The 60,948-nt window shown below is 36.5% G+C and overlaps 5 protein-coding genes, 3 non-coding genes and 1 pseudogene across 8 annotated transcripts; all 9 read left to right on the forward strand.

Moving 5' to 3' along the window:
• The first annotated feature begins 36,746 nt into the window (after positions 1–36,746).
• LOC113308005 (ubiquitin-60S ribosomal protein L40) lies at positions 36,747–39,443 on the forward strand. The gene is made up of 4 exons (XM_026556476.1): positions 36,747–36,991; positions 37,089–37,191; positions 39,046–39,112; positions 39,212–39,443. Exons 1-4 carry the CDS (start codon positions 36,802–36,804, stop codon positions 39,236–39,238), a joined length of 387 nt encoding a protein of 128 aa, XP_026412261.1. The 5' UTR covers positions 36,747–36,801; the 3' UTR covers positions 39,239–39,443.
• Positions 37,685–37,756, forward strand: LOC113314601. Its single transcript, XR_003342484.1, has one exon. It is a non-coding gene; the product is annotated as a small nucleolar RNA Z105 (small nucleolar RNA).
• Positions 37,982–38,054, forward strand: LOC113314607. The gene has a single exon (XR_003342490.1). It is a non-coding gene; the product is annotated as a small nucleolar RNA Z105 (small nucleolar RNA).
• LOC113314602 lies at positions 38,350–38,425 on the forward strand (annotated as a pseudogene).
• Positions 38,762–38,835, forward strand: LOC113314600. The gene has a single exon (XR_003342483.1). It is a non-coding gene; the product is annotated as a small nucleolar RNA Z105 (small nucleolar RNA).
• A 619-nt stretch (positions 39,444–40,062) lies between the features above and the next one.
• Positions 40,063–40,692, forward strand: LOC113312564 (germin-like protein 9-3). The gene has a single exon (XM_026561308.1). The coding sequence runs from the start codon at positions 40,063–40,065 to the stop codon at positions 40,690–40,692; it is 630 nt and encodes a 209-aa protein (XP_026417093.1).
• A 1,170-nt stretch (positions 40,693–41,862) lies between these two features.
• On the forward strand, positions 41,863–42,573 carry LOC113312565. Its single transcript, XM_026561309.1, has one exon. It carries the CDS (start codon positions 41,863–41,865, stop codon positions 42,571–42,573), a length of 711 nt encoding a protein of 236 aa, XP_026417094.1.
• A 567-nt stretch (positions 42,574–43,140) lies between these two features.
• On the forward strand, positions 43,141–43,770 carry LOC113312566 (germin-like protein 9-3). Its single transcript, XM_026561310.1, has one exon. The coding sequence runs from the start codon at positions 43,141–43,143 to the stop codon at positions 43,768–43,770; it is 630 nt and encodes a 209-aa protein (XP_026417095.1).
• Positions 43,771–47,589: 3,819 nt separating this feature from the next.
• Positions 47,590–48,213, forward strand: LOC113312567 (germin-like protein 9-3). The gene has a single exon (XM_026561311.1). The coding sequence runs from the start codon at positions 47,590–47,592 to the stop codon at positions 48,211–48,213; it is 624 nt and encodes a 207-aa protein (XP_026417096.1).
• Positions 48,214–60,948: the final 12,735 nt, after the last annotated feature.

Below are 60,948 nucleotides of genomic sequence, written 5' to 3' on the forward strand. Positions count from 1 at the left end.
TTTTGAGAGTCTTTCCTAAGTTACAACTCCTGCATAAATAATTAGATAGATAACTACTTTATCATAATTTATATTTTTATAAAATAATTTATAATATGACTTAAGAAGGAGTTTTTAAAACATCATACACACTTTAGTACGGTACTAGACCCTATTATCCATGCAGTGATTTGATACTTGCTATGTGAAGACGCATGTCGGGAATAAGGTGGGCTACATACCGAGCGTGACCACTCCCTTGGGGGTTGTACTTTCCTGTCTTTCGATCAATATACAGTTGAGGAAGTCGATGGAAATCAATTGCGCGTGGAAAAATATCCATCTTGCCTGGATGAGGAAACGTCAAAAACTTGACTAAAAAAAGCATCTAGTCAAGTTTTTGCGCTTACAACTATGGCATGATATTAGAAACGACTTGATGAAATGCTTAGATGATTTTCACAACTATGGATCTATGGATTGGAGGTTGAATTGTTCTTTCATTACCTTAATTTCTAAGAAAGAAGACACTTGTACTCCAAGGGACTTTCGACCATTAAGTCTTATTGAAAGTGTGTATAAAATTCTTTTAAAAGTCTTAGCGGAAAGACTAAAGAAGGTAATGTCGTATCTTTTTTTTTTTATTTTCAAGGAGCTTTCATTCATGATAAACATATTCTTGATGGAGTTTTGATTGCAAATGATTGTGTTGATAGTAGAATAAAAGACAGGAAAGCAAGTATTCTCTGCAAAGTTGACATTGAGAAAGATTTCAACCATGTTAATTGGCAAGCACTTTTTTACATTTTGCAGAACCACGGGTTTGCTACTCAATGGATCTCTTGGATGAAATAGTGTTTATCGTCTTCGCATTTGGCTGTATCGGTGAATGGTTCTTCTATCTACAGAGAAATTTAAGCATAGTAAGGGTCATAGACAGGGAGATTCACTCTCTTCTTTCTAATTTTTGTTAGTTGTGGAAATTTTGTCAAAAATTCTAAATGATGCAGTAGAAAGAGGTCAACCGTATGGATTCAAAGTGGCTGAGAATGGAACAATGATATTGCATCTGCAATTTGCAGATGATACTCTGATCTTCTTAGATGCGAGTGTTGAGCAGGTGAGAAGACTACTCATTATTCTTTCCATATTTTAAAATCTAACAGGTTTGAATTTAGACAAAAGCACTATGATAAGTGTAGGGGTTGATGATGTTATTCATCTAAATACATAATTGGGTTGTAGAACCGAAAAAAATCCCTTTTAAGTATTTGGGTATGCCTATCGGAGCTCAATGGAGGAGTACTGGTATATGGGAGACTATTCCTGAAAGAATGAAAATTAAGCTTGCTGGTTGGAAAAAGAATTTTTTTTCGAAAGCAGGGAGACTAGTTTTGATAAAAATTGCTTTATCTAGTTTACTTGTTTACAATTTGTCTCTCTTTCATTTACCAGTGAGCGTTGAAAAGAAGATGATTAAGTTGATGCGAGATTTTCTTCGGGGTTCAGTTGAATGAAGAAGGGAAATGACTAGGTTTGGATGACCAGAAGTAAGTATTCCAAAATATTGCGGAGGTCTGGGAGTAAGGGATTTGAGATTGGTGAGTAAGTCCTTTTTGGCTAAGTGGGTGTGGAGATACTCAAATCATAAGAAAGCTTTATGGAGACAGATTGTTCAACAAAAGTCTAAGGCAAAAAAATCAGTTCTGATGCCCATTACAGACAATAAAGCGCATAGCAGAAGTATATGGAATAATGTGGTATATTTGGTACATATTATTCAACAATTTCTAACATTTAAAGTTGGTGATGGTGAATCCATAAGGTTTTGGCAAGACAGGTGGGTAACTAGAGGGAGTTTGAAAGATATTTTTCCAGTAATATATAAGGCTTGCAGGAACAAGCATGCTACTTTAGCTGAAACGATTCATGAAGGGGAATGGACTTGTGAGTTTTTACACACTCTCAATGGTAACGATAAACCCGAGCATGACTTACTTAGAAGAGATTTAAGAACATTCCCAGTCTTACCTGAAAGCGAAGAAGATGAGGTGATGTTTTCGGGTGATTTCAGCAGTAAAATGTGTTACGAAACTTTAGCAGGTGACACGGTGGCTTACGACTTTAGTAAGTATCTGTGGAAGAATGATATACCCCAAAAATGAGTTTCATGTTTTGGGATACATTTCACAATTCTCTGACAACACATGAAATGTTAAGCAGAAGAGGTATGCACCTTAATTCTGTTAATTGTGTGTTTTGTAATTTTGAGATTGAAAGTGCAGCACATTTGTTCATTCACTGTTCTTACTCGTTCGATATATGGGATTACTTCTTTAAGGATTTTAGAGTTGCTTGGCCTTTGACGGAATCTATCCTTCAGCTTTATAAAGCTTGGGAGAATAGCGTTCTTCATGGTAAAGGGAAGGAAATATGAAAAATTCTTCCATATGCAATTATGTGGATTGTGTGGAATGAAAGGAATAACATGGTTTTGGGGGGAAGACAAAAATATGTTATAGAGAGTGTGGGATTGATTAAACAAGAACTTCTTCTGTGGAGTTGCGATACAGATACTTTTAGTTTCAACGACACTAGGTTGATCTACAGTAAATGGGAGATGTTTATGATTTCGTAATCTCACTGTTGATCCTATTGAGTATCAATTGGTTTAGTTGGGACACTCCGTTATGCGAAGGTATAATTTATCCAGTTGTTGTTAACTATAGTAGTCACTGTATGTCTGCATTTTGTTCCATGCAGAATAAAGGATTTGCATAAGACATTGCCTGCTTAACTCTCTGTAGTCTCTAGACTATAATTCTGTCGCTCCAAACTGCAGCTTCTTCTCTTCAGTCTCTAGACTATGCTTCAGGCGCTCCAAACTGCAGCTTCTTCTCTGCATACTTTATGTTGGGCACATGTTGTCGACTTCAACAACTTAAGAATCCTTCTATGATGTCTATAAGACGTCAGCTTTTTGTATTAGTGAATTAATTTCAAGTTTTTATCTTTTCTTCCCAGTTTTCAGTCTCTGAATGTGGAGACTATGCATCTTCTGTATTATTTATTGCTGGCTTGGCCTTTTCTCTTTTAATATAACCCTTTCATTAAAAAAATAAAATATTTTGCACTCAAGTCCGCGAACCGTTACAAGCATTTCGTAGACTGTTTCATATTCACGAACTGCAACAGAAACAATAAAACTTATAAGTGTTGCTTCAATAGATCACTCATAACTTTTTCGTTATAACTCGAAATTGAGTGATTCTTGGCTCGCTGAATTCGAACAGTCATTTACTATAACATGAAGACCATTCCAGGGATAAACGTCATTATCACTAAAGTCATTGCTCAAATATTTTCGAGTCCATACATAAATGCATGTTCACCGTCATAGGAATTGTTCCATTGATTGTGCACTTGTTTCGATAGATTAGATAGGTAGAACTGAACAAGAGTCCAAATGAAATCAGTCACCACATACCTTTGTTGATGAAGTCCTCATTGATTTCTTCATTTGATCTTTAGTCTTTAATATTCGAGGGTTATTCGGTGATATTTGATACTCAATTACCAGCTTTTGATATTGGTCCGAGACTTGACTTAGTAGACTAGAAATCAAGAAATAGTTTTCATCATATAACATTGACAACAATCTTGAGATAAAAAAAAAAACTTGTGGGTGCAACCGAGCATTGTTCTAACAATAGATTTATATGAAGTACGAGGTAAGAAAAATTTATTCCCAGAGAGAGGTCTAGGTTGTTACTGGTATGCAAACCAAGGGGGAAATAAACTGATTTTATAAACTAAGTTAAACCAAAAACAAACAAACAAATCAAAGATGTGAGAATATTGAATAAAGGTTTCGTCTTCAATCACAAACATGTTATTGTATTAATAATTATAATTGAAATTTAATTTCTCACTATCAGAATCCCTAAAATACCTTGATCGGAAGAATATCCCATAAATTTCCTCAAGTCATCACACTTACATAAAACAATTCAAGTATGAATTCTATCTAGAGAACAACCTAATGTGTAAAACACTAATCAAGTTCAGTTAAGAAAACCCTGTAAGATTCATGAAATTAGGCTAATCAATGTAATTGACATACAACGTATAGACAATGTGACAAAGGTCATAATTCACATGCGATTCCAAGGATGCATCACTACAAGAAATAATCACACTATGTTATTTGTATTCAAGGAATATCACTTTTGCGTATAATAAACCCTAAATTATCTCTAGATATGAGTGTGAGTCAATCAATTTGCAACTTAATTACTTAACTAAACAAACAACAAATCATGAATGGAGATATTTGTAGTGAATCATGAACGATAATTATGAGACAAAACTAATTCATTAACAAAAGAAAAAAGTAATCAACTATTATTATTTTTGGAAATCATCATAACAAAGAAAAAAGAGATTTATCATGTGAAAAACTATTATGATTCTCCCTAAGGGAAATGTGTGTAGTCTCCAGAGAAAGAGAGAACTCTTCTCTTTTATAGATTTCTTCCAAAAGGATACACTTTCATTATTCTTCTCAAACACCTCCAACTTCCATAATTAGGTAAAACTCTAGTCTTCTCCAGGGTCCATGTCCATATACTAGCCTATCAAGCCCATGATTCAAAAATATACATTTTAATTTTTGTGTGAAAATTGGGTTATCGGAAAATGGCTTCATTAGAGGAATTCGTTCATCGTCACCGGAATCAACTAATAGTCGCTGTTAGGTATAACGGTCAATTCAACTGTCGAAAACTGAGTCAGCTAGTCTTATTTACACAGTTAGGTCAGCAACAACTTGTAGCTTCACATTACTTCTGTAACTGTTTACAGCAAGCACCAACATCACCAGCTTGCATTTGTTCCCAAAACAATCACCCTCTTCTTGATTTCTTGCATGTCTGACCCCTCACGGATTCACATCAGTTATTGTGAATCAATGATAATTATCACCATTCTCATACTGCAACAACAATCAGTAGCACAACACCATCTTCTTGTCATGCTCTTCTGAATCTTCTCAACTAATTCTAACACCACCAGCAACAATCAATCACAGACCCAAAATTTTCATCAATTCTTGATTCTAAATCACACTAGAACCCATTATTTCTCATATTCTCCTTGAAATGGAGAGGTTACCAAGTACGCCACTAGCTTTTTCGTTCGGTAACTTGTTTGGACAAAACTGGATACAATTGCGAGTAGATTTAAATTAAAGATCCTTGGACAATATGTATATATAGTTTTTATCTTTCTCTTCCACAATTAATATGTCTATACTAAGAGTCTGTAAACCTGATTATGTAGAAGAGTTTTTGAATAATCCCACAAATCAGTATCCAAGATCAATCTAGTCGTATCCAAATCAAGAGGATCTGAATTATGACAAGTATGAAACTTGTAATCCATCTTTCAAGATACAAATTCAACAAGGACAACTATCGTTATTGATAACAATTAATAAGGACTTATACTACCTAGATTAATTACATACTACTTGTGTTATTCTTATTATAAGGATAAAAAATATAATACGGAAAAGGAAAAACATAAGACACCAGAAATTTTGTTAACGAGAAAAACCCCGGGACCTCTTCCAGCTTTGAACACCAAACTGTATTTATCCGCTACAGACACTAGCGTACTATCAGACTTCGGACTAGAAATAAGTTGAGATCAATTTAACCCTCTAAGCAATTCAGTTGCAGTCATGCTCCTTACGTCTCTTCAACCTCGCAAGGTTCTAAGCAATTGATTCCCCTAGATGACGTCCTTGATAGTCTAAGAATTTCTTCAACCAAAGTGAAGACTTTTGATACCAATATTCCTATAAATTATAAGACTATTTGATTTCCATTTTGATCTTTATATTTAGGTTTGGAAATCTGTTTGCAATATACAAAGTCCAGGAAATCTCACGAATCCCGAGCACTTACACTTAATTAGCTGAGAAGCCTCGATTACTAACCACCTCTCAAGAACAATCCAAACAAATCTTAGAAGAAGATTTTTAGATATGTATCTTGAGGAATCACAAAGTATGAGATAAATAGAACTTTGTGATTTCTATCTATCTCGTTCCTGATCGAAAATTTACAAAAACCTCAATGATCAATAAAAATAAGATCAGGATACACTAACTATCAGATAAAACATAGTCGGACTTGGCTTTACGAATCCCTAAGTGAAGTATTTAAGTTCGAAACTAATTATGTTTCTTAGAGGAAACCTAGGTTAATAAAGGACGACACTCGCAAGCAACTAGGACACTGAAGTGTCATGGATTGAGAAGTCGTGTTGCATGAGTTTCTCTATTTATAAATTTTCAAGCCTCTAGGTAGCATTGAATTCAAGCTAAAATAAATTCAAGCTAAGATAACTTAATATTCAAGCAAACACTTTCTTAGTTTAGATGAAATTCTTATTAGGAATTCATGTATGCATGTGAGAAGTTCGCTTTGAAATTACACAAAAGAATGTACATTATAGTTCAGGGTACTGGGACCATGTACAATAATAGTTCGTGGCAAATATTCCCTATGAACTTGCAAGCATAAATCGTGTTCATTAACACTTAATACTTAAACCATGATTCACAAAAATATAGAGATTTGGTGAATAAAGATGTATTCGAATTGTTCATGAGAGTTCTAGCTATGTCAAACATATATATGAAAATAGTTTATGAGCAACTACTTAGTTTGTAAGAAGAACAAACTTCACTTTTTAAAAGATATGCAATAAATACCAATTATTGGTTTTTGTAAATATTCCAACTATTTTCCAATTAATATACCGAAATCTCTCATGGATGGCAACTAAATATTAGCTAACATACAAGTATACTTTACTAATATTATATCAAGAGAAACATTTTTATTACTGGGAAATTAATGACATAAATTTCGAATTTCAAAAAGGATATTATATAATATTTCGGTTTGGGATCTCACCTGAGTATTAAGGAAAATACTTGAACATTAAGTAACAAGATTTTAGCACATGTTCAAAATATTATGTCGACATCTTGTGAACTTTCCATAATAACCGAACCCAATTTCTGATAGCTAACAAAACTCTAAGATTATAGCCGGATTGGAAAAAACATTTAAATGGCTATTATTAGGGATCGGTCCCGCTATATATCCTTGGGACCGGTCCTGATATAGATTCATGTTTATGGGATCGATCCTAGAATAGATTTTTGATTCCTTCAACTATGAAACAAGTTTCTCAAATCTAATTCCTTAAACTCATGTAGTTAAACATAGTTTTCCATGAACTGAATCAACCCAAAGTTCAACACACTAACTAGTAATGAATAAGAAAGATAATGTTGTATTGCATTTACAAAGTTCAAAAGATAAACGACATACTTCATAATCCAACATACCAAATTTGTATGTAACAACTAGTATATACTTCATTGAAACTTTGATCATAATAAAAAGATCAAGTATCCAATACTAGAGATACATAAATTTACTTCGTATTATGTTTTCAATCTAAATGACTTGAAAGAAACGTAGAAAAAATAGAAGGAAGTCAAGTTTTTATTATTAACCTCGAACAAAAAGATGATGTGTGTGTTGATACCGATACGTCTTCAGGTTCTTCAGAGTAAACGAGTTTATCTCAATATTTATAATGTTCCTAGTCTAATCTAACAAGGTTGACTTTAATAATCTAATCAAGCATCTTCGAGTTTTGGAACTTGACACCAACACTTGGTGGGTTCAACCGAGCAATTCTCTAACAAACCGCTAGTGAAATAGACACCTGGAAAACTCTCCAAGCCACTGTGGGAAATGACTTAAGCTTCAGAGTCTCTATCGAGCAACATAGACTTTACCGGGTGTCCATCGCTCGATAAAAACTCTATCTCCAACGACTCTTTTTGTACCGCCTATAAATATGTGGATTTCAAACTTCATTTTCACCCCTGAAAACCCCTTATTTTAAAACATTTTTTTTCCAAATGGCAGAAATTGCGACCCAACTTGATTTTTCCGGAGTCATTCTTGATATTGTTATTAACAGGATATGTGCTAGTTATACAAATTTAAAATGAATGGTAAAAAGCAAAAAAGTCTTCAAGTTTTGGATATCAACCAAGTTAGGTCTACAACTAAAAGATAAAAAAGAGATTAAGGAAAAGAAAAATTGAAAGTTAACCATATCAATACTAGTCACAAAAACCAAGAAAAATCTTTTCAATAGCGCATCTATTGGAAGTTAGGTCAAATGAAGATAAACAAGAGGTTAAAGATTGTCTGAGAATTTTTATTGCAGTTTTTATTTAATTTTTATATCTTGTAAAATGGCACAATATTGTTCATAAATTCAATAATTAGACTTATAACAAGAAGTGAAGTTATTGTATTTTAGTCCCAAAACTTGAAGCTGCTTTAATTACTAAAGTCAACTTTGTAAGGTTAGAGTAGGAACATAGAATTGTTAAGACTCGCTATTATTACCCGTGAAGAACCTGAAGACGTATTATCATGAATGAATACATCATCCTTCATTTCGAGGTTACTAGTAACAATTTTGACTTATTTCATTTCTATTTTTTCTTTCTTTCAAGTCAGTATTTATTGAAAACATAACATGCGAAGTAAGGTTTGTTTACTTGTATACGGTATCAGTGGTTTGGTGATCATACCATGATCAAAGTATTAAGGAAATATATTTATTAAAACTTGAGTATATGGAGTTGCGAAACGTAGTTTATCAATGGACTTCGTGAATCGACATAACATGAATCGGTAACTTGTTATTATTTAGTCTCTGAACTTCCAGAATGAATTCAACGCTTGAGATTATATATGAAGGAATATCATAAACATAATCTAAGAAAGTAGACTTGCCAAATACTGTTCCTAGTCAAAATAAAATTCAGGACTTATCCCAAGTGCAGGACTGATTCCTGATCGATCATGTTTGAAGTCTAATCCGAGTTTGTATTTTCGATATGTTTGATGATCTTCGGGTTTGTACAAATGTCGAGATGTATACATATTTAACTTGAAATGTTTACATAACATCGATATAGTGATTCAAATATGTGCTAAACTCTTATTACTTAATGTTCAAGTATTTTCCTTGATTCTCAAGGCGAGATCTCAGAACCGAAATTCAAATATCTTTTTAAGATATTTAAAAATATATGATTACCATACCCTTAGAGGTTTGCATATATCTAGTTTCCATATTATTAAAGTATATGTATTTATGCTACCTAATATTAGTTTTCAACCGAGAGCGATTTCGGGATATTAGTTGGGATACAGTTGAAATTTATTAAAACTGAAAATATATAATTATTGCTCATCTTATGGATTTTCGAATTTGGTAATTCATTGCCTTCCAAACAAGCCTTTGTCATAACACTATAAATAATGAGGCTTGTATTCTTACAAACTCATCGCATGACACAAGGCTTGATCGTTTGTGTAGGAAGCCAACTCGTTAATAGAGGAGAGTAATCTAATTAGGTGAAATCTCTTGCTTTGCCATCGTTTAAATACTTCTTTGGGATCAAGAAGTTTTAGTAGTACCGTTGGTGAAATAAATATTTTAGTTTTCGATTATTAATTTGACTGACTAATGTTATTGATGTCCTTGATAAATCAAACTTGATTATTCAATAGTCATTCTCTTCTGATATAAGACCACCCAAGTTTGTTTGAAGATTGACTATTGCATATCTAGTGGTTCAATATCTGTAATATAACTAGTGATCGATAAACATTAATAGACTTCATTATGTATCTATTGATCATTAGTAGGAATCAAGTTGTTCGTGCAGGTGATACTTTAAAGATTGAAGACTAGAAGACTCTTTCTTTTTGGTATCCAGGTCTTCGTGATACTTTGTGCACTCTTGATTCTCTAGGATCCAAACAAGCAGTTTATTTCGATAGGCATCAAACTTATTGAAAAATCTAACAAACTGTATAGTTTTTTCTCCTTGTAGACTTGCTTGGATAAAGCTTGTACACTGAGATAGATTATTTTATAATATTTATCTTGGTTTCGTATATTTGACCAAATGAGTTTATATTGAATAAACAAAAGATCCCTTATACTTAATTTAACTTTATCTCTGACTATTGGTGGATTTAAGAGGTATACAAGGAGGTGGTTATCGTAACATGTTAGTCACTTACTGTTTCTGGTTAAGATCCAAAAGAGTTGAGATCATAAGTCTTCACATCAGGTGAAGCGACTTGAGACTGGGATTCACATGATTATACCAGATTAGTTGTAGGCGCATGGATACTGGAGAAACTAAGTAAATACGAGTAGTTCACTTGGTCTTAACTATAAGAAGTTACAGTAGTCAATTCATATAGCGACTTAATTCTGACAGTATTCAAAATTGACTAGGTCTCAGGATCTTTCTACTAATTAGCAGTTTTCCTCGTTAACAGGATTTTGTGTGTCACTTGATTTATTCTACTTCCGTATTATATTGTTTATCTTTAAATTTAAAAGAAATACACTTGTATGTTAGTCAAACTTGGCACGGTCTCATAGACTGGTTCAGTCACGAACTTAAGTTATGGGGGATTTTGCGTTTCCCCCTGATTAAAGATAGCTATTTTGCATTACCCCCCTAGAGATTCATAATAGGCAAAACCCCCTTTAACTTGGATGTGCCGTAACTGGGCAGTTAAGTACAACACGTGCAGTTCACATGCGTGTCACAAAAAATATCTGAAATTATCAAAAGACATACTTACCCCTGGACACGTGGTGCATTCTTAGTGTTAGAGCATAGCTCGGTCAACCTCGCATGCGTTGCTATCTCAAGCATGTTTGTCAATGTTAGTGATCAAAACTATGAGTCTTGATTTCTAGCCTACATAGCTAAGTCTCGGACTAGGATAGAAAAGTGTAGTTGAGCTCAAGGAATTCATGGCGATTCATCATACAACGATGAAGATTTACACAAGGAACCGTGGAACTTCATCAACAAAATGGTATGTGGGACTTGAACTTAACTATCACTCAAAAGTCTATCTATTCTATATCATACTTCTTATAAGACAAAAGTCGTATGCTATATAGACTAGATCATGCACATTTGACATTTCGAGCTGAGCATTCATTTCTTATCTTTTATCTCGAAATCGTGTGTTGGTAAAGCGTTTCGCTTTGATCAATTTTATCTTCACCTAGTGACGAAAGTCATGAAAAGTTTCAATCACTTTGAGAATGGCTCTGATGTGAATCGGTCTGTGAATAACGGCTACATAGCGTCCTCTGAGAATGTCTCAATGATTGAAATGAGAGTTTATATTACATAACCATGTATTCCTTTAACCGAAGTTTTCGAACTTTGTTGATCAAGAGAAATCGGAAGGATTGTGGAATTGGCTTGCCAAGTCCGCGAACCCAGTCCGCAGACTCAGTCCGCGAACTGTCGGAAGTTCTCGACCGAGAATTTCTGCTGGATTTTCCAAAACTCGTTTGTGTACTCAGTCCGCGAACTGGCGGAAGTTCTCTTTCCGAGAATTTCTGCTGAGTTTGGAAAACTCAACCGATTAACTTAAGTCCGCGAACTTGTTTGTGAACTTAAGAGAATATGATCTAAAGATGTGCTCTGAACATGAAACATTAAATTACTAAGGAATGCTTTATGCAAACCGTGGCTATAATGTTCATGAGCCGATTCAATCGAATCGAATCATCTTTGTTTCAATTGTGTCTTGTGTAGTTACATAAGATCTCATAGCAATTGAACAACTCTTTAACTAGTTTATTTGAGTCAATTGAACTAGTTATGGTGAAGAAGAACAAGGTTAATATGAAATGCTCATATGGTTAACCTTTTGGGTTATTGTGTTGAACCAACATACACGTACACGTTTGGGCATGGTTTTCACAAACCCAGTAAACGTCTACCCAAGTGTGTGTGACAAGCTAAGTTTTCAATCTAACGGTTGAGAAATATTAGCTTGAATCTAAATCAGGTTTTCATCTAACAATGAATATGGATTGATTTGTAACTAAGGCAAAACCCTGATTTGAAGGCTATATAAAGGAGACATCTAGTATTGTGCAAAACTAGTCCCCACACGTCTATGTGCTACTAGTGCGCCCGCTAGAGTCGATCTCCATTAACCTTTGATTTTCTTCTCTAAAATCAGGTTAACGACTTAAAGACTTCATTGGGATTGTGAAGCCAGACCGATACTACTTTTATCGTAATTGTGTGATCTGATCTTGCATCTTCTATCGTACGAGTACAATCGATTGATTGGCTTGAGATCGTGAGAGTTCTCCGATAGGCAAGATAAAGAAGTCACAAACATCTTCGTCTCACTATTTGTGATTCCTCGACAAACCGCCTGTGTAGTCAAGAAGGATTGTAGAGAGGTGATTGATTAATCTAGGTTGTTCTTCGGGAATATAAGACCGGATTATCAATTGGTTCATGTTCACCTTGATTTTATATCTTAAGACGGAACAAAACCTAGGGTTTATCTGTGGGAGACAAATTTATCCTTTGATAGACATTTCTGTGTGAGACAAATCTGTTTATTATCAAGTCTGTGATTTTGGGTTGCAACAACTCTTGGTTGTGGGTGAGATCAGTTAAGGGAATCAAGTGTGTAGTATCCTACTGGGATCATAGGCGTAGGAGTACAACTGTACCTTGAATCGGTGGTAGACTGATTGGGGGTCAACTGTAGTCCAGTCTGAAGTTAGCTTGGAGTAGGCTAGTTTCTGTAGCGGCTTAATGCAGTGTGTATTCAATCTGGACTAGGTCCTGGGGTTTTTCTGCATTTGCGGTTCCCTCGTTAACAAAATTTCTGGTGTGTGTGTTATTTCTTTTCCGCATTATATTTTATATAATTGAAATAGTAAAGGTTGTGCGTTCGTGATCATCAATTGGAAATCCAACCTTTGGTTGTTGATTGATATTGATTGATCCTTGGACATTGGTCTTTGGTATCGTCCAAGTTATTCTTTGTATTTGATAAAGACTCGCTATTGTTTTTAGCTTGAGTAAAAATCAAATCAAGAGAGAGATATTAACTCCTTGAGATAGTTTTACCTAGATTGAGTCTGACTGTCTAGTTGATTCTCTAGCAAAGTATTTTGAAGTTAGTCCATACAGATTGCTAAGCGAAATATTGGGTGGTGTTGTTAGACCCCCGCTTTTTCAATTGGTATCAGAGTAGGCAAACACGTTAAAGACCTTATAAGTCTGTGTTTGTAGCGATCTGATTATGGACGAGTCTATCTCTAATAACGTACCAGTTCAGAAATTACCAGATGATTCTGAAAGCTTGGATTCACCTGAGAGAACTGTCACATCTAAGTCAATATCCAAACATTCTCTTGATGTAAAAACTATTGATTGGGAAACTCTCCTAGAAGAACAGTTGGATGAACTTTCTGATGAAGGTGATTCAGATATTGATAGAGATGTTGATGAGGAAGTCTTAGAGTATGTTAAGTTTTTGGATTCATGGAATATGAAGAAGATCACAACTTCTCATGTCACACCTCTTCTGTCTCCTCTCTGTCGAGAAAACAAGAAATTGAGAAGATGTTACGCAGGTGTTTATTTTTCGAATCATTTTACCGAATCAATCCTCAAGGATTCTGAGGAAAACCTATGTATGAAGTCACTTGAATGTGATAATCTTTATCAAAAGTAATTTTTGTTGGAAGAGAAACTTGCAGAATCTGAAGCAAGGTTTAACTTCCAGCAAACAAGTTTTGACGACAGAGAAAGCGCTTATCTCACTCGAGAAATCAGCCTTGAGGCTGATTTAGCTGCTGCTCTTGATAAAATCAATATGTTGGAAGATGACTTGAAAAAGTTCAATACTAGTTAAAGCAAATTAACCACTATGCTAGGAGCAAGTAAAAATCATCGTGATACACGAGGATTGGGCTATAAGGGAATAAATTCTCCAAGTACTAGCAAAGAGGTAAAATTTGTCAAGGCTAGTGATTCGTCTCAACAAAAGGTTTTCACTGATGGAAAAATTGAAATACCTTCTCCGGCAGTTAAGGTTCAAAAGAGAAAAGTTTATCAACCTCCAAAGTTAGCACATAAGGATCGAGGTAAGAACATTCCTTATATTTGCCACTATTGTGGAAATAAAGGTCACTTGGAAAGGAGATGTCGTTTCCGTATAAGGAATGAGAAACTTCATGATGTTCTTGTTTGGGCATCACAAGAAGTTGTGAAACCAAGATCATACGTTAAGACTGATCCTCCTAATGTTACAGGTTGTAATTGCTCAACCTTTAGGCAAAGGAATCAGTGCTATGATAGACCTAGATTTGCCTATAAACGTCGTATGAATCCTTTTCATAATCGTAATGGTTATCAAAAGGATAACTTCGTAAAGACGAAGACAAGATCCGATGCTCCCAATTGGAGAAAGACTAACTTGCAAAAGAATAGTCAATCTAATTCTCTTCCAAGTATTCTAGAAGAGAGTGATGGGAAGAAGGTTCCTACTATTCCTAAACGCACTCAGAAGTGGATAATGAAGAAAGACAATGATGTTTTGAGTGTGAAAAGGAATGATCTTCCAGAAAACTCCATGAGTATGGAAAAGGCAGTATCCATGATGTTGGAACTTAACAAGTTTTTTGGAAAAATGGAATTGGATGTGAAAGGTTCTAAAAGTGATCTCTTTCATGATAATCCAAAGGTCACTTGTGTGAGCAAGACTTTGTTCACCCCAACGCAACTTGATTGTGTTGGAAGTGCATCCTCACCAAGGAATGCCCTGCTTTGTATACGGTGAGGGAAGCACAAGAATTGGGGCATACAGATTATGTTCGGTAAGGCGGTAGAAATCGATTGGATTCATCTAAAAAAGGTATGTCTATAAACTTGAGCAAGATTTGTACTTTTATTTTCTTAGAATACTTATAATAATCTTGTTTATCGTTCATTTCTACCTAACTTGATCTGTGTTTAAGGTTCTTAAATGTTTAGGTTTGAAAATAATAGTTCGGTATGTTTGGATTACATGGTACACATACCAAGTATGCATAACAACATTCAAAATCAAAATCCAGGGGTTTAAGTTCGCAAATCCGTATACATACTTGACGTCGATATTCAGTAAACTTGTTTTGGCCGTAACTTCTTCGTCCGAACTCGGATTTACCTCATTCTTTTAGTATTATATTCCTTATTGAATTCCCTTCAAAATGGAGATGAGAATTGTTGAATTTGGATGAGTTAATATTGGTCTTTGTCCTGTCTCTTGTTTTTTAGTGTTTTCTCCGTTTCGTTGCACTTGTTCTATTTTCTTGGACTTGGGCACTGGGATTCTTGAAGAAATACTATTCTAAGCTATTTTGTGGCTGTTACAAGAATGATGTTGGTGAATCACAAAGAAGGAAGTTCGAGAATGGGTAGTAGTTCACATTGCTATATATTCTTGAGTGTTCACAATCATCTCATGTGAACTATGGTGCATAGTCGTCAATGACTTTGTATGTTCTTCTTTGTTAAGGAATTTTTTTTATACGCTTTTGGTAACCACTCTTGGCATAAATCCGTGCGAAAAAGATTGATTCTACCTTCTAAGGTCAAATATTGTTATTGCAGTATTAATCTGTTTGATTTTGAAGTATTGCAATATTTTTATGGGATATGTATTGTTTGCGTTCGTGAACTTGAAGGTTCCATATGTTGTCAAAAGTAAAGTCGTTCATAAATTGGTATTCGTATTGATGAAAGGACTAATGTACTTTTGACAAATACAAAAGTTTATGCCTATGCAATCATGTATTTGATGGAAAATAGGATGATATCTTTTGTTTGACAAGGATAAAGTCTATTATATCGTTATGATGGAAAATAGAATAGATTCTTGTATGTTATCCACGGTATTGATCTTCATTGATCCATTTTATTATGTTTTACCGTGAAGGATCCATTGAGTGTCTTATGTCGAGCACGATACAACTAAGTTGATTATTCTTATTGGCTTGTTAGTTGTTCCATAAGATGTTATATGTCGAGCATTAGGACTAAATTAATCAACCAGTTTGGTTATTTAGTTTGTACTCCATAAGTTTTCTTTCTTATGTCGAGTACATGTACGGTTAAGGTTGTCATATTCTATGATGAACTTAGTCGGGGTTCCATAAGTTCTCTTATGTTGAGCCCAAAATAATTAAATTGATTACTTCGGTGATTAGTTTGGTTGTTTGTATTCCAGTTAGATTAATTATAGGTTCTCTTGTAATTAATCTAGTTGAGTTTTCATGTATTCCACAAATTCTTGTGTTGAGTATATGAACGGCTATACTAATCATGTTCTATTGGTTAATGTAGTCGTACATTCCTTAAGGTTTTCCTTATGTTGAGTATGTAAACGATTAAGTTAGTCATCTCTGTATGATTACCTTAGTCGTAGCTCCGTAAGTTTACTTATGTTGAGCACTTTCAATTAAATTGATCACTTTTGTGGTTTGATTTAGTTACGTTTTCAATTGAATTAATCATGGGTTTACTTGTGATTAATTTGGTTGAGCTTTGGATATAGAAAATCATTCCTATGGTTTTTGGTGTCCAATTAAAAAATCCTTCTTTCCTTTCGAAATTAAGGTCGTTCTTGTTGTTCTTTCGGGAATGACATCTAATGGGGGAGAGTTCTTTTGAACTTGTGCTTAATGGTAATATCTTGCGGGGTGTGCGGCTGTGGAATTTTATAGGGGTTATCTTGTATCTTAAAACTCCTTAATGAATGCATTTAGCTTCGGCTTTATGATTGCATCTAAATTAAGTTGGTATGTATTTTTCTTTTAGTCTATGAAATGTCTCTTGTGGAAATTTCATTATGATCCCGTTCTTGTACCCTTGCCAATTTTATTGACAAAAAGGGGGAGAAATAATGTAGTTCACACTACAAATACATATGGTTTTCGGATCATTATGTAAGGGGGAGTGGTTTCCATGATCGATATGGAGTATTAACTAAGGGGGAGTGATACATATCACTGTAGTATTATTGTTAAAGTCGTGATACAATTGGAATTTAATATTACATAATAATACTATGACATTGTATAATAATGATTGAGAATCTCGATTTCTCTCATTGTTATAGCTACGGATCTTCAACAGCGGTGATGCTAAACTTACAACCTTTGGGATCATTGGAGTACTTGGAAGGACGAATATCTCAGGGAATGTTGAAGATTAGACTATGGAATAGGAGCCACTAAAGTTTATCTTTTTTGTATTCCATATGTATTAAAAGTTTTGTCACTAAAATTGACAAAGGGGGAGATTGTCAGAGCATAGCTCGGTCAACCTCGCATGCGTTGCTATCTCAAGCATGTTTGTCAATGTTAGTGATCAAAACAATGAGTCTTGATTTCTAGCCTACATAGCTAAGTCTCGGACTAAGATAGAAAAGTGTAGTTGAGCTCAAGGACTTCATGGCGATTCATCATACAACGACGAAGATCTATACAAGGAACCGTGTAACTTCATCAACAAAGAGGTATGTGGAGACTTGAACGTATCTATCACTCAAAAGTCTATCTATTCTATCTCCTACTTCTTATGAGACAAAATTCGTATGCTATGTAGACTAGATCATGCACATTTGACATTTCGAGCTGAGCATTCATTGCTTATCTTTTATCTCGAAATCGTGAGTTGGTAAAGCGTTTCGCTTTGATCAAGTTTATGTTCACATAGTGACGAAAGTCATGAAAAGTTTCAATCACTTTGAGAATTGCTCTGATGTGAATCGGTCTGTGAATACGGCTACATAACGTCCTCGGAGAATGTCTCAATGATTGAAATGAGAGTTTAGATTACATAACCATGTATTCCTTGAACCGAAGTTTTCGAACTTTGTTGATCAAGAGAAATCGGGAGGATTGTGGAATTGGCTTGCCAAGTCCGTGAACCTAGTCCGCAGACTCAGTCCGCGAACTGTCGGAAGTTCTCGACCGAGAATTTCTGCTGGATTTTCTAAAACTCGTTTGTGTGCTAAGTCCCCGAACTCAGTCCGCGAACCCAGTCCGCGAATTGACGGAAGTTCTCTTTCCGAGAATTTCTGCTAAGTTTGGAAAACTCAACCGATTAACTTAAGTCTGCGAACTTGTTTGTGAACTTAAGAGGTTATGATCTAAAGATGTGCTCCGAACATGAAATATTAAATTACTAAGGAATGCTTTATGCAAACCGTGGCTATAATGTTCATGAGCCGATTCAATCGAATCGAATCATCTTTGTTTCAATTGTGTCTTGTGTAGTTACATAAGATCTCATAGCAATTGAAAAACTCTTTAACTAGTTCATTTGAGTCAATTGAACTAGTTATGGTGAAGAATAACAAGGTTAATATGAAATGCTCATATGGTTAACCTTTTGGGTTACTATGTTGAACCAACATACACGTACACGTTTGGGCATGGTTTTCACAAACCCAGTAAATGTCTACTCAAGTGTGTGTGACAAGCTAAGTTTTCGATCTAACGGTTGAGAAATATTAGCTTGAATCTAAATCAGATTTTCATCTAAAGGTGAATATGGATTGCTTTGTAACTAAGGCAAAACCCTGATTTGAAGGCTATATAAAGGAGACATCTAGCATTGTGCAAAACTAATCCCCACACGTGTGTGCTCTACTAGTGCGCCCGCTAGAGTCGATCTCCATTAAACTTTGATTTTCTTCTTTAAAATCAGGTTAACGACTTAAAGACTTCATTGGGATTGTGAAGCCAGACCGATACTACTTTTATCGTAGTTGTGTGATCTGATCTTGCATCTTCTATCGTACGAGTACAATCGATTGATTGGCTTGAGATCGTGAGAGTTCTCCGATAGGCAAGATAAAGAAGTCACAAACATCTTCGTCTCACTGTTTGTGATTCCTCGACAAACTGCCTGTGTAGTCATGAAGTATTGTAGAGAGGTGATTGATTAATCTAGGCTGTTCTTCGGAAATATAAGACCGGATTATCAATTGGTTCATGTTCACCTTGATTTTATATCTTAAGACGGAACAAAACCTAGGTTTTATCTGTGGGAGACAAATTTATCCTTTGATAGACTTTTCTGTGTGAGACAGATCTGTTTATTATCAAGTCTGTGATTTTGGGTTGCAACAACTTTTGGTTGTGGGTGAGATCAGCTAAGGGAATCAAGTGCATAGTATCCTGCTGGGATCAGAGGCTTAGGAGTACAACTGTACCTTGAATCGGTGGGAGACTGATTGGGGTTCAACTATAGTCCAGTCTGAAGTTAGCTTGGAGTAGGCTAGTGTCTGTAGCGGCTTAATACAGTGTGTATTCAATCTGGACTAGGTACCGGGGTTTTTCTGCATTTGCGGTTTCCTCGTTAACAAAATTTCTGGTGTGTCTATGTTATTTCTTTTCCGCATTATATTTTATATAATTGAAATAATACAGGTTGTGCGTTCGTGATCATCAATTGGAAATCCAACCTTTGGTTGTTGATTGATATTGATTGATCCTTGGACATTGGTCTTTGGTACCGTCCAAGTTATTCTTTGTATTTGATAAAGACTCGCTATTGTTTTTAGCTTGAGTAAAAATCAAATCAAGAGAGAGATATTAACTCCTTGAGATACTTTTATCTAGATTGAGTCTGACTGTCTAGTTGATTCTCTAGCAAAGTATTTCGGAGTTAGTCGATACAGATTGCTAAGCGAAATATTGGGTGGTGTTGTTAGACCCCCACTTTTTCACTTAGCCCCCCAAAAAATTGACCGTTCAACGGACATCTCCTTCCCTGTTATCTCTGATCAAACCTCTATTTAACTCAGTTGAAATCCATTCTCCGATTTCACCAAACCTCCACATCATTTAGTTAGCTGATTTCATAAGGAAGGAAGAACACTAGTAGACATTAGTGATCGAGTATGGGAGGTGGATCTTCAAGTCTCGACAGTGAGGTAAGTTCCTGCATATGCACCATTAAAGGGGGTAATGCAAATTACAGTATTTACAGTGAGGGTGTATTACAAATTTAAACTGTGATTTTTCAGGTAAAAGATAAAGCTTCCAATGAAACCACCTGTCAAATATGTTTTCAATCAACACATTCAGCAATAGATTGCCCATTTATATACTCAAAATGTAGAAAATGTGATGTGATTAGAAGAGTTTGGGAAGGAAATACTCAAGCTAATCCACAAAGAAGATTTTCGAGGTGTCAAAACTTCATCTGTGGTGAATTTCAATGGCTGGATGAAGCAGTGAGGTTTCCACCACCTAGACAACATCAAGCAAAGGGGTGTTCAAAGTGTCATAGTCTCTCACATTGGGATAAAGATGTTCCCGAAGGAAACATGAAACAAAAACAGATTAGCGCAAATACAAGTATTGGTGAATTGTGTGATCAGTTCCAAAGCTCAGTCAAGTTAGACATTGGACAGAAGAAAACAGATTCTATGTAACAAGTAAAACTGAAATGTAATAAACAGATTTCTGGAACTAAAGTAGCGTCATGTCCAAACAAGAAAGTAAAGTGTCTAACTGAGCCTAACAAAGACCATATATGGCCATAACACATAACAGAGTATTAAAATAGTTTTCCCTACACATAGGCTTCACAGAGTAACATCTCTGTACAAAAAATGGCAACTGCCCTGCATAATGCTAAGCTAGATTAGAGTATAATCTTTGTACAAAATATTACCTGCATGCACATAAAAAAGAGAGCACACACACAAACATGTATATGCACTTAACGCCTCCAAGCTGGTTTGAAGGTCTGGGATGGGGGTCTAAAAGCTGCTCTCATTCCATCGGCTCTAAATCCATTATGGCTGTGGAAATTTGTTGTTGTTACTGCTCTTCCAGCTCCACCAATACATGTATAAGGAGGAGGGACATGTCTTGGTGTAGCTGCACCTCTGCCTCTAGTTGCACCTCTTCCATTTGGTTGAGCAGGTGGCGTGCCTCTTCCCATTCCTTGTGAAGATCCTACTCCATTTTGTTGAGCAGGTTCAGTATTGCTTCTGCCTCTTCCTTGGCCCCTACCTCCGCCCCTGCCCCTTCCACTAACACTTGTAGATAGTACATTCTTTGTAGGGCATCTTATGACATTGTGGGCACTTGAACCACAACCACTACAGCTTCTCTTGCCTTTTTCAGGGTTTGGTCTTCCTTCAACGTCAGACCTAATCCTATTCAGTTGTGGTCTACCAACCTTTCTCTTGTATTTAGGTTTGTTGGGCCTCATTTCATGCTGCGTAGAAAAATATATTAGAACAAAAGCATTTTCCACATACTGAAAATAGTAAAGAGATGGTAGAATATTACCTCAAGCCAATTCTCTTCACTTGCACATGCCTTAACCTTACCAACATAAGCTTTTTTGTAACTGGAAACCTTGTGCAAGTCATCAACCATACTGCAAAAATGAAATGTATGTCATAAGGTTACTTTTGACAAATGAAACAAATAAAAAAGACAAAGGAAATCATAATGGTAGAATATTACCTATTCAGATCAACCCTTAAATGTATTCCTACTGCAACTGCTGAGAGAAACACTTTCCTCTAAGATGGCACCCATCAAAACCAACAAAAGGTATGCATCCATCTTTGAAGCCTGTCAGGTATGAATCAAATGCAAGGCAACAGGTTTTAAAGTCATTATCAGCATCAACAGTAACCTCTCCAATACTATTTGGATTCTTGGACACAATCTGCCTGCACACTTCAGGTGAGAACTTATAACCATCTTCATATGAACCATACACATTGTTTAGTTCCTTGCCAAGATCCTTCCAACACACCCAGTACTTCACATGCACTCCATGCAACTCCATAATCTTTTCCTTTATCTTCCTTGGCTTCAAATTATAACCATCACTTCTTACATCTTGTTCTATTACTGAAGCAATCCAAGTTGAATTGGCCAATTTATTCTTCTTAGACATATCCCTGTTTACACAAGTGTGTTTATGCACATACTTAGTGACCTTGATTGCGCTTCCATCTTTTTGGCTGCACACATTAACAACACATGTATAAGTTAACTTACAGATTCCCATTACTATGCATGTATGAAATAATACAATAACATATGTATAAGTTAACTTACAGATTCCCATTAAGTTTGAATGAACATTTGGGGTCTTTGCACCTGCACCTTAATCTGTCCTTGTCATCCTTTGTCTTTATAATTTCCATGGTATTGGCTATACAAAACCTTGTCACAAATGCCTTGTACTCTTTCATAGTTGGCCAATTCATACCAATTGCAAATTCATCTATCTCACATGTCCATGGCATATGGTCTTCACTTTCTTTATCTGCATACATATCATCATACTTGTCTGCAACCTTCCTATATTTTCCATATCTATATGGCTCAGCTGTCTCTTCTTCTTCATCTAAGTCAGTTTCACAATCAGATTCTTCATCAGGTTCACTGTCTGAACTAAGTGACTGACTACTGTGGTAATCATATTCAACTGGTAAATCATCAATATCATGATAATCCAGATTAGTGCACTCGGGAAGTACATCCAACTCTTCTTCATCAAACCCTTCATCATTTAATTCATCCAACTCATCACCATCTGATGTCTTTTTCTTACTTGCAGGTTCAACTCTACTGTTATCATCCACAATAGGTCTTTTCTGTGGTGTATGTTTCTTAGAAGCCACTTTCTTTGAACCAAAGAAGTTCCTTCCAGGTGTATCTGGTGGATGCTGACTCATCTTCTCATGTGGATGCTGACGTGTCTGCTCATGTGGCTGCTGACTCATCTGCTCATGTGGTTGCTCAGGGAATACCACATCATCATAGTCATCAATATCAACAATTACTGGTCCTTCCCTCTGAGACTGTGTTGAGGGACCAACAACATCAACTTCAGACACCACTCGCGGAACATATGGCTGAACACCTACCCCCACATATTGACTAATAGGATCAGCATGAATCACAAACAAATGTACTTCAGGAATGCCTTCTTCTTGATCTAAATTAGTCCAAAACCTCAGCAAGTCTGGTTCATCATTTATGTCCAATAAAAAACCACCATCCAAATATTGAAAAGTAATCACCCCTCCCAGACCATTCAACCCGTCTCCCATACCAGCAATAAGATCTATCATACTCAAACAGTCACCATCAAAATTCTTATGACGAAATTCACGGCCATTCATATAGTCGAAGAAGTGCAAACCCCCAATTGGTTGGTCAGGTGGCCAACGTCCACCATAATGAATCACCAGATCTTTCTCAACATAATCCTTACTATCATTACAAACATACACAAACACATAATGAAAATTTTCAGTTTCATTATCAAAACAATAACATCAAAAAGAATGACTTTATATTTCCAATCACTAACTAAACATCAATTGAAAGTATATTAATCATAATAGAAGCACAAAATCAACAGTAAAAAGAAAAAATTGAAACCCTAATTTTTAGAAAACAGAGTAACAACAACAATTGAAAATAACTTCGAATCTATCATGATCATAACCATTATTAACTATCCAAGTAACAAAAAACACAAAATCAAATAAACCCTAACCAAAATCGATAAAACCCTAAAATATAATCGGAAGAAAAAAACTTACATTTTTTATAATCAAACTGAGATATATCATAATCATAGCCATTATTATCAACGCAAAGAACAAAAAACCCAAAATCAAACAAACCCTAACACAAAATCGACTAAACCCTAACACAAAATCGAGAATCGAAAGAAAAAATTACAACTTTTTAGGGAATTGCATGTCCAAATCCTTCTTCAAAACCCACTTTTATTTCCTTGATCTTCTTCTCTATCTCTTTCTCTGATTAAGATTTGTAGAAAGAAGAGTGGAATCGAAGAGAAAAGGGTTTCTCTCTCTGTCTCTCGAATGGTTTCTCTCTTTGTCTCTTTGTGAAATGGAAGATAATGGTTTCTCTCTCGCCTCTTATCCAATCAGTTAGGTGAGATTAGGGTACGTGTAACAAATCTAAGCCCAGATCTAGTATAAACCGTTGATTTTCTAAAGGGTAATTTTGGGTTTTAATTTTCAGATTTTTTTTTCTGACACGCATGTGAACTGCATGTGCTGTACTAAACTGCTCGGTTACGGCACATCCAAGTTAAAGGGGATTTTTCCTATTATGAATCTCTAGGGGGTTAATGCAAATTAGCTATCATTAATCAGGGGGAAACGCAAAATCCCCTTAAGTTATATACCAAATTACATCTTGTCGAAGTAATCATATGGAAGTTATTGTTTATGTAAGACTACACAAGGTGTGTTTGTAGTAGGTTGATACGAAAATATTGTGGTATGCTCGGTACCCTCATCATTTCATATTTAAAACTAAAACACCTTAATATATGCCTTCATTGAGCTGCATCTGGTGAAGAAGCAATGAGTGGAAATCGTATTTGTGCAACACCATAAGGATGCACAAACTTCAGAAATAAAAAGATTTTCCGTTCACTCTTCGTCATTCCCCAGGTAATTTGGTTTACATACTTTCATTGTGCATCGATAATGTCAAGACTAGCATACTCTCGTTCTAGTACATCTCTGTTAATCACACAAAATGAGCTGCCAAATTTTGTGCATCACAATTTATGAGGTTCACTATTTCTCCAAAAAAAAATTGAATTACGTTATCCCATAAATGGTTCCTTGTTGTCGTGCAACATTGATAGCACCTGCGCAGAAAAAAAATAAATCATGCAAATGCGTTCATTTTCGATTACGATAAATGTTACACCCCGAGACCGAAGTTGGGATGCGAAGCCATATTACAAAAAACTAATAAGTGGTGAAATGTATATAAAATGTAAGTGAAAATGATGAATTTTGTTTTAGATTATAAGAAATGTGAGTGAGAGATGGTGAAATGCTGAAAAGGTATGATTTGAAAATTGAATATTTATAGAAAATTGACGTACAATTATTGGATGATAAAAAACCGAGTGATCGATTTTTAACCGAGCGACTAAGACTATGTTTTTGACGATACAAACTTGATAGAGCGTGTAGTCTCTACTAAGATATAGAGACTCTACCACTAGATGAAGATTCCACCTCAATGGGAAAAATGACAAATTTGTCGCTTTGCCCATTTTGTTTGCCGTTTAGCCCCAATCCAGGATTAGCACCATAACTGGCAGCTTAGTTGCATAAAAACCAACCTAAGATTGTTTTTCATATCTTTTTTTATATTTCCCTACTAGATTGTTTTTTACCATAGGAAATATATTAGTGAAATTGGCTCCAGAGCTAATCTTCCATGGGTTATCATAGGTGACTTAAATATCACTATGCATGCTCATGAAAGATCCACTTTCACTATTCCGACTACTACTGAATTTCCTGAGATTCAAACCATTTTAGATAATGCAGACATCTCTGACTTAGGTTGTATTGGTAATATGTACACTTGGAACAATAGACAGCCTGGCCATTGGTAAATCATTATGCGTGAGACTTCCCCTGTGCACCATATTGATACTATTGGCAGTGACCATTAACAAGGTAAAGAAACATGTATGATTGTTCTCCCTTGGATACTTGGGAGAGAAAACAACTTCTCTATTTATATTACACAGGTTACAGGAATAGAACGAATATACAATCACATAAATACAAAATATACAATCAATAATGATCGTGTAATATTGTTTCCTGTCCTGAACTATATTTCCTTATGTGGTCGGATACTTGCAGTTGTACATGATGACGACACAATATCCTTGACAGTTGTTGATGTCGACATCGTATCCTTGACACGCCCCCTCAAGCGAATGTCTGTGCCAACAAGATTGAGGTTGGATCGCAATAGTGTAAATCGAGGAGTAGAAAGACCCTTCGTAAGTATGTCTGCAATTTGATCTTGAGACGAGATGATTCTCATAATGAGCTCTTTCTTAGCAACCATGTCTCTAACAAAGTGGAAATCAATATCAACATGACGACTGCGAGTATGAAACACCGGATTGGCCGTCAAGTAGGTAGCGCGTATGTTGTCGCACCATAGTGTGAGAGGAGAAACCAAAGGAATATTAAGTTCTCGAAACAATGAACGAATCCAAACTACTTCAGCTGATGCACTTGCAATGGCGCGATACTCGGACTCTGTACTCGATCGAGAAACAGTTGGTTGTTTCTTAGAATTCCAAGAAATAAGGTTATTCCCGTAGTAAATAGCGTAACCTCCAGTCGACTTCCGATCATATAAAGAACCTCCCCAATCGGCATCGGTGAAAATTGAGAGCATAAGTGGAGAACTATGATAAAATTGTAAACCATAATTCAGTGTATGTTTAAGATAGCGAAGTATCCTCTTGACTAGGGCCCAATGTTCCGTCGTCGGGCTATGCATAAACTGACATGCCTTATTAACAACAAACGCTATATCTGGACGTGTGAGTGTTAGGTATTGAAGAGCACTGACGAGGTGTCGAACTCGCAAAAATAAATTCCTTACTTATCTTACACTAACTAGTAGCACAATGACAAGCAGGTTCGTTCCTAAGGGAGAGTTGAGCTAAAGTTGTCGATTCAATTTTTGAATATTAGTGCAATGCAAACGATGAGGATGAATATGATCAAGGACTCTTTCTCGGTCATAAAACATGAATCTAATCAATATAGCTGTGTTTCTGCAAAGTACCCATTACTAATAACACTAGAATATTTAGTACGCTCAAATATCCCGCAATATCTCCTAAATTCACCGGAAACAGAAGCACTCGACTACCGGATTCTACTTGCCAAGTTTCTTAGAAGTGTGCTCTCTAGGCGTGACTTAAACAAATGCATTAAGTTCCGTAAGATAAGCTATTCCTAGTGACAAATACATAAGCTCGACTCATCTACTAGTGTCAATCTCTGCATATGAATACTTAACAAAATCCCATCGTCAATACCCATATGTTACCACTTTTACTCGGAACATCTAGACAATTACGGGTCGAAGAAGTCTCGAATTTGCAATAGAATTATCAAACAACCATTCAATTTGTAACTTAAACGATTGAGAAACAACACATAAACATTATTTGTATCGTAGAGAATGAACAATAATAAGACAATTGCAAGAAAACAAGCTTTTTAAATATCAATTATGAAACATGTTTGGACGTTGAAATCGTCCCTAATCAAGATGCTTAGCTACTGGAGTTCATGGTGAAACAAGAGAAAAATATATGAAACAGAAATACAAAACCAAACAACAGCAGGTGGAGTGTGGGTATGGACTGATGGTGTTGCCGAAGGTAAGGCCTGGTGATAACGGAGTGGTGATGGCGTATACGAACTGCTGCTGCCTTGGGCTGTATTGTCTGTGCTCCTGTTGCCTGTATGCTGGAGATGGTGTGGACTGCACAGGTAACTCCTCTCAGCTGGTAATGTTGAATATGTCCTAATGTTGTAGCTTGAGTAGGAGTCGCTGCTGCAGGTGGGAGATGCAAGTGGTGTGAATGGAATGAAGAGGAGTGCTGGTGGATGCAGATATGCAGGTGGTGTGAGACTGCGAACTGGTGGTCTATGAAGTGCTGGTAGAGATGGATATGCAGGTGGCAATGGAGATGAATGCAGTGGAGATGATGCTGGAATGGAGGTTGTTCAACGAGCTCTAGGGTTGCAAGCAGGCGGTATTGGAATGGTATGTAGTGGATGGATGATGGTAGGATGGGTGATGATGAATGCAGATGGAGAGGAGCAAAGCTCCTCTCTGTTGGAGGTGGATGCAGTCGTGAAAGAGGGGTATGAGATCCTGCTATAGCTTTAAGTTCCATTTTAAACACAACTTTCCTGATCCTGTTTTGTCGGCCAAGCAAACACCCGTATCTGCATCTCCTAATTCAATACAAACTCCAAAACACAACTCAAATCTCGACCATTCAATACTCGAAACCAACGGCTTTTGCTTGCATGTTTTTATGGCAGCAAACTTGCCTTGACCCAACGCTACTGTCTTGAGCCACAATGAGCAGCAACAACAATGCTCAGCAACTTCAGTTTCTTCCCTGTTTTGTTGGCTCGTAAACTCTCTCCACAACTTTAACTTCTCTGTCTCTTTGTTGGCTGCGAATTGCTCTCTCGACCCTTGATAACCAGCCAAATATTTCAACGACACTAACAAGCTCAATAACATGTTTTCTCGGCAAAGAAACACTGCCCACACTAAGACAAATTGGTACCCATTCTGCCGTGTTGCTCTCAACTTCTAGAACTACTCTTAACCCTTGGAAAGAACCCATCAGGGCCAGCTACAGCAGCACAAGATCAAGGTTGGTGTCTTCACTGCTTCAACTTGAAAATCTTCTCATGTTCGTTATCAAATACCCACCAGAACCCATGGAAATCTTGGATAAAGTAAGCTGCTTGCAGCTGAAATTTCAGTTGTGAAGGAGATACTCATTCAGGCCTTTACACAAGCATTTCGTGTGCAGTTTCTTGTTGATCCACAGATCCACTCTCTGTTGGTTTCTAAGACCAATTCTATCTCCTTCCCTGCAAAGCTTCGACATTCAATCACAAACCCGACATTCATAATCATTCAGGGCTCAAAAACATTCATAAATCTTCACACTTAACTAACAAAACTCAATGGCAGTAGCTCCTTCTTTTCTCCCTGATTTCTCCAGCTGAAATGAACCCAAATCCTCTTGACTTGAGTTTAAGCATAAACCCAATTCCTGATTCTTGACAAACCTTCAAAACCCATCTTAGTCTTCTCCGTTCATGGCTACAAATCGACGGCAGCAACAGGTATTCTTCCATGTGTTCCCTGCTTTAAACTCAACTCGAACCAACTCAGTACTGCTCCGTGTGTTTCTTGCCTTTGTATACTTGTCTTAACTCTGAATCCCGACGAGATCTTGCCGGCAAAAGAACTTGGTGCAGAGGCATCTTCTCGGCTCAGTGAGGAGAAAATAATTGTGTAATGAGACTGCACTTGACTCGACCAGTTTGGGTTATAAAGGAGGAGATGCCCCTTATCAGAGAATTAGCTGCGTTTAGTAATTAGTTTCAAAATTCAATGGTTGCCATGAGTATAATGTGCGACTGCTTCAGTATTTCCTGTATTTGATACTTTTGAGACTTGCAATGCTTGCTAACTTCAAGTCCGTTGACTCTTAAGCTCGCCAAATGTTGAATTGAGCTGCAATTCCCTCGTTTCTTGTCGCATGACTCCAAAACACCTATAAAATGCAAACGAAGCGTAATATGCAAAAATACAAGAGAAATAGCTAAGATAAGCATAAGAAAATGACATTCAAAAGATGTATTTTAGGCACTCATCAAGCACCCACCATACTATGATACATAAAAACATCTGAAAACGGTTCCCCAGAGTCTCTAGTGAAACGAGTGGTTGCTGCAATTGGAGAGAAAATACGCTTAGCATCTTGCATATTTGTTCGAGTAAGAAGATCCAAAATGTATTTCTGTTGGGATAAAACTAGACCCTCCGTATTTGTTGTAGCCTCAAATCCTAAAAAAATATTTGAAGACTCCCAGATCTTTAATTGCAAATTCTTCCCTAATCAATAAAATAACATGAGAAATAAAAGATGGATCATTAATCGTAATTAGTAAGTCGTCCACATACACCAGTAGATATACTACAACAGTTCCCTCATTATAAATGAATAAAGAGGGATCGGTTTTAGATCCACAAAAACCAATTTTGAGTAAAAATTGAGTCAGACGAGTATACCACGCCCGCGGAGACTGTTTTAGCCCATATATGGATTTTCTTAGCTTACACGCATGCATAGAATGGGAGGAATCAATGAATCCTGGTAGCTGATTCATATATACTTCATCTTCGAGAACTCCATTAAGAAACACATTATTAACATCCGAGTTGTCTAATAACCCATTTACGAGAGACTGCGAGTGCAATAATAGTTCATAAAGTTGTAAACTTCACCACTGCACTGAAAGTAGTAGTATAATCAATCCCATATTGCTGATTAAACCACTTCGCAACGAGCCTGGCTTTCTAACGAGCAATGGTACCATCGGCATTACGTTTTATCGTGAAAACCCACTTATTACCAAGCACATTCATAAAAGGAAGTCGTGGTACTAGAGTCCATGTGCCCTGTTGAAGTAAGGCATTAAGCTCCGTTATCATAGCCTGCCGCTAATGTGGATATTTAAATGATTGGGAAGCAAAAGTGGGAATAAAATCATCTTGTTGGACATTGGTAGTGAGAACCAATGGATAACGACTATTCTTCTTGAATATTCCCGATTTAGACTGGGTGTGCATACCTTGAGTGATATTGGTGTTATTGGGTGTTGCAGTACTTGCGGATATAACTGGATCAGTGGGAATATTTTGTACCGGATCTGTCTGTGAGTGTGGTGTCATAATAGTTGAAGGAAAATCTAGAGAGGGTAGTGCAACAGCTAGTGATCGTGTTGCAGCGACCGTCAGAACTTCTACATCAGGTAAAGTTTGTGGAGCAGAAACTGGTACCATTAAGGAGGGAAGTTGTACTGGATCAACTGTGATAGGTGTAGGCAGATAAGTTAGTAATCCTGCAAAAGGGAATAAAGATTCATCAAACACCACATGTCGAGCAATAAAAATGCGTCTCTGAGTTGGTCCATAGCATGTATCCATGGTGCCGTGAACTGTATCCCATGAAAATACACCTAACACATCTATAATCGATCTTGTGTGTGTTGTAAGGTTGTAAGTATGGGTAGCAGGCACATCCGAAGATCTTAAGAAACTGATAATCCGGACTCTTTCGAAAGAGAACTTCAAATGGTGATGAATTTTGAAGTGTAGGAGTGGGCAGCCTATTTATTAAATAAGCAGCAGCTTCAAAAGCATGATCCCAAAAATGAGTAGGAACTTTGGCATGAGCTATTAGTGTAAGACCTGTATCCACAACACGTCGATACTTTCTTTCAACAACACCGTTTTGTTCGTGCGTATGAGGACACGAAACTCTATGATTAATCCCAAACCGAGCAAAATAGGGTTCCAGTTTTTGAAATTCTCCTCCCCAATCAGACTGCACTGCCTTGATTTTGCAAGAAAACATATTTTCAACCATGGCTTTGAACTTTTCAAAAATTCCAAACACATCTGACTTGAACGTAATTGCATAAATCCATGAATACTTTGAAGAATCATCCATAAATAAAACATAATACTTTGAACCAGAAGTCGAAACAGTAGGTGAAGGTCCCCACACATCAGTAAAAATTAAATCTAGAGGATCTTGAGAGATGGTGTTAGTCATGCGTAATGTTTGTCGATGACTTTTACCCAACTGACAAGCTTCACAGAACTTATGGTTCTTATTGTTACTCACAGGTAACTTATTCTTATTTAAAATTAATTGAACTACTTTGTAGGCTGGATGCCCCAACCGATGATGCCACCCTTCTGGAGTCGTCTTCTCTCCAATTCCTATAAACACCTTCCTAGAATGATTAGATGATATTGGTTATGGAAGGTGGTACAAGCCATCTTTATTCTTGCCTGCTAGTATAACTTTCCCCGATGTACGTTCCTTTATAAAGAAAACATTTGGATGAAACTCAAAATAAGCATCATTATCTCGAGTAAACAGTTGTACTGATAATAAATTATTCTTTAAGTTGGGAAAATGCGACATATTATTTAGTTAAAATAATAAGACGGTGTATCAAATGAAGAAAATCCAGTATAAGTAATTGGCAAACCTGTTCCATTGCCAACAATCACAACATCGTTCCCATTATATTCAACTCGGCTCTGAATGTTCCTCAAGTCATGAGTAACATGATGTGTCGTACCCGAATCAGGGTACCAAGATAAATTAGCACAATCATAGTTTGGAACATGAGTAACAGCATTAGGTGCAGATTGATCAGACAAATAACCTTCCGTGAAGCGATTGTAGCAGCGGATATCACTATGTTCAGTTCTATTACAAATCCGATATACAGGAGAAGGTGAGCTTGGAGGACGATACCCATCCAAGTTGTGACTACCACCACGGCCACGACCACGTCCACGTACACGACCATTTTGATACCCTCTACGATTAGTCATTGGTTGCTGGTTGCGGTTATGAGGTTTAGCATGTGCAACGGATGGTTGTCGTTGAGTGTTGTTAACAACAGGAGAAGACAACTTAGTCACATGTTGGTATGCTACACTAATCTCATGGCTTAGTAAATAGCCTTGTAAATCAGTAAACAACACATGCTCAGGACGTGTTGTCATAGCAGTAACAAATGAACCATATTCAGGACCTAATCCATTTAAAACATACAAAACAAGTTGTTAATCAGAGATTGGATGAGAAATAACAGCTAAACTGTCAGCATAAGACTTCATTTTTGTAAGATAATCAAGGATATTTAAGGCTCCCTTCTTGGTGTTCACCAACTGCAGCTGGAGCTGCATCATACGAGCCTGCGAGTTTGAAGCAAATATCCGCTCCAGACGTTACCACGCCTCTTGAGAGATCGTTACTCCAATCATCTAAGTATGCACACTCTATGACAGGGAAGAGAGGATACCACTGAGTAGCAGTTGATCCTTTTGTTTCCAGGTTAAGAAAGCTGGGTTAGGGGTTTGGATGGTCTCCTCTGAATCTGGTACTGGTGTTGTAATAGTTGCAGGTGCGAAGGGATGAGTACCATCGAGAAAACCCGTGTAGTCATGACCACAAACAAATGCCATAATCTGTGACTTCCATAGCAGATGATTGGTATTTTCCAACTTGAGGGTTAAAACGTGATTGAAGTTGAAGGAGGATAAAGCCATTGGACTGAATTGAAAAAGAAAAATTAAGATAAAAAGGAAACAAACGTGATCCCAAGATTGATAACCCTAAGCTATCTCGATACCATAACAAGGTAAAGAAACATGTATCATTGTTCTCCCTTGGATACTTGGGAGAGAAAACAACTTCTCTATTTATATTACACAGGTTACAGGAAATAGAATGAATATATAATCACATGAATATAAAATATACAATCAATAATGATCGTGTAATATTGTTTCCTATTCTGAACTATATTTCCTTATGTGGTCGGATACTTGCAGCTATACATGATGTCGACACAATATCCTTGACAATTGTTGATGTCGACATCGTATCCTTGACAACCATATACATATTATCTTGGAGACCAATCCTATGTCTTATCAAGGTAGTAATCCCTATAGGTATTTCAAATGTTGGAGTAGAGATCCATCTGTTAGAGATGTCATTAATAATGCTTACTCTAAAGATGTTAGAGGATCCTTCCCATTCTAGTTAACTAATAGGCTGAGATTTGTCAAACATGAACTCAAACTATGGAATATCCAACACTTTGGAAATATTGATAATAAAGTAGAACTCTTAATGCTCAACTCCATGATCTTAATAATCTTTCTCATTATTCTAGCAATGTGGAATTGATTAAACAAGTAGAGTTTGACCTATAACATTGGCAAAAAGTTCAAGAAGACTTTTATGCTCAAAAATCTAGACAAGAGTTCTACAAATCCTTTGATAGAAATACTGTTTTTATCACAATTATGCCAATAGGAGGAAGCATATTAATCACATTAGTGCACTCAAATTGGACGATGGGCAGTGGGTTAATGACAAAGCTAATCTTAAAATCCTTTTAGTTAATCATTTCAGCTCTATAGGGACTACTTTAAATCCCTTTAGAAATCATGAAATTCTCAATTATATAGACCCTTGCATTTCTAATAGTGATAACTTGCTTAGACCAGTAATTAAGAAGGAAATTATTGATATTATTAACCAAATGACTCCCTGGACTGCCCCATGGCCTGATGGTTTTCCACCTGGGTTTTACAAAGAGAATATTGACCTCCTAATAGATGATGTTTGGAAAACTGTCAATTGTTTCTTTGATTCCAAGCACCTTTTAAAGGAGATGAACCACACTTTTCTAACTCTGATCCCTAAAAATAATAATCCTTGTGGTCCATCTGAGTTTATACCCATTTCTTTGTGCAATTCTAATTATAAAATTATTTCCAAGAAAATGGTGAATATAATGAAGCCATATTAAGTAAAATGATTAGTCTTTTTTCAGGTAGCATATGTTCCTGGCAGACATATCCATGATAATGTCATTATTGCTCATGAACTTGTCCACACTATGAACAGGAAAAGAAAAAAAGATAAATGGGGTGTCATGGGCCTTAAATTTGCCATGTCTAAGGCCTTTGATAGAGTGTAATGGTGTTTCCTTAGATACATTCTTAGAGCTTTTGGTTTCTCATACCACTGGTGTGATCTAGTTCATCAATGCATTAGTACCACTAACATTTCGGTTATGTTAAATGGTTCTCCATTCAAGTATTACATGCCAACAAGGGGTCTGACGCAAGGCGACCCATTGTCTCCATACCTGTTCATATTGGAAATGAAATATTTTTCAAGATACCTCATTCATGCTAGAAAAAATCAACTCATTCATAGTTTAAAAGTTACCAAAGAAGCCCTGAGTATCAACCATCTGCTTTTTGCTGATGATTGCCTCATTTTTGCTAAAGCTTCTCATGCTGAAGCTGCTAATCTACTGAGTTTAATCAAGGATTTTAGTCTTGCTTTAGGTCAAGTGATTAACCATCATAAATCAGGTTGTTTCTTTAGTAATAATGTCCATCCTGATCATGCAGTTTCTCTTATAAAAGGCCTACAAGTTAAGAAATTACTTTAGATGAGAAGTATCTAGGTATTCCTATTTTTATTTATAGGTTTAGAACAGATTCTTTTAACCATCTAAATGAGCATTTTGATAAAAGAGTGGCCAAATGGAAAGGAAAACATTTTAATCAGGCATGTAGGTCTATTATGGTTCAAAATGTTTTAAAAACATCACATATTTATCATGTGAACACTTTCACCATTCCTGATACTATTATCAACAATATGGAGTCCTCTAAAAGGGACTTATGGTGGGGTAAGTCTAGTCGAGGGGGTATCTACTTAAAGGGCTGGCCAAATATCTGTACTCATAAACAACTTTGATTCATAAACCTGATGACCTATGGGTAGTTATCCTTAGATGTAAGTACTTTAAAAATTGCAGTCATTTACATTGTACCAAGAAAGTTGACCGCTCTAGGACTTGGAGGAGCATAAGTCGTGGTCTATAGGAAATCCTTCAGAACTCCCTATGTGAGGTCAAGAATGGGGACATTTTCCTTGCCTTTAGAGAACTAGACTCCGAATTCTACTGAACCCAAGTTTGTAGCCAATCATAATCCTAATTTCACTGTTTCAACCTTTATTGATAGAGACACTAAATCTTGGAAATCTGAGATGGTTAGAGATTTTTTCACACCACATAATGCCAACAATATTTTGAACTCTAGGAATCCTTTCTTGGGGTGTGATAGACTTATTTGGCCACATACTAGGAATGGCATGTTTTCAGTTAAGTCTGATTACAAACTTATTTCTGGTCAAAACACTTATATTAATAATCCTCAAAGCAGCAATCCTATGTATAAGTCCTATGGAGTTTGCCCATATTGCATAAAGTACATATTTTTGCATGGAAGTGTCATGAGAATATTCTCCCAGCTAAATCTATTATTCACCGGTTTACTAATGATCATGATTCTTCTTGTACTATGTGTAATTCAGGTCTTATTGAAAGCCTGAGCATATTATTTTGCACAACACTTTTCAAAAGTTGTTTGGTCCCTAACTTCTTTTGCAGATCTCATTGAGAAGGATAATATCTTAAATATCAACATCCAAGATTGGATAATCAAGTGGATTACAGATAATAATATGAAAGAAAATGCAGGTGCAGTCTTTTCAATTTCCTAGAGCATATGAAATGACAGACGCTCTTGCATCTTCCAGGGGAAAACACTAAATCATCATGTCACAGCAAGACAGACACTTAAACTAGTTAATGACACAAAGTTGTATTTGAGTAGTACAAACTCTCAGGAATCTAGTAATCCAGTACCTGTAACAGAAAAAAGTCTCACCAAAGTCATTAGTTCATTACCAAATGATTGTTCCATAATTTTTAGTGATGCTGCTTTTGATAAAAATTCTAATTTATCAGGAACTGGTCTGGTTATGCATGACACTACAAATTCATTCCCTGGATGCAAACTTAAAGTAGGGTCCCGTGAGGAATTCAGAGTAAGATGAAAGTCTTGCTCTTCTGGAAGCTGTTTTGTGGGCAAAGGCGAAAGGAATGGAAAAAGTTTGTTTCATCAGTGATGCTAAACTAATCATTGATTCTCTTAATAACAATAATAACCAACTACTTTGGTATAATAATTCAGTCTTAGAAGACTGTAAAACAATCATTCTCTGATTTAATTTTGTCAAATTTGAATTTTTACGTAGGAATCACATTGTACTTGCTGATCAGGCAACAAATTTCAGTAGAAGGCCTAAGACCTCATGAGAATGGATGAAAAATATCCATGAATTTCTTAATTCTACTATGATGTAATCTTATTTTTCTCAATAAAATTCATTTTTTCTAGCAAAAGAATTTAAGATTGTTTCTTTTTTTTTTCTTTTTTTTTCAACTTATTTCCCTAGCCCTGGATTGTCGAAGAGTGCATTTTGTATTACTGGTCCAATGCGGTCCAAAGATTGACTTTTGCTCGTTCGATCGTGTGCCTTTATTGATCGGGTAATACTAACCACCGGTTCACAAAACTAACCACATGAGCCGCCTCCATGACAAAACCCTAAAATTCGACTATAAATCTAAAGGATGAAACCAAACTAAAAGATTTTAGAGAGGCGAAGAGATAGAGAGAAGAAAAAAAATGCAGATCTTCGTGAAAACCCTAACTGGGAAAACAATCACCCTTGAGGTTGAGAGCAGTGATACCATCGATAATGTCAAGGCTAAGATCCAAGATAAGGAAGGAATTCCTCCAGATCAGCAGAGATTGATCTTCGCTGGAAAACAACTTGAAGATGGCCGTACCTTGGCTGATTACAACATCCAGAAGGGTTAGTTCTTCAGTTTTACTTGTTTTTCTTTTGATTTTCATTGTGTTATGTATTTTGATGAGTTATTTATGGGGTTTTGGAATGATTTTGTTGGCAGAATCTACACTTCATTTGGTTTTGAGGCTTCGTGGAGGTATTATTGAGCCTTCTTTGATGGCTTTGGCTAGGAAATACAATCAAGATAAGATGATTTGCAGGAAGTAAGTTGGCTCCTATTTTCATATTTACTATCAATTGATTTTTATTTGCTTTATTTTCAGTAGTTTTATCACTTAAGAGGTATTGTGTGTACAGATTTATGTCATGTTGTGTGCTGTTTCGTTCATGTGTGTGTGGGTAGTTGGAGACTAAAGGTTACTCAGCAAGTGTTGGTCAAAAATTCATAGTATGAAGAATTTCCTCTGGTTCATAAGAATCATTGACAGTTTGCCTGCATTTTAGTAGTAATAACGAGACTTGTTTTGTGTTATCCCATAGTTTTTGTTAGTTAGAAAATTGTACTTCTTTTGTATTGTATTTCTCTGTATGGAAGAGCCTAATCCTTTTGGAATTTTTGTCACGTTGGACCTCATAATTTGGCCTAAGAATCATTTTGCTCTGATGATTTTTTATTTAATCGATTTAATTTTTACTGTTATTTTTCTTCCCTTTTTAGATTTATTTTAAAGAATCTTCTTTTGAATTGAGATTAAAGTGTTGTGATGATGAAAGTTCTGGATCCGACTAAAGTATATGAATGGATGAATAACCTCCTACTCATTCTGAACGCTATTACGACTGCATTTGAGTTGTACATCCCATTGATGGTTCTTGTTAGTTAGAAACTAGACTTCTTTGGTGCTATGAACATGAGTCCTAGTTTTATAAATTGGCCTAAGAATTTTTTTGTTCTGGAGATTTTTTTTTTTTTAAAATTAAGCAGATTTGTTTTTCTCTGTTTTTTTCTGTTTTGATTTATCTTTAAGACACATCTTATGAATTGAGATTGAAGCTTAGTGATGATGAAAGTATTTTAAGCTGACTAAATTATATGAATGGATAAATAACCTCCTACTCATTCTGAATGCCATCTGTTTCTACTAAGAAGATTCACTGCACTTATAGTTCTTATGAGGAAGCAAGTGTATGACTGCGTTTAGGTAGTACGTAGGCTTGTTTTGTGGTATCCTATTGATGGTTCTTGTTAGTAGAAACTTGACTTCTTTGGCAATGTATTTCTTGGTATAAAAGAGGTCCTGTAGTTTTTAAGTCTTAGTTTTATAAATTGGCTTAAGTAGTTCTGGTGACTATTTATTTTGTTTGATTTTTGTTTGTTTTTTTGATTCATCTAAAGAATCTTCTTATGAATTGAGATTTAAGCGTTGTGATGATGAAAATTATTTTAGTCCGACTAAATTTTATATGAATGGATAAATAACCTCCTACTCATTCTGAACGCTATCTCTACAATGAAGATTCACAATTTTCCGAATTCTGCACTTGTGGTTCGTGCGAGGAAGCAAGTGTACTACTGCATTTGAGTAGTACTTAAGGCTTGTATCGTGCTATCCATTGATGGTTCTTGTTAGTTAGAAACTTGACTTTTTTGGCACTGTATTTCTTGGTATGAAAGAGGTTAAAATTGTGGAACTTCGGTCCCTAGTTTTATAAATTGGCCTAAAAATCTCTGTTATGGTGATTTTTTTTTTTTTGATTTAATCAGATTTGTTTTTCTCTGTTTTTTTCTTTTTTGATTTATTTTTAAGAATCTTCTTATGTATTGAGATTGAAGCGTTGTGATGATGAAAAGTATTTTAATCCGACTAAATTATATGAATGGATAAATAACCTCCTACTCATTCTGAACGCTATCTATCTCTACAATAAAGATTCACAATTTCCCCACATCTGCACTCATATGTGGTAGCTTTAGAACCATTTATCTTGTAGCTTAAGCAATTTCATGGATATCTTGTTCTGTGTTGGAAAATATGGTCATCTTGGTTTTTGATTTGGTTACTTTGTCACTTGGACTACTTTCCGATGGTTATCTAACCTAACTGTACTGCCTGTAGATGCTATGCTCGCCTTCATCCAAGAGCCGTGAACTGTAGAAAGAAGAAGTGTGGTCACAGCAACCAGGTAATTTAGTTGTTATGATGAAAGTTGAAGGTTACATATTTGGTTTTAGCCTGGACATGGGACTATTTATTGAATCTGTTTGTTTCTTTTTCATTGCAGTTGAGGCCCAAGAAGAAGATCAAATGAGCACTGGTGTTGCAAGCTGTTGTGGGAGGTGGTAGAAGTGCATTTTGTGTTGTCTCAAATCTCCTAAGTTTGTTTAGTTTTGGAACCTGACTTTATTGTTATCTTCAGTTGACTATGTTCTTCCCCTATATCACATTCACCTATAAAATTTTGTTTGAAGTATGTTTGAATTTCTTAAGTCAGCTTTTGATTAGTTTTTGGTTTATCTCATTTTGAATCCTGAATGTTTGCAAACTAGCAAACGAATTGCCCGACTGACAGGCCTGCTAAGCTGACCAATTTTGGGGCTTTACCTTGAACAACCTTGTTAGGTAGCCCAGATGAGTAGGGCCTTTGTTGGTGAACTCCCCTCTGCCGGTTATTCTGTACCTATGGATTTATCAGTTGCCCAAATACCCCAAACCTAGAATCAAAAATTGTGATGCGAGATTCTCCCTCTAGTAGGTGTAGATATGAGGCCTGTAACGGTTTGGTTGAAACTTGAAGGAAATGATTAAGATTTAGTAACCGTGTAAATTCGTCCAAATCAAGTTTCTTAATCGAGAAATTTGAGGTCCAAATCAAGTTTCTTAATCGAGAAATTCGTCCAAATCAAGTTTCTTAATCGAGAAATTCCATTGTACCTACCCGATTCTCTTGAATCCTCAGTCCGAACAACCGCATGGAACAAATAATACAAGGAAAGAACCTAAAAAAATCTGTAACAGCCGGCTAACATTCTCGAGCTATAAATACAACTGACCAGAATTAAACGCTCAAGCCAAAACCATCAATTCCATGCAACTCTTAACTAACATTCCTTGAAGTTCATAGTTCAATCAACCATGGCTGCAACTTTGGTTATGTATGTCATGATCTGTTTAGTTTTTGGCTTTCTCAGCTCTCCAATAGCTCAAGCAGGTGATCCTGATATAGTCACTGATTTTGTTATCCCCGCAAATGCAACCCTTGATGGGTCATCATTCACCTTCACTGGAATACGAAATTTGTATGCAACTGATCCCCCACCCACCTTCAGGGTGACAAAAATTGGCATGAAAGAATTCCCTGCCTTGAATGGACAAAGTGTTTCCATGGCTATTCTTGATTACCCTGCCGGTTCAGTTAACCCTCCTCACACCCATCCTCGCTCTGCCGAGCTCCTTTTTGTCGTTGAAGGTAGCCTCGATGTAGGTTTCATTGACACCACTAACATGCTCTTTACCCAAACACTCCAACCTGGAGACATGTTTATTTTTCCCAAAGGTCTTGTTCATTTTCAATACAACAAGAATGCCACAGAACCAGCTGCCGCTGTTTCTGCATTCGGTAGTGCAAATGCTGGAACAGTGTCAGTTCCTATGAGTGTGTTCGCCACAGGTATCGATGATGCAATTCTTGCTGAGTCGTTCAAGACAGACGCTGCTACCATTCAAAAGATTAAAGCTGGTCTTGCACCAAATCCCAAAGCTTAAATGTGTCCTTTCGATGATTAGGATTAGGACATTATGCATGTCACTACATCCCGTTGATGTTAAACCCAATAAGTTTGAGTGTCTACCCATTTTAATTAATTTGTCATTGGTTTTATCACTTGTTTTACTATGAAATAAATTATGAATTTTCAACTAAAATTCTTCTGGTTTGGTTAAAGTAATCCAAAGAAAGCAACTGTGAGTTTGTTTGGTTAAGGTATATTCTTCTATTGATCAGATCCTTGATATCACTACTAGATTATGCATGTCGCTAACGGCTGATTCCCGCATGCTAAGAATCTCGTCCTTGAACACTCGTTAGAGTGTGTGCATAAAAATCAGACTCGGATTGCGCTGTTTTAGGAAATACAAAATTCCAAGTTATTTTAGTGATCTCCTGCGTTAGGAAGTTTTCTTTTTTCTTTTTTTTTTCTTTCTTATATAAGTAAAAGTTAGTTGGTCTGAATATATTGGTACTCCGCCAACTTTAATACTCCCTCCGTTACTTTTTAATAGGTCAGTTTCTATAAATAAATATTTCAAAAGAATAGGCTAGTTTCCTAATTAGGAAAGTCAAATGTTACTTTAATTTTCTGGGACCACTTTTCTTTTAACTACTTTTGATGACAAGTGTTATGTGGACCATTTCGTTTATTTCTTTGGCTGACAAGTGTCATGGGGACCATTTCACTTCATTCTTTTTGTTGACAAGTGTCTAGAGCACCACTTTCAATAATTAGTTCTCTTAATTTCCTTATTTTTCTCAAAAAAAGAAACTGACCTATTAAAAAGTAACGAAGGGAGTATTCACTATTCCTCTATAAACCATGCTTTCGCTAGAAAAAACAAAAACACAGCAAGGGGTTTTGATGGATAATTTCAACGATATCCCAACAGAGATCATATGGGATATATTCACTCGTTTACCTACCGAAATCAGTTCTAGCTTGCAAGTCGATATCCAAGACATGGAGAAATCTCATTCAGCATCCATTGTTCTCTCAGACGCACTTTAATCGTCTTAACCATTCTGTTAATTCATGTAAGTTAAGTTTCCTTGCCTTGGCTACAAATCAACAACTTTACTATATTGAATATAATGATCAGACGACACCCAACATTACTATCTGTCTTCATTGTTGGAAAATTGGTTTTTGCATTTGTAACTCCATGACAAAAGAGTACGTTATTCTTCCCGAACCTACACATAATTTCGGATACGGATTTGGTTACATTCCTTTGACCAATGAGTACAAAGTTGTCGCATTGTGTAAGTCAAGCAACTTTATAGAGGTTATGGTATATACTCTTGGTAGCGACAACATTGGATGGAGAAGTGTTGGAATGTTTATACATGCAGGTCAGTGTGATACTGATATTAACGGCAGACTAGGTGTCTTTGTGAATGGAGCTCTTTATTGGGTGCACGATGGAAGGGAAATTCTTGTCTTCTATTTGGCTGAGGAAAGATTTTACTTACATATTCGACTTCCACCACAAGGCGGTTATCTGATGGATGATAAAATAGGGGTTTTAGGTGGGTTTTTGTTCCATACCATGAGATATTCCTATTCAGACGACTCAGCAGCATCTCATGACGTATGGCTATATAAAAAGAAGAATGATAATGATGACATGAAACAGCAAGATGTGACCAAAGAGTTTAAACTTCCTGCGGAAGAAATCTTAGACTTTACGAGGAGTGGGGGGATTTTAACTTACAGTTCTAACAATCTCAACCTTTACGATCCAAAAACATCAACCTCGAAAACGCTTGCATTTTTCAGGGAAGGCTTTCGTCGAGTATTCCCTCACAGGAACACTCTACTTTCGTTGGAAGAATTAGGAGAAGAAGATACAGAAATAATGAAGTCAAGGTAGATTACGTACTGTTAGACCGTTTTATATCATGGGATTGGTTTTTATTTACTCTGTCATTTATCTTCATATGACTTTGTTCTTTCTCTCTGAGTTGCATACAACTATATAAGATTTTTGTCAAGTAAAATGTTTGATTTTCTCAAGTTTTAGTTTTAGCATTTGAGAACGACAGCTACGTGTCTTCTTTCATTATATGGATGGCCAATGTACGCATATACAAAATAGTGAACGTACAAAATCAAACAAAAACCTTCAAAATGACTTGTAGGAGTCCAGAGCTGATTAGGCTTAGTATAACCATCATCGTTATTATTATTGCAGCTACCATTAACACTCTTGTCCATTGTGCTCAATACTGATATTTGCTTACCTGTCTGATTCTCTTGAATTCTCAGTCCAAACAACTGCATGGAACAAAAAAACAGGAATGACAGATAAACCTAAAGAGCTTTATCCATAGCCAGCCGGCCAACGTTTTTGCACTATAAAGACCGAAATTTAATGCTCCAGTGAAAACCACCATTTCAATACAACTTGTAACTATCATTCCTTGAATATCAATCAACTATGGCTTCAACTTTTGTTATGTATGTCATGATCTGTTTAGTCTTTGGCTTTCTCAGCTCACCAATAGCCCAAGCAGGTGATCCTGATATTATCACTGATTTTGTTATCCCAGAATATGCAACCCTTGTTGGTTCATCATTCACCTTCACTGGAATACGAAATTTGTACGCATCTGATCCTCCTCCCACATTCAGGGTGACAAAAATTGGCATGAAAGAATTTCCTGCCTTGAATGGACAAAGTGTTTCCATGGCTATTCTTGATTACCCTGCTGGTTCAGTTAATCCTCCTCACACCCATCCTCGCTCTGCCGAGCTCCTTTTTGTCGTTGATGGTAGCCTTGATGTGGGTTTCATTGACACCACTAACATGCTCTTTACCCAAACGCTTCAAAGTGGAGACATGTTTATTTTTCCTAAAGGACTGGTTCATTTTCAATACAACAAGAATGCCACGGAATCAGCCACTGCTGTTTCTGCATTCGGTAGTGCAAATGCTGGAACGGTGTCAGTTCCTATGAGTGTGTTCGCCACAGGTATCGATGATGAAATTCTTGCTGAGTCGTTCAAGACAGACGTTGCTACCATTCAAAAGATTAAAGCTGGTCTTGCACCCAATCCCAAAGCTTAAATGTGTCCTTCCAATGATATGTATGTCACTGTGTCTTGTTCATGTGTGCTATTCACATTCTTTAACGCAATAAGTTGAGTGTCAACCCATTTTACTTTATCATTGGATTTTTATCCGATTATACGCAGAAATAGGCATGTCTTGGACCCTCACTTTCGTTTATAACGTTATTTTTTTATTTATTGCTAGACTAGACAAGTTAAACGGATTCCATCCACTTTAACTATCTCGGTCAATTTATCACGTTGACTCGTCAATATCTCGCCAAAATATTGTATAGAGATCTCGTGAAAGTATTAAGATTACTAAATTACCCTTTTTGTACGCGTGTAAATCTCGCCCACGTTTGTCCATCTCAAAACCTAATTGGATGGCTATGATGGACATCCATAGGAATTAACTCTACATGTGTATCTCTGAACCAGTAATCTGAGATATCCAGATCGCAGAGAAATTGGACGGTCTAGATACTTAGATGCCCTCTAATAGCAGAAGAGAGATGGACCGATCCTTATTTTCTTCTTCCTTCTTCTCTCGGGTTCTCTCGAGTTCATCTAAATCAATTTCAATTTTTTGATTGATTGTTAACGTAGAGAAGCTAGGATTTGAGATGATTTCAGAGAAAGATAGTGGTAGCTGCAGAAAGGGTGGCGGATGTTTAAGACGAGCTAAGAAAGGGGTTTTGATTGTGGGTGCGAGCTGAGGAAGGGATGAGTTGCAGTTGATTTGAGAGATGGTGATGAAATACAAGCAGTTGATGGTGGATTTGAGTTGGGCTTCAGTCGAATTTGCAAACTGAATCTAGTTGGAGATGTTACAAAGAAATTAGGGTTGTGTGGTTATCTGCAGTCGTGATGAAATTGAAATGATTTTCGGAGATTCAACGGTTTGATTGTGATGAGAAGATGGAGTTGTTGATGTCAATCGATTGGATAAGTTTAATCTTCTTATGTACCCATTTCGACTGTCAACCGTCTAGTCTGAAGTTCCTGAGACAGTATATGGATGATGTTGAGCTCGATCTGTGATGTTTAATTATTTGGCGTTGAGATTCAAGCCAATTTGAGGGTTCTTATTGTACAAGAGGAAATTGACAGCAGCGAAGGCAACATTATGTTGGCTGAAAAATGAAATTGAGTTCTTGATCTCAATTGAGAAATGAAATTACAATAACGGAGAAATGGACGGAAAAATTTGTAAGAAGAAGAAGCAACAGTCTGTTGATATTTTGTGCTCAATTTGAGTTGGCTGATTGAATGTGAAGTGGTGATAGTTGGTTGAGCTGTTGCAGCTGGTAGAGATTGAAGACTGTGTTGTCCCCATGAATCAATTTGACTGTGTACCAAGGATTGGAAGTGCAGTCATAAATCCATTTTAGGAGTGGCTTCTCTTGAGCTTTGTTCGGGAGCCATACAAGGATGATATGTGATATGTAGCCCACTTGAACTCTCCAAGGTAAAGAAATACTGAAATTGTGTTGATACTTGCTCATTCGCATTTGATGTTCCCTACTGCATTTCTTCTTAATTCATACTTTATGTTTTGTTGATGCCAACCACTTACTCAGCTCCACCAGTCGATAGTTAACGTAGAATAAAAATGATAGTTATATTTGAATAAATGCAATTGTTTGAACAAATGCAATGGTTTCATGTGATGGTTCTGCAAGCAAGGAAGAAATGGAATATATAACCTGAGTGTTATAACTGGGATTTGAGTTGTGGTTAGCTAAGACATGGTTTTGAAACTGAGTTTACAAAGTCTGGGAACGTGCAGAATGGTTTGTGTGGAACTGCAGGTTGTAATTGCAGTAGAAGATGTTTGTGGTTAATCTTGGTGGTGATTTAAGACAGGAAAAATGGTGGTTGTATGCCTTGGTCTGGTGCTGCAGGCATGAATTGATGATTGTGCAGCATGATAGTCGCTGGTGTTTTGGGTTAGTGTATGTGAAGCTGCCGGAAATTGGATTTGGATCGAGTCTGTGTGCTAGATGAAGATGGCTTTGAGGCTTAATTTCTGTGGTCATGTTGTTGATATCAAACAGGTATTGGGTGGTGGTTGCCAACAGTTCTCATGGTTATGATTAATGGATCAGGGAAGGTTGAGCTGTGTCGCTGTTGCTGATGTGGATATGAAGTTGGTGACGTGTACAAAATCTACCTAGCATACCCGAGTCCATGTGTACAGAGTCCATGATGATTTACCCGAGTTAAATCAGTAATACGTAATTAAATCAGCGATTCAAAGGACTATTAGGTCTTTTTAGTTACAGCTAACGGTGCTAATTTTCCATCATTAGTTGTTTTGTGTACTTATTTGATTGTATTGGTATGAAAATTTCAAGATGCACTCACGGGCGCATATTTCACATCTTGCGTGTTGCAGGCCAAGAGGAAAAACTTACAAGACCAAACCAGAAGAATTTTAATTGAAATTTCAGAATTTATTTCATAGTAAAACAAGATAAAAATGGGCTTTTTACAAAAATAGGCATGTTTTTTTGTGCTTTTCAAAACTAGGCCTGTTTTTTTATTTATTGCAAAACTAGTCAAGTTTTGACCAAAAGTGATGGAATTCCGTAAGTATTCCCTCACAAAAACACCTTGGTATCGTTGAAACACTTGGGAGAAAAAGATACTAAAATAATAGAGTCAGGGAAAATTGAGGAAGTCCGGCTAGTAACTTATACTGTATTGTTTTTACAAGTTGGAGTCGTATATGCAACAGAAATTGTGCAAATCGGGAGTAAGTAAAAGCAGCAGCATTCATGCAATTTGGGAGCCTCCTTATTAGATGATAATTTTTTTACTAATGCAGTGTTTGCGCATGTCTTATATGATTAACAATACATAATTTTAGGTTGGTAGCTTTATATCAGGTTATGGATAGTTACTTCACGCATTCTACACTGCTAAGAGCAACTGTAGTGGACGACTAAACCCAAATTTGGTGTCGAGTGGGCTGGCGTAGTGGGACGGACCATCAATCAAAATTTGATCAAAGAGTAAAACTCGGACCAAATTTGGTCGGCGATTAAGACCAAATCCAAATATAGTCGGGTGTTTATATAATGTCCGCCTACCCGATGGGCGTTGGTATAATGTCCGCCTGTAGCCGCGCGTTCGTAAAGTTAACGCCTGATGCAGGGCGTTGGTATAATGTCCGCCTGGATGGGGCGTTGGTATAATGTCCGCCTGAATGGGGCGTTGGTATAATCAACGCCTGGCATGGGGCGTTGGTATAATGTCCGCCTGGATGGGGCGTACGTAAAGTTAACGCCGGACACCCAGGCGTTGATATAGTCATGATCCCAAATTTGAAAAGTTTTGAAAACTTTACTTGGGGCGTTGTCTTTATCAACGCCCCATTTTTTTTTTTTTTTTGAACCCGGGCGAACGTATAATCTCCGTCCCACACACCAGGCGTTGCTATAGTTCACGCCCCATACAGGCGTTATCTTTATCAACGCCCCATATCAGGCGTTATCTTTATCAATGCCCCATGCCAGGCGTAATCTTTATCTACGCTGGACGATGAAGCGGACTTTATATCAACGCGCGACCAAATTTACTCGTCACCCGCTACGCCACAGGACTGACTAAACCCAAATTTGATCTTTTTTTTTAGTCTTTGGTCTTTAGTTATGCTCGCACCACTGTGGACGCTCTAACCATTCGAGTTTTCCATCTAAAGATCTTTATCCATATATAGCCGGCCAACGTTTTCGCACTATAAAGCACAGCTAATAAAAATTAAAGGCTCCAGCGAAAACAACCATTTCCACACAACCTACAACCAACCTTGCTTGAATATCAACCTATGGCTTCAACTTTGGTTATGTATGTCATGATCTGCTTAGTTCTTGGCTTTCTCAGCTCTCCAATAGCCCAAGCAGGTGATCCTGATATCATAACTGATTTTATTATCCCGGCAAATGCAACCCTTGACGGGTCTTCATTCACATACACCGGAATACGAAATTTGTATGGAACTCATCCCCCACCCACCTTCAGGTTGACAAAAGCTGGCATGAAAGAATTCCCTGCCTTGAATGGACAGAGTGTTTCCATGGCTATTCTTGATTACCCTGCCGGTTCGGTTAACCCTCCTCACACCCATCCTCACTCTGCCGAGCTCCTTTTCGTCGTTCAAGGTTGCCCTGATGTAGGTTTCATTGACACCACTAACGTGCTCTTTACCCAAACACTCGAAGCTGGAGACATGTTTATTTTTCCCAAAGGACTTGTTCATTTTCAATACAACAATGACACAGAATCAGCCGCCGCTGTTTCTATGTTCGGTAGTGCAAATGCTAGAACAGTGTCAGTTCCTACGAGTGTGTTCACCACAGATATCGATGATGAAATTCTTGCCAAGTCGTTCAAGACAGACGTTGCTACAATTCAGAAGATCAAAGCTGGTCTTGCACCAAATCCCAAATAAGCGTGGAGAAATGGCATTTATGGGCCATTAACCATGAATTATGCATGTTCAGAACTTGTCTAGCTAACTGTAGAAAGTCTAGAAATTATTATTACCAGTTATACCAATAACAGAAACTTGAAAATCAATCGATATCTAGAATGTTAGGTGATTTCACTAGTGTGAAAGCAAGATTTTGAACTCCTCATCAAACAACCATTACTATATTAGCTCAAGTACAAACTTATATAGAAAATTATTCTTCTATCTGTAATGCACCAAAATTGGCCCCCAAAATCCAGTGGCTTCCGTACGTACGTTGCAAAGTACACGTCTTCTTCGTTTTCTTCTCAACAATATTCGTGGTCTACCATTAATTTGGATTCTGGTGTTGTGTCTCTTTCAACTCTATAAACAAGTTTGTTCAATCCTTCCAAGCAAGTTTCCTCGACGTGTTTAGCTTGGTTTGTTTGGACTCTTGATTCTTGACTGAATGAGGTCACTGTAATTCCATTTTGTGTAGATATATTTCACAGCTACTGTGAATCATAGAGAAACAAATACTCCAAATGATATAAAAAAACAATAGAAGTTGCTCAAATTCGTAGGATTCTCGAATTCGGACATTTTACTAGTACGGAATATGCTTAGCAAAATTAAACCTAGTCAAACAAGAAAGATTAACAAGAAAATTCAGTTACTTAGTCTTTGTTGCTGATACAAAAACTTAAAATGTTGGGTACCCTATCAGTTCCACTCAATAAATAACTCAAATCAACTTATGGTGCAATGCAAAGGGTACTAACTTGGACGAGTCCATGCATCTCCATACGATCACACACTTATAAATGAAACCACGTAGTGAATGAAATACTTGTCGCGTAACTTGCAAACAATTTATTTTTATCAACGTGCTAGCCATTAGCTTGGAATTTGGATCATTCTTTCCTGCATGCATGCATGCTTGATTCAAAGTCCCAAGCTAAGCTTTGAAGTAAGAAAATAGCCTCAGTTTGACAGTTCATTTCCAACTAAATATGATCAGCACCGTAGTGCATATGCTCGGCTCCGCCACCGCGCTGGGATATTAGATGCAAACTATTGATCCTTATCCATGTAATGCCTTCCGAGTTAAGACTTATTAGGCGCCTTAACAGTTAGGGGACAAAAATACAAATGGACCTTTTTTTTTCTTCCATGATTGGTGCCTTAATTAATGAAATGCCTACAAAATTGAAGTCTTCCAAAGATTTTTTTTGGGGCATCTAAAGATTTTGGGACATGTACAACCTCATCTAATCAATTGTCTTCTACTTCTTTTGAAATTTCATGCCTGCAACTGATATATATATATATATATATATATATGACTCCATTCATAATCGACAAAGCTAGTTTGAAACTTTGGATAGTTCATGGGCTCCATGTTGCCGTACTACAAAAGTTTATATAGATTATTAAATATGACCGCATATGCATGATTTCATGACCTGCCCTTTGATTCTTCTCATATGGGTTGACTTTTAGTAACTGTACATGGTCCTTTCGTGTCCAAAAGTCGAAACTACATATTATTTCATTTTTCATAATAAACATGGCATTAGGTCTAGTGGATTTTTCATTCATCAACAGAGGTAATAAAAATATGAAGAGAAAAGGCTTGTAAGAAGGTGAAAGGATTCCTTCACATTTTTATTATCACACTGTCTCACACGTTGGACGTTATTCTTATAAATAAAAATCAAAACGTGACCGATTTGAAACTAATATTTTGAGGATATGTTTCTCCTACCAAGTTCTATATGCCCACCAAAAATGAGCTCATTCCGAAATATAAAACCTCACGATCTACCAGTCCTAATTTCGACGACCAGAAATCCGCAGCTTGTCAACGACTCATTTTCAAAGTAATAGATGATGGTGTTATACGTTTCGGAATACACTCATTTTCTGTAATAAAGTAGAGTTATGTGATAATAATACATTCCCAAAATATTAGCTTCAAATCCGTCACAGTTTGGTTTTAAATCGCAAAAACGACGTCTAACGTGTGAGATAATGTGATAATAAAAGCGTGAGGGGATCCCTCCTCTATAAGAAGTAAGCAAAACAACCATCACTGTCCTATAAGCAAGGACACCCCCTAAAGAATCCACATTAGCTAGGAACAAGGAAAGACCTAAACTTACAATAACATGAAAGCCAAAAACAACAGCAACAGAAAAGATTACAAAGCAGAAAAATGACCCTAGTTTGAAACTTTGAAGTTAAGAGTATCGTCCGAGATTTTCCCCTAGGAACTGAATAAGAAAATAAACAAGTATGAAAGTTTTTATTATTAATAACAAGGGCTATGGAGGGAGAGCCCTCATTGCATTTGAAAGACTTTGATCAAAATAGAGCAAATTAGGTGCTACTGTGGGATAAGAGCTCTCACCCATACACCCCAAATCATTCATGTACTCATTCAGATGAATGAGTGTTCGAAAATCTTTACTAGGAGGCTAAAAATCTGCCGCTCACCCAAAATTCTCCAAAAACGACTGAAGTTTTGCCGATTCAAGAGATCTTTTAGTTTTTTATTCTGTTTAAACTCTTTTATGCGGGGCCCATTGGATTTTAAAAAAAAAAAATATATATCTAAGAGGCACATGTTCAGCCGTTCTCCAAACCGCTAAACTTCAGCCTCCTAGTCTATATAATTGCTCTCCCATGGTCACAAAGTTACTCTTTCAGTTAGACTCTCATTGATTTTGGCAGTGAATGAGTGTTTAAAACACTTATTCCATAGTCGTTGGTCTAAGAAAAAGGCTCAACATGCAATTTTTACTGGTTAACAGATAGACGTAATCATAAAATAAAGTGACGTAGTTAGTCTCAGCGACAAATCTCGCTCTACGTAAAAGAGGGATAACATGATAAATGATGCTTGACTTCTTGGCCTCCATGGTCTAGAAATTTCTAGATGCTTAGAGCAACCACAGTTGACGATCATACCTATAATTATGGTCCAGCGACGAGACACAGCGGGACGGAGTAAAGACTAAAATCTGGACCAAGACCAAATTCCACACTATATTTGGTCAGCGACTAAGACCAAAACTATATATAGTTGAGCGGACGTATAATGTTTGTTTGTCACCGGGCGTGCATATAAAATACGCTTCACATGAAACGGTTGTAAAGTTCAAGCCCTACTGTGAGGCGAAGTTATAAGGTCCGCCTATTAATATAACCCAATTTATTAAACCACACACACTTGTGGCACATGTGGTGAATCAACACCAGGCCAACATATAAAGTCCGCCTCAACACCAGGCCAACATATAAAGTCCGCTTCATTTGGGCGGACATATAATCAACGCTTGACCAAATTTTGGTCATTTCCCATTGTTCTCCACCATAGACTAAACCCAAATTTTAATCTTCTTTTTGGTTTTTAGTCTTTGATTTTACTCGTACCACTACGGTTGCTCTTAGAAAATAAGGTGTGTACTTAATTAGTCGTACATATTCTCTGTCCTTTAGTACGGCATTTCGCATTCACAGAACTAGCTTCTAAAGTTCTAAAGACTAATATTCGGATTCGCACGACTTTATTCATCTTCCTAAGAAACTAGGCCAATTGCTATGTGTGTCGTCGTTGTACGTGATTTGCGAGGTGGTCAGTGTGTTTGTTGTTGTATGGAAGACTTGAGATTTGTTGAGTCCATCGTCACACATTTGAAAGTGAGGCTGCTCGCTCGGGTTATTCATCCGTTCTTATTCTTTTGATTTGAAATGTTTCCCGAAGTCTTATTCAAAGTTATTAATTTTCGAATGCAGATGATGGCGGTCACCAGCATCGTGGCTAAATAGTGACATATAGACGGGTATCTACTTGGAGACTAGTGGTACTCACTATTACATGGGTACCAATTTTCTACGTGGATTACCAAATTTATATAAAATAAAATAATTTTTAATGATTTTTTAAAGAATTGCACACCTATATATTAACTGACATTTTCTTTATCTAGCAACATGACAACTAATCATCCGAATATATGAACGGCATTTAATCTGATCACTCGGTCTAATCTAGCAAAAAGACTTCGGTACCAGCAATGTTCTACGAACGAACTTAGAGATTTTGAACTTAAGATAAATGTGTCAACAAATATCACCTAATTAAGGAAACAACCATCCAATTCTGAATCATAAGCTTCATAGCTAGCAATGTCCCGTGCCAATACCCATGTCCTTAATCACGCAATAGTAACATCTACTATTCATAAGAAGAAAAATCGTAAAAAATGGTCCTCCAATGGATTCCGTACGTACTCTACAAAGTACACGTCTTCGTTTTTACTCTAAAATGATGTTCCACCACTATTTTGGAATTTGGTTTTGATGTCTCTTTCGACCTTAAATTCAATCCGCCAGACAAGCTTATTCTACATTTTCTTAATATTTAGCTTGGCTGGACTGATGACTGTTGACTGAATGAGGTCGACCGGACATAGCGTGAAATATGCATCTACAGACATACGTGTCTGTTCGTGACAGTTACATTGTCATACTGAAAGACAAAGTATTCACAATCATCTACCCCCGTTCACACGGCAATATCTCAAGCAAGAAGTCTTTGGTTTGCAGAGTTAGCTCAATTTTTATAGCTACAAGTACAAGCCAAAACATAACTCCCATGCTGAACTGCGTCTAGCGTATGTAACAGTAGGCACATTGTAAAATGAATATGTTATGACTCCTGGATTGCTTCTCATTTATCCGTGGTTAATCATTGTCTTGGTGTGCCTTTTGCATGGTGCATTTGCATTTTGCACCCTGCACTAGGATAATATGGGTATAGCATGATAAGTTATCATCTATTAGAGCAACTTTAGTGTTGTTGCTATAAGCCATATATGGCAACAAAAACAAGCACACTCCTAACTGCTATAAGTCCCATATTTCTATATTCTAATTGGGTGTCTGTATATGAGAACTTTCTTTGGAAAGGCTCATATATAGCTTCCCGCAGTTGTAAAATGCGTTGGATATAAACGTTAATCTAAATTGCGTGGAACTTCAAAAAAAAGTTGAAGTTTGCGTTTATTAGTAAAACGTTCTCTAAGATAGCGTGTGGATCAATAATGTTTACGTTTATCAGTAAAACGTTCTCTAAGATAGCGTGTGGATCAAACGTTATTCAAGAAATCGTTTTCATAAACGTACATATTGTCAGCGTGTAGCCTCCAACGCATTTTATAATTGCGGCTAACTTGAACGTAATTTCAATAGACGTTCAATTGCACGTTTATATTAAAGCGTCTAAACTAGACGCATTTTATAACTCCTTCTCAAGTAAACGCATTTTACAACTTATAGCATTTTATAACTCCTCCTCCACTGAACGTTGCTATTAATAACGTTTGCTGAAAACATAGCATTTTATAACTCCTCCTCCACTTATACCATTTTAACCATCTAATAAAAATGTAGTTATAAACCACGTTTATAACTGAACGTGTTTATAAAAACCATCTAGACTAAGACGCGGTTTAAGATGTCGTTTGGTTAAAAGTAATTATAGAAAACGTTTAATGGATAAATGGTTTTTTAAACCTCGTGGTGTAGAAGACGAAATTATAAATTCCGTTGAAACCACGCGCTATTGTAAAATGCGTTTGCGTTGGACGGATTCTTTAATTTCGTTTCTCCTGAAACGGTGATATTAAGTACTGAAAAAGCGGGGGTCTAACAACCTCACCCAATATTTCGCTTAACAATATGTATGGACTAACTCCAATATATTTTCAAGAGAATCAACTAGACAGTCAGACCCAATCTTAATAAAAAGTATATCAAAGAGTTATATCTCAATCTCTCTATTCAATCCGCAATCAAACAAATAATATTTACGAGCCCGATTGAATATAAGAGAGATAACTTGAACGGTACCAAAGACCAATGTTAGGATTAATCAATTTCAATCAACAACCAAAGGTTGGATTTACCAATTGATCGATTTAACGCACAACCTGTGATATTTCAATTATATAACAAAATATAATGCGGAAAAGAAATAACACAGACACCAGAAGTTTTGTTAACGAGGAAACGACAAATGCAGAAAAATCCCGGGACCTAGTCCATATTTGAGCACCACACTGTATTAAGCCACTACAGACACTAGCCTACTACAAAGCTAACTTCGGTCTGGAATGTAGTTGACTAATCAATCTCACACTGATTCAAGGTATAGTTGTGCTCCTTACGTCTCTGATCCCAGCAGGATACTACGCACTTGATTCCCTTAGCTGATCTCACCCACAACTAAGAGTTGCTACGACCCAAAGTCGAAGACTTGATAAACAAATTTGTATCACACGGAAAAGTCTATTGAATAGATAAATCTGTCTCCCACAGATATACCTACGAGTTTTTGTTCCGTCTTTTGACAAATCAAGGTGAACATGAACCAATTGATATACCGGACTTATATTCCGGAAGAACAACCTAGAAATATGAATCACCTCACAATAATCTTAATCGATTAACGAAACAAGATATTGTGGAATCACAGAAGATGAGACGAAGGTGTTTGAGACTACTTTTCTATCTTTCCTATCGGAGATATCAATCTCAAGCCAATCTTACGATTGTACTCAAACACGATAGAAACAGCAAGATCAGATCACACAACTACAAAGAAAATAGTTGGGTCTGGCTTCACAATCCCAATGAAGTCTTTAAGTATTTAACCCACAGGGTTTCGTGAAAAACCTAAGGTTAAAGGAGAATCGACTCTAGCTTATAGAACTAGTATCACACATGAGGTGTGGGGATTAGGTTTCCCAGTTCCTAGAGTTCTCCTTTATATAGTCTTTAAATCAGGGTTTTCAATCTAAGTTACCTTGGTAACAAAGAATTCAATACTCACCGTTAGATGAAAACCTGATTAGATTCAAGCTAATATCTTTCAACCGTTAGATCGAACTTAGCTTGTTATACACAAATGAAATGTAACTTCATTTAGGTTTGAGTAACTAAACATATACACTTAGTTGGTTCAACAATAGTTAACCAATGGTTAGCCATATGAGCACTTTCATATCAACCTTATTCATCTTCACCATAAATAGTTCAAATGACTCAAATGAACTAGTTAGAGAGTTGTTCAATTGTTTAGATCCCATAGAAGTATACAAGACACAATCGAAGCAAAATCGATTTTGATTCACTCGAATCGATTCATGAACATTATAGCCACGGTTTGCAAAGATTGCATTCTTTATTATATAAATGTTTTAGTTCATGAACAAACCGATTTTAGAAAGTAACCTACCTAAGTATGCAAACGGGTACGCATACTTAAGTAACCAGATTGAGTTTGTTTTTCACTTTTGAACTCCAGCAGAAATTCACGGACGTGAACTTTCCGCCGGTATGCGTACGGGTACGCATAATCAAACTTCCAGCAGAAATTCACGGACGTGAACTTTCCGCTGGTATGCGTACGGGTACGCATACTCAAACTTCCAGCAGAAATTCACGGACGTGAACTTTCCGCCAATATGCGTACGGGTACGCATACTTTGAGTTCCCGGTTTTGGACTTTTACACAAATGTGAGAACACACTATGTTTATATCCAAACTTGGTTACATGTTCTAAACTCTCATTTCAATCATTGAAACTTTCTTAGAGGATGTTATATAGTTGTTATTCACAAACTATTTTTCATCAAATCGATTTTCAAGTTATGAAATAATCAACATGACTTTCGTCACGAGTAAAGATGAACTTGGCCAAAGAGAAAGCTTACCAACACATATTTCGAGAAATAGATAAGAGAGATAAACTCGGCTCGAAATAGCAAATGTGTATATTCTAAGTCTATATAGCAATACGACTTTTGTCTTATAATAGGAGATAAAATAGATAGACTTTTGAGTGATAGATAAGTTCAAGTCTCCACATACCTTTTGGTTGATGAAGTTCCACAAGTTCCTTGAGTAGTTCTTCGTCTTCATATGATGAACGTCGTGGAGTCTAAGGCTCAACTATACTTACTATCCTAATCCGAGACTTAGCTATAAGTAGACTAGAAATCAAGACTTATAGTTTTGGCAACTAAACTTGACAAACAAGCTTGAGATAACAACGCTTGCAAGTTCGACCGAGCAGTGTTCTAACAAGTACGTTGATCGGTCTCCCACTACGTCACGTACCAAATTGCTAAGCCAAAAAATCCATATATGGCTTGAGAGTTTGAGAATATAGTAACTCAACACTAAAGTTGCTCTTAGTTGTTAACTGAGAAACGGTATGTTCTTGTTAATTTTTCTTTGTTTGACAAGATTTTTTTTTGTTGACTTACGGGTGTTACTCCTAAAGTATATTCCGTATTAGTACTATTCTACGTGCCATGTGGTTGAGGATTTTCATTTATATTTAGGATCCTTCGAACTATAGACTTTTGTTATCCTTAAGGATGTTTGGATACCAATAGTAGAAGTATTTTTTGCTCCTCCTATAGTAGGAGTGAGTTTCAAAAGTTTGAAGCAAAAATATTTTATTTCAGAAAAAATTAATTGTTTTGCTTGTAGGAGCTGTTTTGGAATAATATCCCCAATTAACTTCTGGCTTTTTAACTTCTAGAATGTCTAAAAGTTACTTCTCAGTGTACATCCAAACAGGCTATTCGACTTTCAAATTCCAATGTTTTAATTGGATGTTGAAGATTTTTTTTTTTAAATCAAAAAAAGAAATTGCACTCAATAAAGGGAACCAATTATATGAAGTAATCCTGATTTATCATGTTTACTATGTCAGGAGGAAACTATCATAAGATATAACTGACGTTTTGTCTTTCCTAGCTTTTCTAGCTAAAGAATGAGCAACATTATTATTTAATCCATGGGCAAAACTGGATTATGTTTTATCCAGGCTAAAACCCCTTAAAAAGTACACAAAATCTTTTCTTGAAACCATATTTTATATAAAAAATTCAAGCCTAACATTTATGATAAAGCTCGGGTAGAACTCTAATTAATCCCACCCTTAATCGACTCTTACCATGCCACTGGCTTAATTTATCTATCGACTTACAAAACCATTAACTTCTACAAATAAACTTATCTTTATATCTAAAATTGTTTCTTGATTAACCCAATGCATACTTAGCTCAGGCTTATTTATTGACACACAAGATTTTGTTAACGTGGAAAATGCAAATGCAGAAAAACCATGGGACCTAGTCCAGTTTTGAAAACTCTTATTATTAAACCCCGAGACCAAGTAACTAAATCCAAGTTACTTGGTTTTCTCATTATCCCTGCCCCTATTATGTAATGACCCGTCCCTCCACTGATATTGTTCGGTTATCCAATAATGTGGGATTTTTAACGGCACTATTGTGGTTATCCGGCAACAGCTTTCCCAGAGGTCACCCAACATAGTTTTTTGTCAACTCTGAAGCCAAATGTGCTGAAAAGGCCTCGGTGTTATGAAAGGACAAATTATTACCTATATTCCAATCGTTGAAACCTACCTGCCGAATCGGGGTATTACAATACCACCACCTTAAATTCGAGCTTTCCTCGGCTCCAAAATATATTCAAGCAACCCATATCTTCGACGTCTCCTGCTTCTCATGAGACCAGTACCTGACACAACCCATCAAGTGTATTCTCTCACTCTCGACAGGTGATATGTCGTCAGCTCTGATACCATATGTAATGATCCGTCCAAAATTTTGGGAGGACGACCAGACTATTATGAAGAATTCGGGGTCATCATAGTTGGTATCCGAGAAATCGATCATACCAGTACTAATGCACCAGAACCCATCAGAATTCTATAGTTAAGCGTGCTCGGATGAGAATAATCCAGGGATGGGTGACCTCCCGGGAAGTTGCTGCTCAATTATCACAGAGATGTCCGTTCAAAACCCTACATTGCCAGATAACCGTAGTAAGTGAGTTGGAACAATATCGGTGCAGGGACGGGTCATTACATACTCCCAACCTGGTCTATGCACGTGAATCCTAAGATAGAGTCCACTATCTTAAGTCGCTTCATTTGTTGTGAAGACTTCTACCGCTCAACTCATTTGGATCGTATTCTGAAATATTAAAAGACTAATCTGTTTCAGTAACCACTCTATCAATCTCCCATATCAACAAATTAATTAGAGATAAGTTGAGTTACAAAGGTTCTTCTGTTCAATCAATATAAACTCCTTTGTATCGGTTTATATCAACCAAGATTAAGATTATCGAAATAATCAAACCTTAGTTCATAATCTATCAAATTCGGATACTGAAGAGAACCACTAAGTGATAGATCGTCGATCTATACAAAAAGTTATAAATAGTCTATCAAGATAAATGAGCTTGTTGGATCCCCATCAACCAAGTGTGCGCGAAGTATAATCAAAAAGATCATGATACAAATAAGAGAATCTTATAGTCTTCAAAGTACCTGCACAAATAACTTGATTCTCTTGTGATCGATCACACACAAAACATAGTACGTTAACAATGGACGGTCACAAGTCCTATCTTCAAATCTTCAATCAATAAAGATAAGATCTGAAATCATTGATCCCTGATCTAGTTCGAGTGACCTTATGTCAAAAGAGAAAGATCACAAAATAAATAAACTAGGTGATACCAAGGTTCAACTATACTGTTAATCAATCAAATCAATAATCGAAAACTAAATACGATTCTAGTTTTCCACCTGAGGATATGTCAATTCTACCAAGAAGCTTACCTTCACAAATAGAAGATCATAGTCCTTGATTTCAGAACTTAACCGCTGTTAATAACTTTAATTTACAATCTCTGGATCCGATTTCAGTGATGTTCGGTTAGGTTTTCTGATTATCTTCTAAGTTAGTTCCATATCGTAAGGAGGTTAGAAGTTAATAAGAGAGGAGAGACAAGTATTCGAAGTCTGATTTCTATTAATGAAATGATTCTGTCTACATTCTTAGACTTTCTGGATATTTATACATTGTATGAACATGAGGATTACATGTGAAATGACTAAGCACGTGGGGGTGAGACCCCATAACATTTTCCCTCCTTGCACATATTCATACCTGGGATAACTCTTCGTTATATATTAACACCCAGTTTTCCAGGTATCCACTCAGCTGACAGCATCGAGATTCTTCTTAGCTTCGTACCTGGACTCAGGTCTTCTGCGTTTATCTCCATGTCTTTGATGTGTTTGGAAACCCGTGGCTTGATCTTTCTTTTTCAGGTATTCGACATCTAACTTTTTGAGTCTTATTTCATGTCTCAGTTGTGCTATTCTTCAGCTGTCAGTTCTCGTGTGGATGCTATATTTTGCATCTACAAATTTGCCCTCAGTTTAATTAAAGTAAGTCTGTATACTTCTTTTATTAAACTCCAGTTCATATTTTGTATTAGTAGCTCGCCGTTGTAGGTAGTTCTTAGATGAGAATACTTTCTCAGTCGTGAATAACTATTGGCTGTAAATAGCTCACAACTTTATTTGTGATGACTTTTATCTTCTTGTTTTGCTGATTTTTGATGGGATACCTGGATATCTTACTTAGGTGTGTATATCAACTTTTCGAATCCCTTATGGGTGTTTTGGGGTTTTCCAGGTTGTACACCTGTCCCTTTTTCCTTCCCAAAAGCGAAGCATCTTTTCAAAGATATGAAAGATCATATCTTTTAAATGATCTTGTAATTTGCCATGTCATGTCAAACTACGTATTTCATACCGCCTTAAATACTCAGTTACTTCCCGTAATTTTATGTATTCTGCTCTGATATTGAGTTATTTTTGCTCTTTAATCGAGATAATCAATCTCATGATACTCAAATATTCTTTAAAAGTATTTATTTTATTCTAGTGCTAATTGTTAGCATAATTCTCGATTCCTGTTTTTACTCTGTATCAGTTTCACAACAAGAGTGACGTTTTTTGTTTTTCGGCATCCCACATACACCTTCACTAGATAGGGTTAAATTAGTAGTCTTAAATTATCTTGGGATAGCCCTCAAATTTTTCAGGCTTTTTTAGCACCAAAATCTTTTGTATTTTTTCCGTCGAAATTTGCCAAACTATAGCATAAACTAGAAAAAATTTTGTATATGGATTTGTGATGTTTTCTCAAGAATGTTAGTGATGATGCTCTGTGAGGTAAAAGCGGGAAACTTGAAGGTTCTAAATGTAATTTTTACTCATTAATTAACAAACTGACGTAATCATAAAATAAGTGATGTAATTTCTCTCACGATAATAAATCCTTACTGTATACAGTACAAAAGAGGGAGAAAAAGAAAGTGTCAGATGATTTCTTCATGAACATCCAATTTAAAATTGGTAAAGGGGGATAAAATTAGATTTTGGGAGGATAAGTGGAGTGTGCAGGGTCCTCTTTCTACGTCTTTCCCTAGATTATTTGCTTTGTCTAATTCTAAAAATTCTTCTTTGAATTAATTGCATGTGCATGACGGGTCTGGTTATCATTGAAACTTAGACATCTCGAGAAGTATGACGTTGAGATTAGCGACTTCATTTCTTTGATGCCTTTTCTAAATTCTATTATTTTTCAATCCTGACGAAGAAGATGAGTTGGTTTGGATGGGCGACACTTTGGGCGTGTTCACGGTGAAATCAACATATTGTATTGATGATTGTGCATCTAATTTATCGGCTTTCCCTCGTAAGAAGATTTGGTCAAGAGCTTGGCATCACAAGATTGGTTTCTTTCTTTAGAAGTTAG

Source organism: Papaver somniferum, chromosome 9 (genome assembly GCF_003573695.1).
Source record: "Papaver somniferum cultivar HN1 chromosome 9, ASM357369v1, whole genome shotgun sequence".
NCBI lineage: Eukaryota > Viridiplantae > Streptophyta > Magnoliopsida > Ranunculales > Papaveraceae > Papaver > Papaver somniferum.

What these genes read in the sequence shown, in the direction of transcription:
- LOC113308005 (XM_026556476.1), top strand. Translation starts at nt 36,802, where the DNA reads ATGCAGATCTTCGTGAAAACCCTAACTGGGAAAACAATCACCCTTGAG. An exon ending in TGATTACAACATCCAGAAGG is followed by an intron (nt 36,992 to 37,088) that starts GTTAGTTCTTCA and finishes TTTTGTTGGCAG; the next exon opens with AATCTACACTTCATTTGGTT. An exon ending in GATAAGATGATTTGCAGGAA is followed by an intron (nt 37,192 to 39,045) that starts GTAAGTTGGCTC and finishes TACTGCCTGTAG; the next exon opens with ATGCTATGCTCGCCTTCATC.
- LOC113312564 (XM_026561308.1), top strand. Translation starts at nt 40,063, where the DNA reads ATGGCTGCAACTTTGGTTATGTATGTCATGATCTGTTTAGTTTTTGGC.
- LOC113312565 (XM_026561309.1), top strand. Translation starts at nt 41,863, where the DNA reads ATGACAAAAGAGTACGTTATTCTTCCCGAACCTACACATAATTTCGGA.
- LOC113312566 (XM_026561310.1), top strand. Translation starts at nt 43,141, where the DNA reads ATGGCTTCAACTTTTGTTATGTATGTCATGATCTGTTTAGTCTTTGGC.
- LOC113312567 (XM_026561311.1), top strand. Translation starts at nt 47,590, where the DNA reads ATGGCTTCAACTTTGGTTATGTATGTCATGATCTGCTTAGTTCTTGGC.